Source organism: Mus caroli, unplaced genomic scaffold (genome assembly GCF_978045245.1).
Source record: "Mus caroli unplaced genomic scaffold, Mus_caroli_1 scaffold_13, whole genome shotgun sequence".
Taxonomy (NCBI): domain Eukaryota; kingdom Metazoa; phylum Chordata; class Mammalia; order Rodentia; family Muridae; genus Mus; species Mus caroli.
Window position 1 is genome coordinate 61,890,998 of NW_028227268.1, and position 70,843 is coordinate 61,961,840.

Consider the following 70,843-nt stretch of genomic DNA (forward strand, 5'->3'; position numbering starts at 1 on the left):
CTTCATAACTACAGATGATTTTGAACTTCTGATGAGATTACAGGCATGCCTCACCATGCCCAGCTTCTCCATACTATCGAATCAATAGCAGGGACCCCTTTGACTTCAGTAACTATTGGAGGATAAACACCCAAGGACAGTATGGGGTATTCTTGGATTTTAGTGAAAAGATTAGGAATGGGAGGGAAGTAAGGTGGATAAGGATAAAGAATAATTATCAGCTCAACTGTGTAAAGAAAACAACACAAATGGGCAAAGTGGTGGAGAGGGGAGTGGGATACTATTGGGATGCACAGGTTTTAGAGAATGTTCCGCCTATAGAAGGTTGTAGTTTAGAACTAAGAAGCAGCAGGCATGGTGACTCGTGGCTTTATTTTTATTATCTATTTATTTGAGGTTTTCGAGACAGGGTTTTTCTGTGTAGCCCTGGCCGTCCTGGAACTTGCGTTGTAGATCAGAACTGCTGGTGACACGGGCCTTTAATCTCAGCACTCAGTAGGCAGGGGCAGGGGCAGGGGGATCTCTGGGAAGCCAGTTTGGTCTACTCAGTGAGTTCCAGCCAGAACTATACAGTAAAGAAAAAAATTAAAAATAAAAAGGACCAGGATGAGAGAATGAAAAGGCATAGAAATGTGAGAGGGAAGGGCCTGTGAGATGGGCCTGAAGGGTAAAGAATGCCTCATGGGAAACCAGATGGAGAAACGAGTGCTGTAAGACCCACAAAGCACTATACAAGAGAAAGCAAAACCAACACAGGACTGACTTACTTATGAGTGGAACCTCCGTAATAGAAAGCAGGAAACAAAGAGAACACTTACATTGCTGGCACAGCCTTGCTGAGTTGGAAGGGAGTGTCCTCTCAGATCCCTCTGGATCTAGTAGGTTCCATGTGGTGCTATGGGAGAAGCATGCATGGGAGTCTTAGGCTCTGCAGCCTCAGTGTTCTTGGAATTCTGCAGTGTGGTATGTAAGCACTTTCCTGGTAGTTCCTTCAGCCCCCTGTGCCCCATGGTCTCTTCAGGTCCTGAGTGTCTATGTATGAGAGGGATGGTGACATATTTTTGTGCTACTTTATTGGGTTCTTATATCTACCACCATTCTCCACCCTTATTCCACCCTAATTCCTTCCAACCCCCCAACACTAGGTAGGAGAAAAAGAAGGTTAGAGGAGAAACGGGGTACAGACCTCTTTAGATGACTTCCTGCTGATTAGGGTCATCAGGTTTCTTGGGGCAAGTTCAATCTTGGTTGTCAGGATATCTAATTTCTTCTTGTTGTCTCTTTGTTCATGACCACTTGAAAAACTGCAGCAACAACAACCAGTGCAGCGCAGGGCAGCACAGCACAGCAGCTGCAGCAGCAGCAGCAACAACAATAACAGCAACAGTAGCAGCAGTCACCACTACCTTCTCAGAGTTTGCTTGGCCTGTCTCAGGGCTCTGGCATTTACACCCTCTGAAAAGTTCCCAGAATTCCAAACATAAACTATCTGAACCTGGGCAAAAATCCCACCCTTCCCAGAGCACAAAACAAATCATAGTCACCTGCTGTGAGGCAGCCTCTTACACCACACTTGGGATTAAAACAAAAACATATTCACATAACATAACTGGAACCAATTCTCACTACAGAGAGGTCTCTTGTACTTTCTCACTACAGATCCTGTTTCTTGCATTTTCTGCTCAACCCTCCTGGATAGCTGTATTTGGCAGTCAGTATTATGCCGATAACTAGATATTTCCAGTTCTTCCTTTCCCAAATACAACTCATTGTTTCCTTCTTGTGTTGTTCTAGCTAAGATTTCTGGTATTATGAGTAAGAGTGGAGAGCACAGCCACCCTTGTCTTGGTCCCAGTTGTAGTAGAAATGCTTTCAGGTTTTCCTCCACTTACTATGATGTTGGCTGTAGTATTGCCTTGTGTGGCTTTTGCTGAAATGTGTCCTTTCCACTCCCATTACTTCAGGACTTTTTTTTGGGGGGGGGGGGGGCTGGGAGGAGCAACATTGGGTTTTATCAAAGTTTTTCAATATCTTTTGAAATGATTCTGTGCTGTAGACACACATTGAGTCCATTTAAGTGATGTATTATATTTATTGATTTGTGGATGTTGAGCGATTTCTGGAATGACTCCAACTTGGTTGTAGTGAATGATTTTTTGATGAGTCCTTGAATTTGGTTTGCAAATCTTTTTGCTGATAATTTTTGTGTTTTCAGCGGGGAGATCATGATCTCTCTCTCTCTCTCTCTTTCTGTGTGCCTGTTTGTTTGTGTATGTGTGACTTAAGTGTGTGTTTACCTAGTTTTGAAATCACTATAATATTGGTTTTGTTAAAAGGATTTGGAAGTGTTCGTTTCTTTTCTACTTTATGGGATAGTTTGAGAAGCCATGGTATTAGTACTTTGAAGGTCATGTAGAATTGACCAATGATTCCATATGGGTCTGGACTGGTGTGGTACTCACAGTATGCAGCCTGGAGAAGGCAGGGTAAAGCCCCAAACCTGAGTCCTTATTAGCCCATGTTTCCCTTTGAGGTGTCAGACTCTGTCCACTACACACCAGACTGAAAGCAGGGTCTGCGATGAATGCTGTGGTCGCTGGTCTCCTTTCTGGGTTCCTGGGCTCCAGCGATGTACAACCTGGACAGGAAGTCAGGAATGGGGATCTGCAATCCATCTTTCCTCCTTGGGGTGTCTGCACCCCAGGCAGGAAGGGGAATGCAAAGCCCAAGAGGAACAGGATCCAGTCTGATTGAGAAGGGAGGAAGAAAACAGTGATCTTCTTCAGGAGTCTTAATGTCACAGCTCATCTATGTGAAGGCCTTCCAGGTGGTGGTCTTTAGTGAAACGGCTCTCTGAGACAATCTTAGCTTGTTCAGATTGCTTTATTGAGGGTAGATATAGAAACACACACTTTATTCAGGGTGAACCAGGGATTATATACTTTTCAGGGTTGGGGGGGGGTGATGAGAATATGCATGAAGGCAAGATCATTAGCTGAAGGCTAAGGCTATCTAGACACCTCATTAGCATGAAAAGGAACTCCAGGGGCTATGACTGAATGGCCATGGTCCTTTCAGTTGGTGGTCTCAGAACAGGCAAGGGGGCCTGGGCGGAGGCAGCTCCATTCCTATTGTGTCAGATCTCAGATTTCTGGCGCTTGAGCATATCCTGGTAGTGTAGTCCCATGTGCCCTACAGACTTCTTGTTTGTTTTTTAATTATTGCTTTTTTTGTTTTTGGTTCAGTCCAATTTTAATTTCAATTTTTGAATTATTTCTTTCATTTTGGCTTCATTGTGGTAGGCCATATGTATCGAGAAATTCACCGATTGATTTTAGATTTCCAAATGTAGCAGAATCTGTGTCTGAATTTATTTATTTATTGTTGTGTATGTGTGTGCATGTATATAAGCATGCTGTGGCTTGCCAGTAGAGGTCAGTGACAACTTTGTGGAGTCAGCGATCTCTCGTCACCTTTGAATGAGTTTCAGGGTCCAGCCCCAGTTGCTAGTTGGTGTGCCGGGTGACTTTTCCCACCCACGGGTAGAATAATTTTTAGTGTTTTAACGATTCTTTATACTGATTTCTAGAGTGGCTGCACCAATTGGCACTCCCACTAACAGTGAACAAGGGTTCCTCTTTCTCTGCGACCTTGACAGCATCCGTTGTCAAGTTGTTTTGTTGGTCTTAGCCATTCTGACAGAGGCGAGAGGAAATCTCAAAGGTGTTATTTAGATTTGCATTTCTCCAATGGCTAAGCATGATGACCATTTGACTTGTTTCTTGGCCATTTTTATTTTTTTTATTGAGAATGCTCTGTGTTGGTTCCTAGTCCATTTTTTTAAAAAATATGTTCTTTGCCTCTTTGACTCTTTTTTTTTTTCCCCAAGTATCAATTCTTTATTTGTCAGCTGGAAAACTAGACAATCCTCCAGTGCAGCCAAGTATTAATTAATCCTCTTCCTCATCATCACCAGCTCCAGCACCACCCTGGCCTTTCTTGGCATTCTTCCTCTTCACTCGGCCTGGACGGCCACCACCATAAGGAGAACGGAGGGAGAAGTCAATGTGCTTCTGAGAGTCCAGGCGAACAATGAAGGATGAGATGTTCACCACCTGCTTGCGGACCCTAATGTGCCGTTGGCGGATGAGCACACCGGCATGGTGAATAGATTTGGCCAGGCCCAGCTTAAAGACCTGGGTCTGCAGCCGCCTCTCCAAGAAATCCTCAATCTTCAGGCCCAGGATGTAATCCAGCTTCATCTTGCCCTCGTCCAGCACCCCAATGCGAACAAGTCGCCTCAGTAAAGCATTGCCTTCAAACAGACACCGAGGATCCTTCTCGTCCAACGTCAACAGCTCCCGGGCCGCCTTACGGATCTTGGCCAGGGTAAACTTGACCCTCCAAACCTCACGTTTGTTCCGGAGTCCATACTCTCCAATCAACTTTAGCTCCTGGTCGAGACGCGATTTCTCGAAGGGTCTCCGTGGGGTCACATAGGTTTTGCGACAAACCCGGCATGTTGACCTCCCGCTGCGCCTACGAGCTCAGGCCCGAGACAAAGAGCCTCTTTGACTCTTGTTGTTTAATTCTTGGTGTATTCTGGACACTCATCCTCTATATAGCTAGTTGTCAAAGCCTCTCTCCTGCTGTAGGTTTCTCCTTCACTTGGTGTTTCCCCAGCTGCACTGAAACTTTTTAGTTTTATGAGTTCCCACTTGCCAGTTGTTGATCTTAAACCTGGGCACATAGAATCCTAGTCAGAAAGTCCTTTCCCATACCTAACTCTTGTAGAGTTCTGCCCCTGGTTTGTTTTCCTCCCAATTTTAGCACTTCAGGTTTCAGTTTGATGTCTTTGTTCCACCTGGGGCTAAGTTTTTATCTCTGTGTAGACATGGGGGTAATTGCATTCTCCTTTTCCAGCATCATTTGTCCATTGCGGATGCTGTCATTTTTCCAGTGTGTGGTTTTCTCCTTCTGTCAGATGCCAGATGGCTGTAGTTACGAGTATTCACATTTGGGCTTTCTGTTTTGTCCCAAGGATCTATATAGTCTGGTTTTATGCCAGTGCACATTGCATTCATTACGGTAGCTCTGTAATGTGTCTTGAAGTCTGGAATGGCAATCTCTTGAGTATCATTCTTCTTGCTCAGCATTGCTTTGGCCATCTGCAGTCTTTTCTGGTTCCTACGAATTTTAGGACTCTTTTTTTTTTTGTTTGTTTCTGGTTCTGTGAAGAATGATGTGGGTGTTTTGGTTTGGATTGAATGTATAAAATGCTTTTGGTAGGATGGTCATATTCACAATATTAATTCTGCAAATGCATGAACCTGGGATGCCTTTCCATTTTTCAAGTGTCTCTCTCAGTCTTTTCCTTCAGAGATTTGAAGTTTTTCTGTAAGGCCTTTTCTCTCCTGGGTTAGGCTTTGTCAAGACATTTTATAGTCTTTGATGCCACAGTAAATGGGTCTGTGCCCATGATCGCTTTCTCAGTGTGTTTGTTGTGAGTGAATAAAAAGGCTGCTGTTCTTTGTAAGTTGATTTTGTACTCTGCCACTTTAATTGTTATTTCCCAAATTTGTCTGGTGGATGTGTTTGGAGTCTCTTATGTATAGTGTCATATTTCCTACAAATAGGAATAGTCTGGCTTCTCCCTTTCCTATTTGTATCCATTTAATTTCTCCCTCATGATGTATGGCTCTGGCTGGTGCTTCAAATACTTCAAATAGGGATAATGGGCAGCCCTGTCTCATTCCTGATTTTAGTAGAATTAATTTTTCTCCAGTAAGGAAAATGTTAAGCTGGTACATAAAGCCTTTGTTATGTCGAGGTGCGTTCCCTTCAGTCCTTGCTCTCAGACTTTTAACAGGAAAGTATGGTGGATTTTGTCAAAGGTTTTTAATGAATTGGTTGGGATGATTGTGTAATTTTTGCCTTCATATATTGAGATGAACTTTTTTTTTTTTTTGGTTTTTCGAGACAGGGTTTCTCTGTATAGCCCTGGCTGTCCTGGAACTCACTTTGTAGACCAGGCTGGCCTTGAACTCAGAAATCCACCTACCTCTGCCTCCCGAGTGCTGAGATTAAAGGCATGCGCCACCACACCCGGCGGGATGAACATTTTTTAAAGATGATCATGTGACTTTGGCTTTTTGTTTCTGTTTCACACATTTGTTATTTGTTGTTGATCTCATCTTGGTTTAACTTTGATAGTTTCTTTTAGATTTTCCAGCTTAATGGGGCATAGATTTTTAAAGAATTTGCTTCCCATGGTCTACATTTCTTTGGTGTCTGTTGTAGTGTTCATGTTGTAATGTCCCTGTTTGTTCCTGATTCTCTTAGTTTGGGTCATCTTTTAGTTGGGCAAGGGTCTGTCAATCTTGCTTGTTTATCTTCCCAAAGAGCCAGCTCTTAAATCTATTGAGTTTTTTGTTTGTTTGTTTGTTTTTGTTTTGTTTTTCGAGACAGGGTTTCTCTGTATAACCCTGGCTGTCCTGAAACTCACTCTGTAGACCAGGCTGGCCTTGAACTCAGAAATCCTCCTGCCTCTGCCTCCCAAGTGCTGGGATAAAAGGTGTGCACCACCACGCCCGGCTTAAATCTACTGAGTTTTTTGTATTATTTTCTTTGTTTCTATTTTATTAATTTCTGCTTTGATTTTTTATTATTTCTTGCTGTCTATTGGATTTGAGTTTGGTTTGTTCTCATTTTTTTCAAATTCTCGAATTGCAGTATTAAGTCATTTATTTGTGCTCTGTTTGTTTTTTTATTAGGTAGGCACTCAAGGCTGTAAACTTTCCTCTTGGGACTGCTTTTATTGTGTCTTGAAGGTCTGTTGTGGTGTGTTTTCATTTTTATTTAGTCCTAGAAGTATTTTCATTTCTTCTTTAACCCACCCATAATTCAGTAATGAGTTGTTGATGTCTGTAAGTTTATACACTTACTAGAGTTTTTTGTTTTGTTTTGTTTTGTTTTTTGCAGTCCATTTTGTTTTACTGCATAATGATAGGCTAGGTGGGGCTTATTTAAATTTTCTGTATTTGTTTTGTGTCTATTCTAGAGAGGGAGGCTTCTGTGTGGTGCTGAGGAAATGTATATTTCTTGGTGCTTGGCTAGAATATTCTGTAGATGTCTGTCAGGTCCATTTGATATAGGATATCCTTTAATTCTGAGGTTTTTGTTTATTTTTTTGTTCACTTAACCTATTAGAGAAGCTAGGGTGTTGAAATCTGCTATTACTGAGCTTGTGTTTATCTGTGACTTTAATTCCATTGGTATGCTTTTTTATAAAATGTAGTGCGCCAGATTTCATGCATATATATTTAGTAATGTAACATTTCCCGATTGATTCCTTGATTAGTATGAAATACCTTTGTCTCTTTTTCATTGTAGTTTGAGGTCTACTTCGCTGGGTGTTAGAATGAAAACACCTGCTTGCTTCCTGATCCCATTTGCTGAGAATACTTTCATCCTTTCTCTTTAAGGTGGTGCCGATCTTTAAAACTACAGGGGTCTCTGTAGACAACAGATAGATGGGTTTTGTTTCTAAGTAAATTCAACGAGGTTGTTCCTTTTGATTGGAGAGTTGGGAAGGCTCATATTTAAAGTCATTATTGAAAGGTGTGTGTCAATTATAGTTATTTCCTGGCTTGAGTTCTTGGTCATTCTTCTCATTCCATTAACTATAGCTTCATTTGTTTTCTTTCTAGAGTCTCTCAGCTCTGCTTATTCCTCTCTGTAAGTATTGCTTTAATGTTTTTTGTTCAATATGAAAATTTAAGTTGTTTATATCAAGGAAAGTTTTCCTTTCTCTTTCAGTTCTAGCAGATACTTCTCTGAAGTGTTGGGAACTAAACTAAAGGGTCAAAACATGTTAGGTAAGCCATCCTCTGAATAGAATCTAGAATTCCTGATTGACTATGATTTTACTTTTTTGTAGGCCAATATTTTTTCCTAAAATATGTCTCTCCTTAACCAGTCTTTTATTCTGTGAATGTATTACTTGTGTGGGGTTGGGTTTCTGGTTTTGTTTTTGTGATTCTCCTATAAAGACACACGGTTTTAATTACCATGTGTACTGGCTAGTTTTATGTCAACTTGAGAGATGCTAGAGTCATCAGAGAGGAGGAAACCTCAATTGAGAAAATGTCTTCATAAAATAGGGCCCTTGTAGGGCATTTTCTTAGTTAATGATTGATGGCGGGGGGGGGGGTGTCTAGCTCATTGTGTGTGTGGTCACCCTGGGCTAGAGGTTCTGGGTTTTATGAGAAAGCAGGCTGAGCAAGCCTTGGGAACAAGCCAGTAAGCAGCACCCCTCCATAGCCTCTGCATCAGCTCCTGCCGCTAGGTTCCTGCCCTGTTTCAGCTCTTGCCCTCGCTGCTTTTTATGATGGACTGTTACATGGAACTGTGAGTGAGGTAAACCCTCTCCTTCCCAGCTGCTTTTGGGCACAGTGTTTCATCGTAGCAATAGTAACCCTAACTAATCGCCAAGTTATAAATCGGCAGATGATTTTGATTTTATTCTTGTAGACATTAAAGAGTAGGAAATAAAACACACAAATTACATCCTCATCAACTTTTCATTGGGAGCAAAAAACCTAGGGGCTGGGAATGTGGCACCAGTGTTAAGGGTACTTGCCTGGCACTCATGAAACCCTGGTTTGGTCCCTAGGCCCTCACACACTGGGCATCGTTATGTGTACCTATAATCTCAGCACTCAGCAGGTGGATACACAAGTTGGGTCATCTTTAGCTACAGAGTGAGTTTGAGGTCAACCTGGGCAAGATGAGACCCTGTCTAAGCTGTACCCATCCCCAAACACACACACACACACACACACACACACACACACACACACCTAACAAACAAAAAAAGGTAAACTAAACAAGTAACTGTCCCCTGACAGATATAGTGATACATTCTTTCAAGTAAATCAGGCAGTGGGGGATGGAGTGGGAAAGTGACTGCCATTGTCAACAATGACAATGGAACACTTTCACTGTACAGGAAGTTTCTGGTGAAGTCTGGCAGGTGAGGGAGTATGAGATTTGGGGTGTGGTGGAAGGCACTTTAGGAAGGGGCTCTGGATGTCTGCTAATTTGTCCTAGACCCAGGTCCCCCTCATCCCACCAGACAGGGTTTCTCTATGTAGCTCTCACTTTCCTAGAACTTGCTCTGTAGACCAAGGCTGGCTTCAACTCAGAGATCCACCTGCCTCGGTCTCCTGAGTTCTAGGATCAAAGGCATGCACTTCTCAACACAGATTCTTTGTTCTAGTTTTCCATCCATTAAACTCCACAACTTTAAGAGCTTCCAGATCATGGAAGTCTTGGCAGCAGTTGCTGTTTTGTTTTGTCCTCCCTGTGTTGGACTGCAGTAAAATAGCCAGCAGTGGGATAAGAATACATGAACAGCATCACATGTAAGCCAAGGGCTTCCCAAGACAATGACTGTACTTGAAAGGTTGTGTGTGTGTGTGTGTGTGTGTGTGAGCGAGTATGTTTCCCCCTACAATATGCCCTGAGTGACTCATTCACATACAGAAGTCCTTTAGTAAGCCAAAACCTTCATGCTCAAGTCCTAACTATAAAATGATGTAATATTTGCCTCTAACCTATATGGCCTGTATGCATTTTACCAGCTTCCCCACCCCACCCCTTTCTCTTTTTAATATGAGTCTCACTATTTGCTCTGGCTGACCACAAACTCTGGGCTCAAATGATCCTCCTGCCTCAACCTGAGTAGCTCCCAAAAGTAGTCATATACACAGACACACCAACCCCCACCTACCCCCTTCTCTATGTTGTAACTCCTCTCTGGGTGATTCTCAAATGCCAACTAGGATAGCATGCTAAGCCATATCTAAGTCTGAATACGACCATCACTGCTCTAAGACCAAGCTGGTACTCATTGGACAAGCCACAACTGCAATTGCTCTCGGAACCATGACATCAAAATGCCTGTCGGCAATTTTTCTCCGCTGTCTTGTCTGCTAGCTGCTGTTACTGCAGTGCACTGATGAACTCTCCTCTACTTCTGCCTTTTCTGTCTTGGCGAATTATTTCACTGCTCCACATCATGGGTACCTGTCTGCCTGAGTTTGACACCTAGCTGTTATCCTGTTTAAGGTATAACAGGAGAGAGGTGTCTATTTACTCAGTAGATACAATTTGTAGGGCAGAAGATCAATATTTTCTCTTTTGAGTTGGTTTACTGCACATCTGTGTAACCCTCAGATAGGAGAGCTAAATGCATCATAGCTCTATACTGTTCCTACTTAATAATAGTGTGTAATGTGGCTAGTACAAATTGAATTGCTATACCAAACCTGTATAACACGATATTTCAAAGCCAATGCAAAAAATTGACTTGATATTCTGTCTTTATTGGACTGCTTGTTAAAATTAATTTTATCTTTCTTGATGCAAAATATTGTACAAAATGTAGCCACTAAAAAAATTCGTATACCAGTTGGCATTCTAGTTCAATAGGATAACGCTGAATAATATCCTAGGGAAGGAATTCCAGTCTGTATTCTTGCCACGCCCAATCTCCAGCTGTGGCACTGCGGTACCCAACACAGTCGCCAAGATGGCAGTCTCTGCAGAAACGCCCACACTAGGGACTCCACGGACCAACAAACAGAACCTAGAAACCCTCCTTGCAGAAAACGCGCAGACGCATGCCCTACCCTGCCCCACCCCTCCGTCGCCCCGCCTCTTTGCGGCAGAGCTCAGGCCGGTGCAAACCGGTTCAGTGGTCTGACAGACACTCAGTTTTACCCAATCCTCAGCACGCCCCGCCTTCCAAGGAGAGACTCGAAACGTCAAATCGCTGGCGTCTCCGGAGGCGGTTCGAAAGCCTATAATAGGCTCAGACCGTGTCTCAGACAGGCAAACCACCAATGGTGTGACCCGGAGGCGGGATCCTGTTGCCCCAACCCGCTTGCCTTCGGCTTTTCTCTGGAGCCAGCGGGCGAGAGGAAGGCTGATAGGCGGGGTCTAGAGTAGCGGAGCCTGCGCACTAAGGCCGCTGGCCTGGGTGACGTTATCCTTTCCCGCGGACAGCTCCGCCCCGTCCCGCCCCGCCCCGCCTCGCCCCGCCCTCCTCGAAGTCAGAGGGTGCTGCGCGTGCGGTGGGTGCTGCTGTCGCCTGCCTGAGTTCTCAACGCGGTCTTTGTCCCCCAGCTTTGTTCTCGCCGCCCTGGCGTCGTCCTCGCCCCCGTCGCCGCCTGCCCCGCGCGCCCGGGCCTTGCCCGCCATGGTGGCCAGGCCGGAGCCTGAAGTCGAGGCCATGGACGCTGAGCTGGCGGTGCCGCCGCCTGGCTGCTCGCACCTGGGCAGCTTCAAGGTGGACAACTGGAAGCAAAACCTGCGGGCCATCTACCAGTGCTTCGTGTGGAGCGGAACTGCCGAGGCTCGCAAGCGCAAGGTGAGCCCAAGGCTTGCGCCGCTCTGCGGGCTGGGAAGCGGGGAGTGTAGGTGGGAGAGGGAGAGGAGAAGCCTGGTAGTCGTGGGGAGGGAGCCTGGCCTTGCGGGGAGGGCGTGAGGGGAAGCCTTGCCGTAAGGGGGTGGGGCAGAGGAAAGGGCAAGGCGAAGCCTCGCGGTGCTGGGAAGGGGCTAGAGGAAGCATCCCGGTGCAGGAAGGGGGACTAAGGAGAACCTCGCAACGTGGGGAGGGGGCTAGAGGAAGCGTCGTGGTGCAGGGAGGGGGCTAGAGGAAGCATCACGGTGCTGGGAGGGGGCCAGGGACCACCTAGTGGACGCTGTTGGGAGTGTGGCGGTGGAAGCCTCGAAGGGAGGGGGAGGGGGAGGGAGATCTGAGTAGGAGGAGGGAGATCTGTCTGGACGTTCCATTGAGGAGTGTTTGTCTGTGAAGGTAGTGGTGGGGGCCTGGGGTCTGCTGGGTAGTTCTGTGGATAACAGCTCGTTCCCGGGGCTGAGACCCTCCGCGGACACCTGAGGCTGGCAGGACCTCCGCGCACTCGAGTTGAGAAACGAGATTTTTAGGACGTAGGAGGTGATTGAGAGAGTGGCTATTTTGTTGTTTTGGGTCCTGTAAATCTCAGCAACTATGATTATTAGTGATTTGGAGATGGGAAAACGTTATTTTGTAATCTTTAAAAAAAAAAAACTTCATGATTACAATTTGATTTTGAAGGTGAAAAGTGGAATAGAGAATTTTGATTGTTTCTATCTTGAGTAGCATTTTATAACGGGAGAACTGACAAATCCGCTGGGTGTTTCATGTTAAGCATCAAATTCTCCCTCTTTAGCTTTTCGAGGCAGGGCTTCTCTCTATAGCCCTTGGCGTTCTTAAACTCGATTTGTAGACCAGGCTGGCCTCTAACTCACAGAGATCCGCAGGCCTCTGCTTCCAGAACGATGGGATTAAAGGTGAATGCAACCCCCCACCCCACCCCGGCTTAAATTCCCCCTTTTTAAATCAATCGTGGCCACAATATAAGTCTTTTAGGGCCTTAAAGGCTTATGTTCTGTAACAGAGAGTCTGTTAGGATTGGAGCAAGAGTTTTGGTAATAGAAGCATATGATAAAAAAAAAAAAATACTAGAGTTGGCTTACTTTGTATTTTGAGACAGGAGCCTTTCTCTGTGGTCCAGACTTAACCACCCAGTCTTTCTGTCTCAGCCTTGTGAGGTCTGGGATCACAGAGGTAAACCGTCACAATCCATTCTGTTGCTTCTTGGATTGAGATGTGCTGTAAAGTCATTTTTCCATTGGGATTAAATGGAGGGATCTTCCCCTTTCTCTTTCCTTGTTTTGCTTTCTTCATCTCCCCAGACTCTTAGTTTTGTATAGCACTACACAAGGAAATGAAAAGTTTCCTTTTTAATTAGGACTGCTCAGCTCAATATTTAAATCTCCACCGTGTTACAAGAGTTGGGACACCAGGACAACACTCAGAAATTGTGTTGTTTTGCTGGACTAAAGTAGGAAATGAAGGCTATGCTCTGAAGGTGCCCAAACTTAAGGTTGTGAACAGAACTTCACTCCTGAAGTTCTCTCCGACTTAGAATGTTGTTCATTTTACAAGTCAGTGAGTCTTAAAAAATAAAAAAAAAAAAAGTTTGGCCTTGCATGGTGGTGAAAGAAGAAGGAAAAAAAATACAAATGACCAGTAAATATCTGGAAAGGTGTTCCTCTTCAACCACGAGAGCAAGGCTGGTTAAAACTGTGCTGAATTCCATCTTACCCCAGGCAAACTAGGTACCCTGAAGAGAAAGGAGAGCAAATGCACGGAGAAGCCTTATGCACAACTGCAGTGGGGATGCAGACTGCTGCAGCCTTCTGTGAACCAGTGGAGAGTTCTCAAAGACCTGGTCACTGAGCCACCACACTCTGAAGTATAGACCCAGAGGTCTCTAAACAAGCACAGCGATGCAGAAAGGGGGGCCTCTGGGGAGAGGGAGGGGAGAGGAACCTAAGAAGTTGGGGAAGGAGAGGGTAGTATTGGAGGTGAGTTGAACAAGGTACAGTGATAAATATGTAATAAAATGTCATAATGGGCCAGGCGTGGTGGCGCACGCCTTTAATCCCAGCACTTGGGAGGCAGAGGCAGGTGGATTTCTGAGTTCAAGGCCAGCCTGGTCTACAGAGTGAGTTCCAGGACAGCCAGGGGCTACACAGAGAAACCCTGTCTCAAAAAACAAACAACAACAACAACAAAAAAAAGATGTCATAATGAAACTGCTATATGACAACTTAAGAAAGTGGAGAAGCACTGTAGGTGTCTGTCAGGGTTGTTTGCAGCCTGTTGGGGTGTGACTTAGGAGAGCCAGCACCTTCATGTGGACGTGGTGGCAAAGGCTCCCTGCATGGCCTGTTCGATGTTTTAACTTCCATTTCATTCCACCAGCTCACAGAGCTAGCTCTTAGTACTGGCTGATGGCAGGCTAGTCCCAGGCAGGCTGCTGCTGGCTCAGGAGCCACATTCCTCCAGGAGCCCACAACAGTCACTATTTGTGGGTGGGAAGCAGCTTAGCTGCCTCTGGCTCTACAGGCTGGCTGTGCTGCTCCATAGGACCCCTGGTCAGGCACTCCATTGTGCCTCTCAATGGCTGCTTCATGATGACCCCTAAATGGGGTTTAAAATCTGAGCCTTGAGGATGACTGGGAATTCATATTCAAACTTAGCAGTATTGGGAAGTGGAAACAGGTTAATAGTGGCAGTGACCTCTGCTACTGTCCCCCAGCTGTTGTAAAACTCCCAGGCCCCAGGCGCTGAGCTGGAGTGAAATGTCAGGAGGGCTTCCCTGCCAGGACTCTAGAAAGAATCCATCCTGGCCTCCCTCTTCCAAGACCTTGGCCCAACCTCCAGTCATTCACATGGGTTTAGCCTCTGGTCCCATCACCATCTCTTAGGAGGGGAGGTTACCTGGGCGAGCATTTAGGGCTAACCCCAGACTGTCTGGGTTAACCATGCCTTTGCTTAAATATCATGAACATTAATTTTGAAGGTGTTTTATGAGCTACCCCAGGGCTTTGTGGGTTTTTTTGTTTTTGTTTTTGTTTTTTAACTCAGTGCTATGAAGTAAACCATTGTCTAAATTGCAACCTGCACTTGAGTGAACCCAGAATATACACTACACATAAACTCTATAGGTAGGTAGCACCCACTTCAGGATCTTGAACAGCTGTAGCATTCAGTGGCCACTGACTATGCCATTAAGTAAAGGTTAACCTTACAGTTGTGCTAGACATACTTTAGTAGCCCAGTAGCCTCAGTGTAGCTAACAAGTAGTATAAAAGATGTAAGGGGAGGGTTATTAGTAATTGAATTTTTTAAGGCAGTGTTTCCCTATGTAGTCCATGCTGGCCTCAAACTCAGCAATCCTCCTGCCTCACCTTTCAGAGTACTGAGACTACAGGTGTGTGCCACTGTGTTTTGCTAAAGTCAGAGTTTTATCTCTGTCAAAGACCACTTCTGTTCTGTATGGTCATTGCAAATTACACTGTGTTGACTAGCTGGTGATGTTGGGAAGGGAAGCTGTCCTGGCCTTTTTTTGTTTTTTAATCTATTAGCTCAGAAAGATGTGTCTTCCATACAAGTAGCAAACTTGCAGTTCTGCCTTAGTCTCTTGTGGACTGTACAGTAGAGCGTCACCAACTGGTGAGAGTCAGGCAGGTGGTCCATGAGCACTTTCTTGTTCTCAGACTAGCATAGAGACTGCTTATTGCCTGTGTTGGAGTCATGCCCCTGAGAAGGCACAGGTTATTTCACAGTTTTGAACTGTGCTCATCCATCAGATGTGGTGACCCTTTAAATGACAGCACGGTTTCACCTAGGAATTTACCTAAGTTGGCTCTTTGTCCTTGTTTTGCATTCCGCTTTTTAAGCCATATGTTAGAGGATGTGTACATCATGGTGATTTAATAGAACAGACAGAAAGGGCCAGTGTGGCTCAGTGGATAGAGGTGCTTGCCACTGAATCGGGTGGCCTGAGTTTGATCTCCGGACCCACTTGTGGTAAGAGCCAGCTTCCACGGGTGGTTCTCTGACCTGCACACCCCCTGCCACATTGAACACGTTCACATACAAATACAATACATTTAAAAACAGAGCAGCCCATCTCTTCTGCCAGTCCTTACCCATCTTCGTGGGTGTCTGCTAAGGCTTTCGTGGTGTTGGAGTGCTGTCTGCTTCTGTATTTTAATGTGATGGGAGCATGTGGTGTGTACTTTACTATGTAGTTCCTTTCTCAGTGTTGTGTCTGTCGAGATTCATTCACGAGACAGGTTATAGCCTTTTTTCTGCACAATACTCTGCGGAAGTCTAGGAGTTTTACAGCTTATAAGTTCAGTTTAATGTGTATCTTTTATTTAAAAAAAAAAGAAACCTACAATAAGTAATGTCAGAAAACAATTGTTATAATTTCCATTGGTTCATTTTTACCATTCTTTATTTTATGTGTGTATTTGCCTGATGTATGTCTGTGTACCACTGTGGGCCTCTACAGAGGCAAGAAGAGGGCGTCAGAGTCCCTGGAGCTGGAGTTACAGGAACTTGTGAGTTGCCGTGTTGTTGGGGATTGAACTCGGGTCCTCTGCAAGAGCAGACAGGACCTTTTTAACTGTTGTGCCATCTCCAGGTCCAGTTTTACATCTCCTACCCCCCCCCCCACCCTCGTTGTATAAGAATTGGTTGGTGACATCTCGGTAGTTGCCATTGATGCCATAAAAATGAGGGCATAGTCTGTGACGATAATAATGAACACTTGTCCAGGAATAATGAGGGAATGTGGCTATCTCATACGTAGTCCATACTCAAATGCAGACATGTATTGTTTCCAGATACTAAACTCCCTGAGCTAACCTATAATAATAGTTTCTTCATCATCATCATCAGAAGAAGAAGAAATAATAATATAATGATGATGATGGCTGGGACCAGATGATGATGATGATGGCGGCGGCTGGGACCAAATGTTCAGTAGGTAGGTAGGCCTACTGGGCACTCTGGATCCAAACCTAATTACAGATTTAGCAAAAAAAAAACCAAAAAACAAAACAAAACAAAACAGAAAACAACAGCAAAACAAACCAGAAACCTAGTAGTCCAGGTGCATTGACAGAGCAGGATGCTGCCCTTCATGGGTGTAGGGACAGGAGAGTATGAGCTGGAGTATTCAGTGCTATGAGGTTTTGTGCCCACCTCTACCAGATTTTGGCACACTACACCTGTTCGCTGCCATCCCCAGCCACAGTCTGCAGGGATTTGCTTGTTCTGCGTGTTCAGTAGCCTGTGGCCCATGTCCTTGCCCATATCAGCTTATCTTGGTTACAGAGTGGTGTCATTGTTTATCTGTTTGTTGATTTGGTAGGTACTTGGTGTATTTGGCAGTTTTCTAGTACCATTGTTATTTTGCCTGGTGATGTAGTATCCATGGGTGATTCTGTTTAAGTCCGTTCTTGCTGTGAATGGTTATAGAAAATGGGTTTTGTTTTGTCTCCCCCACTGTAGTTATCACATGGAATTCTATGAAGACTTTGGGAAAGCTCGTATGTGTGCTTGTATGGTAGTAATTTCAGATGGAACTTGGGTGCCTTTTGTTTTTATCAGATGTAAGCAATTATTCTTACTGCTGATATCTCTGTCACATTGTGCCCTGGTTGCCCAGTGAGCATTCCCTACCTCTTCATCTTTCTGGACCTGACCCGCCATGCTACAGATTGGCATATGTGTGGGTAGTGTGAATATTTAGACTTGCCTACCACTGTATTCATAGTTACTGTGATTGTCTTGCTGGGTTTCTGTGGCCTCTTTCTTGACAGTGGACTTTTCTCTTTTGTTCCTGTATATTGCTTTGATTCATGTCTCTCTTCTTGGGTTGTATTATTTTGTTTTTTGTTTTTTTAAGAACCTTGATTCTCAAACCTCAAACTGATACCGGGGTTAAGGACGGCTGTGGTGATGCTGGCCTGAGGTGCCAGTCAGGACTGGGCATGGGAATGTGATGACATCATCATAGCTGAGATCTTCTTGATCATGTTTTGGGGAGACTGAGGAGAATGTGACAGGGTGCTAAGACTAAAAAGACAGCCCCTGCCTTCCTCCGTCATTTGGCATGAGCTCCATGTTTCCCCTTGGGAGCCCCTGTTGTGTTGACACTGCTCATAACTCACTCTGTAAATTTCAGGCAAAGTCCTGTGTCTGCCATGTCTGCGGCATCCACCTGAACCGGCTGCACTCTTGCCTCTACTGCGTCTTCTTTGGCTGTTTCACGAAGAAGCACATCCATGACCATGCCAAGTCAAAGCGACACAACCTGGGTAAGGCGTCCTCCTGCAGGGGACAGGGACGGGCATAGGCTCTGAGTGAGCATGCTCTCTCTCCAAAAGACCCACTGTGATGGCATGGTCCTTGTGAAACTGAACTCACGGGGCTGGTACCATTTGCTTGAAGCTTTTTGCATTTCAGCTAGGGGTTTTCTTGGTTTGCAGTAAAGTGGGGTGGTGAAAGGCTGGCTGAGCATTGTCTGCTGTCTGTTATATGCGGGGGGGGGGGGGGGGGGGGCAGTTAGAGTTGTTTGTGTGGCCAAAGATAACGTTAAGCTTCTGATTCTCCTGCTTCCACACCCCAGTTCCGGCATTGTAGGTGTGTCCACTATGTCCAGCGGTTGCTTTGTCCTTTGAAACAATTTTGTCACATTACTCAGGACTGCCCCATACCTTGTGGGATCCTCCTCTGTCAGCGTTCAGTGTGCTGGGGTTCTAGGCATGTGCCATCACACTTGGCTTGCTCTTGGTTAACATAAGCATTTACAGCCACCGCAGCTTAGCACTGTGTCTACCCTCTCCCCAAGTCTAGAAGTTTTAGTGTGATAGGCTCGCTTCCTCCCTCCTTCCTTCCTTCTTCCCTTCCTTCCTTCATCTCCCCCACCCCCACCCCCCAAGAGAGGGTTTCTCTGTGTAACAGCTCTGTCCTAGAACTCTCTGTGTAGACCATATTGGCCTTGAATTCAGAGATCCCTCTGCCTCTGCCTCCCAAGTGTTGGGATTAAAGGTGTGTACTGCCACACCTGGCAGGTTTTAATTTTCATTTCTCTTGAAATATTTTCAAATTTTCCTGAGATTTCTCCTTTGACTCGATGGGGATGTCTGTTCCATCTACACCCTTTCCAGGGTTTTGGAATTTTTTTGTTTCTTTTGTTTTTCTGTTATTGTAGAGTTACTTCATTGTAATCAGAAAGCTGTTGTTTCAGTGGAATACGTGTTTCAGAGTCTAGCAGCACCTCAGAAAGTGACTCCTAGAATTGTCCCTGTGGCCCAGCAATTCCAGCGCTTGTGAATTTTAAAGTAGCAGTTGGTACTACTTCACCCGTCCCTGGAGGAGGAACAGTGTAGTCAAGATGAGAGGAAACAGCAAATAGCTGTTGCCTCTCTTAGATTGCCAGCCATTCAGGGTGTAGCAAAGCCTCGTTCTCCAGTCAGGTTGCTGGGAATGCCTGTGAACCTGAAGTAAATGCTCAATGAAGTTTAGCCCTGGTTTTGTGTTCTGAGCTTGCCCAGCTGAAGCAGAGTGTCCTGATCCATTAATTAGTATTTGCAGGGCTCAGGTGTGTGTCTCATTCTTGATCAGCCCTCAGGGAAACTTCTGGAGACAGTAGACACTTCACCCACCCTGGATGAACCCTCAAAGTTGGAGCACCTGTAACTCAAGGAGGAAAGTGCTCAGTGCCTAGAACACATGGCTCTGAGCTAGCTGTCTGAAGAACTACTGAGCCGTACAGACTGAATTATGTTCCTCTCCCTCCTCTCTCTGCAGCCATCGACCTGATGTACGGAGGTATTTACTGCTTCTTGTGTCAGGACTACATCTATGACAAAGACATAGAAATCATTGCCAAAGAGGAGCAGCGCAAGGCTTGGAAGATGCAAGGTGCGTTCACCGTGCTTAGAGAGAAGGTTGGGTGACCCAAAAGTGGTTGGGGAAACTGGTTTGGGCCAGGTAGGATAGAAAAACAAGCCTCAACTCTCCTGCGGTAGCCATCCAGCTTGTAGGAGTGATAGCTACTGCAGGAAGCATGAAGATTTAGCTACACACTGCAATCCCTTCCTTTTCTTACTCAGTTCTCAACCTTGGCAGATTGGGATACTGTATTGCCTGTTGCTGGGCTGGTGTGAAAATTCTAAAATATTGGGCCAGGTGTCTAGCTCAGTGGTGGAGCTGTTGCCTAGCATATGCAAGGCCTAGGGGCTTGAACCCTAGCGCTATTAAAAAGGAAGAAACAAAAACTGTTGAAATGTGCCCGTGCCTAAATTATTCAAGCTCTTCTTGGCAGTGGCGTTAGATACACCATGGTGACAATACCATTAGGACTTTTGTTTTCTTTATGTCTTTCATACATAGCAAAAACAGCCTGTCTCAGCATTCACAAGGTGAGTTTGTGTTCCAGGTAAAGCACAGCCCAGAAACCATGCAGAAGAACCTCCTTGCCTGGTGTCAGTCTTTGGGGCTTGTGTTCTCATGCTAATTGTGTTACCCACAAAACCTCTTAGGCTAAAGGAAGCCTGCATCCAGTTGGCTCTGATTGGGAAATAAAGTTGCCATCGGCCAATGGCTGGGCAGGGTGAAAGAGGCAGGATTTTTAGGATTCCTGGTGGGGAAAACCCGCAGGGGTGAGGAACAAGGAATTTGGCCATGAGAGGGGGCATAGGACTGATCATGCTGTAAAGGAGAGGAGGTGAGACAGCTGAAATGTGGGTACAAAAGGATAGCGACCCCATGGGAGGGCTGCCCAGAAGGAAGCAGGGCAGCAAGGATAAAATACAGACTGAGAAATACCTGAGGGGAGTGTGTACTAGAAGTGTGTGCTCAGAGGGGATTAACAGTTTCCCACTACACAGACTTACAGCTTCTGTTTCCTAAATTTACATTTTATATAGTAAAAAACCACTTAGAAACTTTGAATGCTAGATAAGAGCATATGGTAGCAATTTAATTATTCCTTAAGTACAAACTACTGTATCTCTTCTTGGTGACGTTTAGAATAGTAAAATAATCCTTCAGTTCCCTACATATGTGGAAGGCACCCAGTTCATTGAGTGTTTGTTTGCAGAGATGGCGATCTCCTGTTAATCCATCATAAAAAGAAAGCTCCCATCATAATCAATGGTACACAAAGGTCTTTAAGAAATACCTTTATGGCTTTATATGCAGTGTAGCCTTCGTTAATAAAATCTCATATTTAACAACTGTATAAGCCCATAGTGAAGGAATTATATGAACGGAGTTTTGAATTTTTCGGGGTTGTCAGTGTGCACACCCTCCCGTCAACATCTGGCGTTCTGTCACTCCTCACCATGCATAGTTTGACTGTAAAGTCAAAACCTCTTACTGAACACACCATTTCAACAAGACTGTCTTTCTTATCAGTGAGCCCTGAGGATTGGGCTGACTCTGGCCCCGTTTTGGGCTCTCCAGCACATGCTATTGTGTGTGGCTTCTACCTGGGTGCCGGGATCCTTATTTGGGTTGTCATGCTTACATAGCAGACACATTAGCCAATAAGCTGTCTTCCCAGTGGAACAACTTTTAATACATAATGAATCTCTATAATGTCCTTAACATGGACGTTATAGACATTATAGGTCTGTCTGTGTGGTAGAACTTGATGAGGTAGTGAGATACGAGGAGCGAGGGAAAGCCGCCAGTACTGCGTTTGTGCAGACAGGCATCTGATTTAATGAATGAGCCCCCTCCATCAGCTCATACCTTCATTCCCAGGGCGTCAGCCTAGCCAGGCGATGCCCCTGTGGCTGTGGGTTCTGTGGGGCTCTGCCAGGGTCAGGAAGGAAGCACAGCTCACTTCGAGTGTCTCTACCCACCTCATCCAGACTGACTGCGAGAGAATCCCTGATCGGGGGTTTACCCTCAGCTCCACAGTATTCTGGAAAACATAGTACCAGAAACAGCATATCAGTTCCTTGTAGGAGAGGCGTCGTTGTCCTGATAGTAGGTGGAGAATGGAGCAGCTAAGCTTCCCTGGTGGCTCAGACTCCTGCACTCCTGGCAGGTGCTTGGTGGTTCTGGTGGCACCGTAGGTTTGTGTTTCTGTCTCTGTCCTTGTGTGTGCTTTCTGTCACAGGTACAGAAGTGTTAGGGAGCTTTATTCTTTCTTTCTTCTGGGTTTCCCTGGGTTTTCCCCTTTCAGTTTCCAGAGAGGTTCACAGTTGTCCGCGTTAACAGTGCTGGGTCTGGTCTGTCCCCCTTGATCAGTGAGCCCGTGTCAGTGTGCAGGGAGAGCAGACCACCACCATGCTTGGCTGCTCTTTATTGGAAACTCCCTTACGTTTGCCTTCCGTTGCTGGGAATGAAAACACTGACAAACACATCTTACACTTCCAGGTCACAGTCCATCACGTAGGGAAGTCAGGGCAGGAACTGAAGCCATGGAGGAAAGCTCATGGCTCACTCCACTATCTTTCTTATACACACCAGGACCACCTTCCCAGGCCAATTTGATGGAAGCAGTTTTTCAGTTGAGGTCTCCAGATGTGTGTCAAGTCATCGAAGCTTTTATTTACAAGAGATCTTAGCTAATGATCGCTGATACTGTTCTTCATCTCCTTAGGTGTTGGAGAGAAGTTTTCAACTTGGGAACCAACTAAACGGGAGCTGGAACTGCTGAAGCACAACCCAAAGAGGCGGAAGATCACCTCCAATTGTACCATAGGTTGGTGAGGGGTGTGCAGACTCCTGCTTAGACTTCTTTCCCAGAGTGGCAGTAGGTCTTGCCTAACGGAGGCCTCCTGGATTTAAGCATCCAGCTCTTAAGCACTCGGTCTTCAGGGGCTGCTGTAGATGTGGATGCAGAGGGGTGAGTGGAGATGGCCCCTTCCAGCAAACTGGCGTCTGCCTATTGGAAGGGATTCAAGTGTATCCAGTCAAAGCTGTTCATCATGAAGAGGTGACCTGCCAGTGAGTGAGGGCGTCACCTCTCTCCTCCACCTCCGAGGTGACCTGCCAGTGAGTGAGGGCATCACCTCTCTCCCTGCCTCCGAGGTGACCTGCCAGTGAATGAGGGCGTCACCTCTCTCCCCACCTCCACGAACTCTGTAGGCCAGGATGGACTTGAACCCTGAGATCCACCTGCCTCTGCCTCCTGAGTGTTAGGATTAGGATTAAGAGTTGTGTGTGTACAACACGCGTGCTCACGCACACACACACCCTACCTAACATCCCTCATGCTGACCATGTCTTCTAAAAAGAAGGAAATATATTAGTATATTTTAGGGCTTGTTTGGAAAACACTATGCTTTGTTAGACCTGCCTATTTTCATAGCAAACGCATTTGTGAAAGCATGAGGACCAAGTGGTGGGGCAGTGGGCGAGCGTTCTGCAGTCTGTTGGAGATGAGCGAGCACGGCGCCTTCCTCCTCTTCTCAGGCTGTTTGACTGACTGGTTGTGGCGTGGTCTGAGCTCAGTGCACAGGTGACCCTGCTCTTGATGACTTTCCATCCAGGTCTTCGTGGACTGATCAACCTGGGGAACACGTGTTTCATGAACTGCATCGTGCAGGCGCTGACCCACACCCCGCTCCTGAGAGACTTCTTTCTGTCGGATAGGCACCGCTGTGAGATGCAGAGCCCCAGCTCCTGCCTGGTCTGTGAGATGTCCTCTCTCTTCCAGGAGGTGAGTGCGGCGGCTGCTGGGGTGAGATGGCTACACAGCTGCCTTTCCCGTCTTTAAAAAGAGAGGAAATGGAATTGATGAAATCCTTGCCTGATTATCTTCCACTCCGTGACTATCCTGTGGAAGACAAGCTTTTACCAAGGGATTGTTAGAGATGGGTTGTTAGCTTGGTGGTTGGAGGCACACTGTTCACCTAGGAGAGGAGCCCTCAAAGTGGCAGGTGTGCCAGAGTCAACTTGTGGATGGCGTTTGTCTCAAGAGTCCTGCTGTCTGCCATGTGCATTCAGGAAATCTGCGGATGAGTACCTTCCCAAGTGTGTTTGTCAAAGGCTTCTGCCCTGCAGACTGGAAGCACAGAGACAGTGCTGAGGCTGTGTCCTTGATCTAATCCTAGCTACACTCGTGTTGTGCCTATCGATGCCTGTCCCTTTGCTCAGGGGTGGGACCTGTTCAGGCTTGATCTCAGGACCTGCGATCTGAGTAGACTCAGGCCAGGTATTAGAACTGAAATAGTTCTTTTCCCATCCCAGAAATAGCATGGCCCCTGCCCTGCACAGAAACCAGCAGCCAGGCCTCATTTCTTTCAGTGGTCTTTTACCGACTCTGCATCCAGGCGTCACTGATCAAGTGTTGTCTGGGTTGCTTCATGCCACAGCCCAGGGTTGAGCAGTGGACAGAGTTACACAGTGGCTTTGCAACTGAGATGACTTAGCTGTAAGTTGCCCATGTTTGCCCTAGTCCAGGCTATTGCTGGTGACTGGAGCTGTGGTAGTGAGCAGAAAGGTAAAACTGTTAGAGGCTACAGGGTAAGAGAAGGTATGCTGGGAAATGAGTCCTGGGCTTCACCGGGGCAAGCAGCTAGTTACCATGTGACTAATGCATCTCTCAGATTATTTTTTTTAAACTCAGGCTTAGTGAAGTCTAATTTGCACGCAGTAAAATATCCTAGTATATAGTTCTGTGAGTTGACAAATGTGTGACACAGGTTTTTGTCCCCAGAATTCCCATTCCCATGCATGTGATATGGATGGCTGTGTAGCACATTTCCCAAGGGTTGTGTATGTGTGACATTCCACCATCCTTGCTAGCTTTGTCTGTGTCTCCTTGTTGTGGTACGTGAAGGTCCATGTGGGCTCTCGCTCTCTGCCAAAGAACCTGTGTGGTGGTCATAGTGCAGTTAGTGAGGGCCTGGGTCAGACACTGTGGGGTGAGTTCCAGTTTTTAAGTTAACTTGGTTAAGCTGCTGTCCTTGGTTTTCAATATGCAGTATTAAACAGTCTACTGCAACAAGTCTGTGCGGCTGTGATGTTTTGTGTGATGAAGACTGGCGGGTGTCCTATTGTCCCTTTCCTTCTCTCTGAACAGTTTTACTCAGGGCACCGCTCCCCACACATTCCATACAAGCTGCTGCACCTGGTGTGGACGCACGCCCGGCACCTGGCGGGTTATGAGCAGCAGGACGCACATGAGTTCCTCATTGCAGCCCTGGACGTCCTCCACCGGCACTGCAAAGGTGGGCCTGCCACCATCTCCCTGCTAGGCTGGGGCAGGCGGCAAGTTTCCTTAAAAATGGTGTAGAGCAAGGCTGGTGTGCACCCAGATTGTCTTGCATAGTCCGTATAGTCAGGTTCTGTGTCCAGGAAGGAAAACCGCATGGTTGCTTCCAAGGAGTCCTCCGTAGTTTGTTTGTTTGTTTGTATTGATTGGTTTGGGGTATTTTGGGAAGCAAGGTCTCACTGTGTGGCTCAGACTGGCCTAAAGCAGTGATCCTCCAGTCTCAGCCTCCTGAGCGCTGGGATTTCAGGTGGGAATCTCTGTACAAGAGTAGAGATCCCAGAGTCAGTGTGCTAGCATACACACCTACGATCCCAGCACCCAAGAGGCAGAGGTAGGCAGATCTTCTGCCAGTTCAAGGCCAGCCAGAAAAATACCTTACCCTGTCAGGAAAAAAAGACAAGGAAGAATGGCATTACCACCTCCTCACACCCTCACCACCGGGAGATCTCTCATGAAATGAATGCCTTCACTCTTCATAGAGTGTTAGTCCTCCTGCTGTCCTCCCGCCTCTGCTGGGTGGGTGGGGACTTGCTGGCTATTTTGTACTGTCTTAATGACATCACTAATGGTAACTACACATCTCGTTCCTCAGGTGATGACAATGGGAAGAAAGCCAACAATCCTAACCACTGCAATTGCATCATTGACCAGATCTTTACGGGTGGGCTCCAGTCTGATGTTACATGCCAAGTCTGCCAGTAAGTGCTTCCACCAGCTAGACAGTCACTGTGAGTGTCAGTTTGCCAGGGCACTTCCTGTCCCACTTCCTAGTCAGCAAGGTTGACTGTTGTGTGGGCTTCGAGCCTAAAGCTCAGCACCACCTTAGGGAAGGCTCCTGGGTTCTGTGGTGGGCATGGTGGAGCTCCTACACTAGTTTCAGGTGAGGGACAGTTTTATTTAAACAGCTGTGCTCTGGTCATTTGAGATAAAATACCTCTGGTAGAAAAGACACAAGAAATGGAGAGAGAGATTGCCTGAGTCTGACGGCTCCTCTTCCCCTTGGAGGCCTGCCGGATTTCCTGTGGCACTCAGCAGGATGTCCTTGGCAGCTTCATACACATTTCTCTGCTTTCCTTATAGTCAAGGCCAAGACCCAAGGCAGATCGCCCCTGCAGGTGGCAGGTCACTGGCCCCTGTGGTCCAAAGCTGACATACAGTGACAGTTCTCTGCAGGTGTGCCCGTTGCTTAGTGCGTTCATCTTCAGAACAGAAAGGATCCTTTGGCAGTGGCTAGAGCAGCCTCCCCACCCCACCCCATGCCTTATCCTTGCTCCTCTGGCTCACCTCTGCAGTCTAGTGTTTTTATCCACTCCTGGCTTTAAAACTGGCCACAGTCCCTCAGTACCCACCTGCTGTCTGGACAGGGTCAGGACCAGGGCACAGGAATCTCAGGGTGCCCCTGTGGCTTTCCAGGAGCAGGGCTCCTTTGAGGCTTTGTCTCTGAGTAATTCCTCAGTCTCTGGCCTTGTATGTTAGCAACAGGTAGTCTTCAATTCTGGTCCTTATTTAGTCAATTTCTTACTCTTGAGTTTCCTCTTTTAAGTATTGTAACTTATGCCTCCTGGCAGGAGTCAGCCTTGTTAAATGTAGCAGACTTTTTTGTGGGGCTGCCATGTTTAGCCTGTATGTTCTGTGCATGGAGCTCTCTCTATCCTTGCTCATTCAGGGCACCTAGTTTCTGGGCAGTGTTTCTGCAGTGCCTGTTGTGAAGTGGATCCCAGAACAGAGTTCTGATTGTAGCTCAGGACTTTATACTTTGTGTGTCTCCTCAAACAAAGTCATGACTGTGGACCTATTTTATCCTGAGGTACCTTGTGGACAGATGGGCTGCCTCAGAGATAGGCTTCGGTCCTCATATGTTCTCATGTGTTTTCCTCTCTCCTTGCAGCGGGGTCTCCACCACCATAGACCCCTTCTGGGACATCAGTTTAGACCTTCCTGGTTCTTCTACCCCATTCTGGCCCTTGAGCCCAGGGAGCGAGGGCAGTGTGGTTAATGGGGAGAGCCATGCATCCGGGACCACCACTCTCACAGACTGCCTGCGAAGGTGAGACACACCCTGCAGGGTTAGTAGAATACTATCTCTCCCTTCCATTTGCTACATGATTTGATCTTTAAAATGATCGGAAAACAAGAAGAAAAAAATTACAAAGAAAGTTAGCAGGTCATTGTAGGTTTCCTGTAGCTATAAGGTGACATGGCGATTCTGGTGCCTTCACCAGTCCTCCACCATGACACCCACAGCACAGAGAGTGGACGGGTGTATATGTCACAGCAGTTGCAGAGGCTTCGCAGTCCTTCCCAGCCATGCCTTCATCTGCATCCACAACCCCTGTCTGCTCCTCACCCAAGCAGTCCAAGTCTAGCTTCCTTTAGGTTCTCAGGGAGGTTTGTGAGTGTAACCTCACAGCGTATCACTGTGGGATAGTCTCTTTCTACCTCTTGATCTCTGGCAGCCCAGAGAATTGTGTATAGGCATAGATCATACCATTCCATTGCTAATGGGTGGCCTGTGGGTGATGAACCATTTGTTTATTGAGCCATTTGTGTGTAGCTTTGTGTGGCTATGTGCTCCGTTCTGAGTCAGGTTGTGTTGCTGGAAATTAAAGAAAATTACCATTTCCCCAGATCTTTCATTAGTACTATTACATGTGTGTATACACACAGACACACAGACACTAAGACAAGCTTAAGAGAATCACGAAAAGATGACACCTTTAACTACTGGTGAACTTTGAGTGATAAAATAATCTGTTCCCCTTTCTTCCGTGTCTTTTATTTTTTCCCTTTCCATGTTTATTTTTTTAATAAAAACACGTTTTTTAAATGCCTTGTAGATTTACCAGACCAGAGCACTTAGGAAGCAGTGCCAAGATCAAGTGTAGCGGTTGCCATAGCTATCAAGAGTCCACAAAGCAGCTCACCATGAAGAAGCTGCCCATTGTGGCCTGTTTCCATCTCAAAGTGAGTTTCCCAGAAAACCAGCCACGGGGGCAGCCTTGTATTAGCCTGCAGCACAGCCTCAAACTCACCAGTGCACCAGTCCCAGGAAGCAGGAAGGAGGGCTGCCTCCTCCACTTTCTGTCCCTGCCAGCGTAGACCAGAGGGGACATCTGATGTCCTGCACTGTGATACGACACCCTGCTGCATGGAGATGGTTTCCCACTGAACTTGGAATTGAGTTGGCAAGCCCGGTGATCCTCCTGTCTGTGCCTCCCATGGTGCAGGGTTCCAGGTCCACCTCTGGCATTTTATGTGGTTGTTAGGGAGGTGAACTAAGGTGCTCAGTCAAGCCTGCGCAGCAAGCACTCGTAACTGCTAAGCCGTCTTTCCAGCTCCTCTTAACTTTTCATTTCACTAAAAACATACCTGGGCCCAGGCTAGGAGGTGTGAGTCAGTGGTAGAGCTCTTGCCTAACATGCACAAGGCTCTGAGTTCCACCCCAGAACTGCAGGAAAAAAGATCCAGAAAACAAACTCTAGACTGAGTCTAGTCTAGAGTCAGGACTAGGTAGTAGGCAGTAGGAGTTTGGGTCTGGTAGTGTTGCATGTATGGGTGCTTTGCCTGCATGTGTGTCAGTGCACCATATGTGTGCCTGGCGCCCACAGAAGCCAAAAGAGGGTGTCAGATCCTTGAGGACTGGCATTACATGAGCCAGTATGTGTGCTGGGAATCAAAGCAAGGTCCCCTGGTAGAGTAGCCAGAGTCTTTAAACGTACATATGGTCTGTTTCCTGCTCTTTAAAACTGTGAAAGATCAGTTTGTGCTGGGTGGTATGTAGCTGTAATCACAGCACTGGGGGAGTGGAGGGAGCCCAGAGGGTCCTGCAGTGTGCGCCAGCCTGAGTAGGCTTGTGAGTCAGGAAAACCAATCAGGAAAGTAGAAGCTGTTTGCTGGGCCTCCAGGCTTGGTCGCCTGGCTATTGCTCAGTCTGCTCACTGTTCCCCGCTCCCTTATCTCTGCAGCGATTTGAACATTCAGCCAAACTTCGGCGGAAGATCACCACATATGTGTCTTTTCCCCTGGAACTGGACATGACGCCCTTCATGGCCTCCAGGTAGAAAGGGTTGGTGCTCCTGTGTCTGAGTGGGGAGGCAAGTTGTCTATGGGTGCTTACCCAGTGCCAGCCTTTAGACGTGGGAATGACAGCTATCCAGGCCTCACCGTCACCCCAGGACTTACTAATCTTACTGTGGGCTGCTGTTGCCCCAGGACTTACCTGAGCTACCCATTTGTACTCTTACATCCCTCATCATTTATCAACTTTCAGACTTGGCCACTCAAGGCATACCACATGTGACATTTTTGGTTGGTGGAGACCGATTTTGAAATACAGATAAACAGGGTTGATTGTCTTCCTTGAGATCAAATCCTGTACCTCATAGACTACATCAAATTTAACCCTCAAAAAACTACAGTGCTTGCTAATGTCTTTGGTTTGCTGTCTGTGGCTGGCAGCTATAAGTGTGGCGGCTTAAAACAATAGAAATTTATTTTCTCAGAAGCCAGAAATAAGGAACTTGGTGAGAAGGATCCTGACAGGGTTCCCTCCTAGTCTCATCTAGCTCCTGGAGGCTCTGGGCCAAGACCCTTCCTGAATCTGTGTCTCAGTCATTGATCTGTTTCCTAGGTATTAGTGGTTAAGGATAGGGCCATCTAGACGGCCTCATGTCAGCCAACACCCTCTATCCTGTCTGCACAGATTTTCTAAATGGGTCACGTTTGCTGTTTTTGGCGTCAAGATGCAGGCAGTCCACTTCAGAAGCCACACCTCAGCCCACTATACTGTCCTGAGCAGGCTTCCTATTATTAGCCATTGATGCCCTTCCTTGTAGCTGTGGTACTGGGTTCATAGGTCACTGGCTGAAATGGTATATAGATCATCAGAGTTATCTCTTTGGAAGATGGGGCAGTCACATATCTAGGGATGGGGTGACATTGTTGCTGATAGCAAAGTCTCATGGGACTTGTCTTCTGCTTATTTTGACTGTAGGTAAACACACCAAACTAGTTTAAAACTTGGTATTTCCTGTTCAGTCCCTCCTCCCATTTACCCAACCTACTGCTAGTAAGTACTGCTAGTAAGTTACTTCATGATGTCCCTTATGCTCTTTTAAGGGTATAGTGTGGGGCTAACCTACACTGCCTTTCATTTGGTGTGTTACAAGCAAAACTCTTCACAAGCCAGTGACTTCAGGGTCCATGGGAATGGGGGTGTGTGTGTGGGGGGGGGCGTGTACCAGCACCAACACTAGAGGGCCAGGGAGCTCCAGCCCAAGCTAGAATCTCACCACCACATGGGGGCAGTCTGCCAAAGGAAACTGGTTCATATTAGTTAATGCTGTCATCAGAGCCTGTGTCTGTGGGGAGGTGGTAATTACAGTTTATTTCTGTTCTTGCAGCAAAGAGAGCAGGATGAATGGGCAATACCAGCAGCCCCTGGACAGTCTCAACAATGACAACAAGTACGTGGGGTTGCAGGGCCTGGGGCAGGGTGAGCTGGCATTGTGGTCATGCAGGTCTCTGCCCATGGCATGTAGGGAAGGGCACACACTCAGTCTTTCCCCGCTGAACAGTCTCCCTCCTGGTGGCAACCCCACTGTAGAGACCTGATGAGGGTCTGCGTAGGAGCTTAGCCTAACAAACCTGCTCCTTCTGGCCACGTTCCTCTTACTGTTGGTAGAACAGGCAGATGGCACCGACTAAAGTAGTTACCTCCACGGTAACTGCCACTGCCACCACCACTTGCTCTCGGTGTGGTTCTAGGAGATGTGGTTGCTGGCCCAGAGCTGAATGGTGCAGACTTGGCTCTCCCAGCTCTGCAGCCCACATATTCTGCTTTAGTTTGGAGGTGTTCTGCCAGTTCAACAGACCATAATTCAGCTGTCCTCTCCTTGCATACCAGATACTCCCTGTTTGCTGTCGTTAACCATCAAGGGACCTTGGAGAGTGGCCACTACACCAGCTTCATCCGGCAGCACAAAGACCAGTGGTTCAAGTGTGATGACGCCATTATCACCAAGGCCAGCATCAAAGATGTACTGGACAGTGAAGGGTACGTCTTGGGGAGCCCCATGCTGGTGCTTGTCTGTCCCTCCTGTCTGACCAAAGCCAGTGGCTTGGCTGCATCTGCCACAGTGTGCATATTCACCTTTGTTTAGTTTGATTTGTTGCTGAAGGGATGGTGGTTCTTTGGGTCAGAAGTTGCCTGTAGGCCATGATTGCAGGGTGGGAGTGTTGCTGAACAGAGTTACGCCTCTAAACCAGAGACTGCCGTGGTCGGCATTCGTCCTGAGCGTGCTGTGCAGTGGTTCGGGATCAGCTCCTCTGCTGCTTTTGTTACTTGTGCTCCATTTTTTGCCCGGAGCTTCCTTAGGATTCCCAGCCCCAGGGACCATGTAGACCACCTGCCGCAGATGTGGACGGTGCACGCGAGGCTCTGGGGTACCCAGGAGAGGAGTCAGAGAGAAGAGTACACTACTGTGCAGGGGTTGGGGTTGAGAAGACGTGGACCCTACATGAGGGTAGTGCCACTGTGAACAGTAGCGATAATGACTACAGGAAGTCACCAGGGCCACAGTCAGTCACTCCCTAGTAAGCATGGTGGTCAGGTTGGGTGATGGGAGTCACGTAGCATCTTTCTTGAGGGACTACAGTAGCCATTTGAAATTTCAGGCATGTGAGCCATTCTTAACTGGCATAGAAGTCTTAGAAGTTAGTACGAAACCCACTTTCCCTTTGCCTCCACAGGTACCTACTCTTCTATCACAAACAGTTCCTGGAGTACGAGTAGCCTCCTGCCTTGCTGGCCAGAGAAAGAGAGAGAGAAAGAGAGAGAGCAAGTTGGCAAACTTCCCGACATGATCCCTGCTCCCCCCAAATCAGAACACCATGGCATTCCTCCTGTGCAGGCGAGCCTCCCTCATGGCCTGCACTAGATGTGTCAGGTGGGATGAGCAGAGTGGAGTGCGCCCTTGACGGAAAGGAGCTGCCTCCCCAGCACCTGTCCTTTGAGCCTTGTAGGCAGGGGATGGATGTCTTCAGAGCAGACCAACCACTCTGCCTGCTGCTTCACCCTGCCATCCCACCTGCCTCCTTGAAAATGAGCCCGTCAAAGCTGTAGAGTGGGCAGAGATGGTGCCAGAGGGCAGAGTGCTTGCAGCCGCAGCCCTCTGGCATGAAGGGCAGAGGGTGTGTCTCTTCTTTCTAAAATTGTAAGATAGCCCCCAGGCCCAGGTTGAGGCCACCCGCAGGCTACAAATACATCTGTCCTACAGATAACTTAGCATCAACTGCATGTGGAAACATCGGCTCAGAGGTTCCCTTTGTTTTCTAGAAGTAGGTGTCTTCTTACCTCTACCCCATTGCTCTTTTTCCACGGTGGTGAGTTTCCTAAACGTGATAGTAGTGAAGTGAATGATCATTGAGTTATACGGAATTCTAGATGATCCTCTCCCCTCTGAGAGCATGTCTTGCTCTTTTGATCAGTGTTGTTTCCTTGCCCTTTGCCCTGCCTTCCTTCTCATACAGCTGGTGGCCAGGCAGATATCAGAGTCCCTGGTATCTTGATCTTTGCAGTGGATTCCTTGGTGGCTCCATTGACCCAATCCTCCCATGTTTCTTCTTGGTCTCTGGTCTTTTTGCCTGCCCAGGGAGGTTTAGTGGCTGTGTGAGATTTGAAGCTGAGTGGTCCAGGTGGAGACTGCATTGCATAGTGTCACCTGCTTGCCTCCATTCTGTGTTCACTATAGTTTCAGTTACAGCCAGAATAGGAAGACTCCATTACCAGTTCTGCTGGCAGGGTCATTCATGAAGTTTATTGTAAGATATTTTGCATGTATCTCTGGACAAGCCTAGGTTGTCCACTTCTGAGCAACTGGAATCTAGGGTCTTGGTGTCTCTCCTCATACCACTGCCTTACCAGTGGTGCTTACCCAGGAGCCTGTTGGCACCCACCAAGGAGTTGCCCATCAGAATAGGCAAGTATTTCCTCAGAGCCAGGCTCTGAGCCGTAGACCCATAGCAGGTAACACGTGCATCGTGTTTGCATAACAAGTACGGCTGTGATTTAAATGACATATAATTATGTGTACAGATTTTTTTTTTTTTTTTTTTTTTTTACTATTTGAAAATAAGATTTTGTTTTTTCACTTACGGGCTATAAAAGAGCAGTACAGGGCCCAGCCCAGCTCCTTAGCTAGCGAATTGCGATGGAATGACATAGCTGTGGCAAAACTAAGTGGCCACTGCTCAATCGGTGTGAAAAATCACTCGAAGTCAGGGGCAGCAGAAACTTTGTCATGTAACAGTTGCCCTGTTCTCTAGTGTGTTTCTGTTTCTGCATTTAAAGTAAAGAACAGACTTGAAGCATGTTTTAGAAAAATCCTCTTTTGAGTACAGCTGAGCCTAGATTCTCAGACATGGACCATGTTTGTGGGACTCTACTGTGGAGATGCCCCAGGGGCAGCACATTGTATTTGTGAACAAGTCCACATGAAAAACTTCACTGCAGTTGCCACGGGAACCAGAGCTCCAAGCTTCCTGAAGGTCTGCCTCCTTGACACTCCAGTGAATGGGGCATCCAGAGCAGGGGAGATGAGCAGGTGTGCTGGCCAGGCCTGCCTCCTCTGACCCCACAGCACACGACCCATTTCTTCCTGTATTTGGGGCACTAAAGAGGACAGCAGCTGTTTTCTGTCAATGTGACTTTAACCTTTTATATCCGAAAGCATTCTCCTTCACCATGGTTTTAACATTCTAAACACTTCACTCTGTACCTGTAGCAAGGTCGGCCATCTCTATGGCTGGCGCACATGCATCTGGCCCTCCCTCTCTGTCCTGGGGTCCTCAGCATGCTGTCTCCACTGGACAGGCATGTGTGGATGGCTAAGGAACAGTTTATTTGAGCAATGGGCTTGGTTCTTTCAGTTGCCCCTCTGGATAGCAAGGCAGGAAAAGGGCTCCCCATCCTAGAACCACCTAGCAGATGTGCTCAGATGGTCACAGAAGTGCATCTCACCACGGGGCTGCATTGCCTACCCCTAGTCTAGAGTCGAGAGCAGACCTCTTCCATACACTGCTGGCGCCAGCTTCACAGGAGACTAAAGTCCTCTTCAAATGGCCTCAATGAGAGAGTAGGGCGTTGGGATGGATTCTGCAGTTCCTCTCTTTACCCCAGAAGTCCCCTCAAGCTGGGCACTACCCGAGTGTCCTACACCATGTGAACCTGAGTGCTGTATTCGGCTCAGTGTGTATGCTTTTCCTTGTGTAAAATCATTGTTCTTTTTGACAAGTGGCTTGTTTCATTTATTATAGCTTTGAAATAAAAAATCGTGAGGAAAAAAAAAATCCAATGATTATACTGTGGTTAGGAGTTTTATTACCAAGACATTTATGTCACTTTTCTTTCCCTTGTCATTTTGAGGGGCTATTTGACTCCTCCCTAATGGCTTTTAGTCTTTCCTATATCATAATAAAGCTGCATTTTATTCTGAAACCTGACTCTTTGCCTCATTACTAACACAGACAGCCACAATGTGGGGAGCGGCAGGCAAGGTGGTAGGGTGGGCTAGCTATGGGTTCCCTGTGGGTAGAGATGCACTCCACCTGTTCTGCAGTATATCAACTTTGCCTCCTTCCTGTGGGTGGGTATGGAGGCCACACATTAATCCCTGCTCTGCAGAGGCAGGTAGATATCTCTGGTCTGCATAGCAAGTTCCAGTCAGCCAGGGTTACACAGCAAGACCTTGGCTCAAAAGACAAAAGTAAAAAAAAAAAAAAAATCCTCTTCTGTGGGCAGGAGCATAAGCGAGGTAGCAACACTAAGTAGCCAGGTCCTCTGGGGAAGCACATGGCTGCACACCCAAGCAGAGGTGTGTGGCAGATGCCAGCATGCCTCTGCCCCAACTCCACCGAAATCTGAAACTCTGGTCCTCCTGTTTTGGATACTTTTGTATGGAAATAGTCCAGAGAACTATGCCCGCATGGAACCCATCGCTTGCCCACTGTGGCACTCATCAGATTAGAACTCATTACACCCTTTAAATCTAAGACCTTCAGAGTAAGAACCACTCAGTGTTGTGGGTGTAGCTCAGAGGGACAGCAAGTGCATTAACATAAGCCTTGTCCCCCAACCCCCCAAAGGAGGTGTGGCTGGAGAAATGGCTCCGTGGTTAAAAAGCACTGGCTACTCAGAGGACCGGGATTTCCGTTCCCAGCACCCACGTAACAGCTCACAACAGCTCCAGTTGCAGCGTACCTTGACACCCTCATACTGACATACATGCAGGCAAAACCAATAAACATAAAAATATATAATTTTACAGCCCACTAAATTTGCTAGGATGGGAAATAACAAGCCTGTGACTTAGTTTGTAAGCCCAATACTGAGCAGGTTTCATAATCACCTCAGACCCATGCTCTACTGGTTTGTGAGGTGCCAGCATTATGTAATGGCTTCTGGCTAACAGTATAAAGCCTGCCATAGACATCCCCACCCCTTCCCTTTAGCAGTTCTGTGTAAGTCTGACTGCCATCCTCTGCCAGGCAGGTGCAGAGCTGACAGAATGGTATGCATAGCTGTGACCTCTAAGCTTGCTACATAATGCTGCTTGCTTTGATTATCTTTGGATTCTCAATATACCCAATCTTGAGAACTCCAGTCACAGATTCCACCAGCAGCACAGTGGGAGAGGTGGGTCTGCAGCCAGTCATTCCCAGCAGCATCCCCAGTCATGGAGACCCATCTGGAAACAGACAGCTTTTCCCTCTGTGGGCATCTGGTCACTTCAGGAGAGCAGTGTTAATATGGAAAGGACACCACCTGCTTGGGCAGCCTCTTCTGTCTTCTGGATGAACTGGAGCTCATGTGGTAGGCCTGGGTCTGAGATGAAGGGCAGCTGCTTTAGGTGGCACCTTAGAGCTCAGTGCTCAGAATACTTGTTTGACTGTGGGATGATCGGCTTGTCTCAGCTGGCATCTGGCATGCCTCTAGTCCCACTGAGTCCCAGGTAGTAAGAAGCTGTTTCTGATAAGGGAGTGTCTGCTTGCTTTGTGATGTCTGTTTGCTTTGCTTGGGAATCTTGAGTTCTGTGCTGTGATTCTCCCTGCTCAGGAGGTTTTAAAGTGTCTTTAAAACTTGCTATTTCCTTTAAAACAAACAAAAAGCCAACAAAAACACGTATGGATGTTTGCCCATGTTGTGTGCTTGATGTTCTCAGGAATGAAAGAGCCCTTGGGATTGGTGCTATGGTTGACTGTGAGCCCCCATGTAGGTGCTGGGAACCAAACCCTAGGTCTTCTGAAAGAGTGACAAATGCTCTTAACCACTGAGCCATCTCTCCAGCTCCAAGGCTTGTTCATAAGGTCTGGAGTGATGTTACATGATTCAGTGTGGTTATTGTGTCTGAAGACTCATATTTCAGTAGAAAGGCAGAGGGATCCTACAAGCCCTGCTGGGAAGGGCCACTTGTTCTGGTGTCAAGGGAAGGCATTAGCTGGGCAGCATATGCTTGGTGGCAGGTATGATCCAGGTTACGCATTATAGAGGAGAAGTTTCTGAGCAGCCGTAGGAATATCACAAGGTGCACACACCACACCGGCTTCCCCTGGTCCTTTACAGGAACATTGATGTGTGGTGAGGAGAAAGGAATCATCAAAGAGACTGAGGGAGGCTAGGGCCCAGAAATAGAAGTGAGAAGTTCAGGAAACAGACAGTAGTGCATGAATAGAACTTTATCGTTGGGTAAATTAGTTGCAATACGTAAGAGCGTTTAGGAAAATAAAATTAAGAAAGACGAATACCAGGTTTTCTCACATTTACAAAATCTAGATTTTGTTTTTTAAAAGACATGAACTTACAAGGGTAAGGAATTGTGTAGGGGAGACCAGTGGAAGAATATGGAAGAGAGTTATGGAGTCAGGGAGGAAGGACCACCAAAGCATACTGTATACAATTTGTAAAAGCTGCAGCAAAACAGTTTTATTCAACTAATATATACTAATAAAAACAATTTAAGGGAACACTGCAAATGGAGCCAGGCTATATTCTACAGGCTGACCCAACACAACAGATGAAATTGGCAAAAGAGCTCATTCTTTACAAACAGAAAGTAAAAGACAAAATTTACACAAATGACCTGCTGAAAAGCTGACCAAAAATTCTCATGATTCTTTGAAGCCGAGGCTGGTCTCTGCACCCTATGTTCTTGATGCCTCTGTTCTCCCCTACCCTGGTTCCAGAATCGTCTTGCATTTTCAGCTCCTTGAGTTCTAGTGAGCAGACTTTTAGGTTCATCTCCCAGACAGGCTGAGCACAGGAGCCTGTCTGCACATGCACTGGTGACATTCCTCAGCCCACAACCAGCACACGTCTGTAGCCGGAGCTAGGGCCTTTCTATCAGTCCTGTTGTAGGAAGTGGATCGTGGGAACACACGTAGACTGGCTCAACACATCTTGGACAAGAACTTGTTAGGTGGCAACTTTTCAACAAGGATAAAAACAGTGATGGTCTCACAAGGCCTCCGTTGTGGGTTGAACTTGTCCTCCAAAACTTATGGTGAAATCCCTAACCCTTACTGCTTCAAATGTGGCCTTCTTCGGAGATGGACTTTTTACAGGGAAATCAAATTGAAGCTATTAGGCAGATCATAACATGAAATATAAGAGGAAGAATGATCCCCGAGACAGAAAAGTGGAGAGGGACTACCAGTGGGTTAAGGAGAAGCCAAGGACAGATCTTGCATGTGTGGCCTCAGGAAGAGCCAATTCTGCAGACACCTTGACTGCAGACTCCCAAACTCTGTGGACAGCCACTTTGTGTTATTAGATCTGTTATCAGAGTTATTCTGTGCAGACAATCTTCTCCCTATGCAGCCTGAGAGCGATGAATGGTGAGAACAGGGGCACCTGTTGTGTGGCCTTTGGGGTTCGGAAGCCTGCCTGGGTAACAAGGATGAAGTGTACCGTCTCACCCTTCAGCTTGCTGGGAAATGCTTCTGAGGGCATTTTCATGCACCTGGAGGTTTAAATGTGACTAAAGAGATCACATTTTATGAGATGTGCCCATAAATAGTGGATGCAATTGAACAGACTCGTGCTGAGGTCAAGGTAACACCCATCACCTAGATGGTTTTTAGATGTTTGGCCTTCACCTAGAAGGACCCTCATCTTCCTGGCTATACCACATCAGCCAGACACATATGTACACACACATCTGCATGCACAGAATTCACACACATATTTATAGGTGCACATATACACACAACTCATACAGACACACAACTCACGTATACATGCTCACATGATACAACCCCGAATCTGCACATACACATACAAATTACTTAAATCACAAATACATCCACACTGCACTCAGCTATCTGCCTAAGGCCATAGGAAAGACCACTGGTTTGTAAGAATTGTTGTAAGGGTGCCGGTCATTCTCCATCTTTCTTGACTAAAGAAAAAAGGCACAGGTTGACTGCTCTGGAAAGTATAGGACACAGCGGCAGGCACAGGCGGTGCTGGGGACGTGGACGCTGCAGGTGGTTGCTTTATTGCTCTGCGTGGGCGCAGCCGGGCTTCCTTTATCGTGTCTTCGTCTGTCTCTTCTCCATCCCTCTCCCCCTCTGTCACTCCATCCTCTAAATTGTCTTTTTTATTTTTCGGGCTGTCAAGTTGCCGGATGAGCGTCCCCGGTGGGTGCGCGCAGGACACCCAGGCCGCCTACTGATGCACGCATACAGGGCTGCGGGGCGGCAGTGCCTGCGAAGCCGTGTATCCCGAGCGAGCGCGGCGCGCTCTCCTGAGTGGGAGAACTGCGCTCCGGGAAGCAGAAGCTACACGTTTCCACAGGCTGGGGTGATGCCGTCACCTCGTCGCGAGCCTCTGTCACGGGGCCTGCAGTGACAAAGGAGGGCTCTGTGGACACCGAGGACTGCCTGGTCCAGGAGCCCAGTGCTTCTACAGCCACCCCCAGGACTTGCCCTTCTGAGCGCCCCTGAATAGGTTTTCACGACCGGGCTCACTTCTCCCCGCACCCCGACACCATCCAGCCCTCGCCCCGGGGTAACCCGCTTCCTGATCTCCTCTCAAAGCTGAAGCAAGAACCTGACACCCACCCTTTCTTCTGGTCCCACTGTTTGAATCTGATTTCACTAAGATGCTTCGGGATGTGCCGGTGGGCACAGTGTGTCCACCTGGATGCAGGGGTAGTGGTCGATAGCGGAGGGGAGAGGACTGCTGGTGATTGTTAGGGAAGGAAGCCTGGCTTTCCATACTTACGGTGGGCGTGGGGAGAGTTTGCTTGTGACCCACGCGGCCCGGCAGGCTGGCTGGGAAGTGGCTCTCCTCTACGCCTGAGGAAGGAGGCCAAGGCCACCAAGAAACAGCAGAAGATGGCGCAGAGGCAGACCCCAAGTGTGCAGTAGAGAGTCAGCTGGTCGCTACTTAGCCTCAATCCTGTGGGTGTTTCAGGATAGACAAGTTCAAGGCACCCACTCCCCAGCTCCCCCTTCTGGAACGGTGCCTTATTTAGGCCTGTAGCTACGTGTACCCTCCTCCATTCCAGGACTAAGTGTCCTCCCTACCATAGGCTTTCTTTACACCTCATTAGGCCCAAGTAATCCACACAGCCATCCCCAGGTCGGCCTCACTGATGACGTGGGATTCCTTTTCTAGCCCCAAGACACTGCTATGCTTTCTGAGTTATTGGCCTCTTTAACCCCAAACTGATGACACCTTTCCCCAAGACCTTAAAGCTGGACACCTCTGGCGCTGGCCCATTCTGTTTCTCCACATGCTTTGGAGGCAGACAATCCCAGGGGTGGATGCATGCATGCATGCATGCATGCATGCATGCTTGTGTCCCGGGAGGGTGACTCCACCAAGCATCAGGTCTCCTGGGTGAGCTTAGACTTTGAAATCGGGACCAGGGAGATGACTGAGAGAAGTCTGGACCCAGGCATGATGTGGAATGGTCCTGGGAAGTGGGGCCATAGTTCACTTTACAGCTTGCGACTTGAACCTCGGGCTTTGATTAAGGACTAAGACCTTGTCTCTCAGTTCAAAGTTCTCTGCTCCTGACATTTCTCCTCCCAGACTTATCTTGTGGGTCTTGCAATGCTAAGGCATACTTTGTGCTAGTGAAGTGAGGGACCACTCCCTTGAAGGAGAAAGATGGAAGTAACAAAGTTTTAAAGGATTTATCAATAAAAGTTCTCGAAAACACTGTTACACAAAAGTAAAGCAGCTAGCTAGAGAGGCCAACCCTGGCTGGCAGCGTTAACTCATTCCTCTTCTCAGGAAGAGCAGAAATCTGCCAGCAGGGTGACCCCAGTTACAGCTGCCTGGGAAAAGCAGCCCTGCTCTTTCTCTGGAAAATGATGGCAGGGTTTTACCCCGTAAACCTCCCCATTTGTCCAAACAACCAAGCCTTGGAACTTCTGTCTCTGCAGAACAGGGTACACTTGTTCAAAGTTCAACTTAGGGCCTGAGCCTGTATAAACTGAGGGGAATTTCTGGCCAGGGTCAGGTCCCTTGTGCGCATGTGCCAGAAGTCGTCACAGGCTATTATTCGGGAGCTTTTCCTTAATCACGTGTGATTTCCTCACTGGAAAAGCTCAACAATCCTACAAAAGCTCAGCCTGTTCTGGGTGCCAGGTGCCTTTTGTACAAGACGTTCCATAATTCCCCTGTTTGCTGATGGGATGGAGGATGGTAGGGGCGGGGAGGGCTGTCAATATCTTTGTTTTAAAAACTGGGATATAACCTGCAAACCACCACGTTCACCACTTTAGTGAATTTTGAGTGTTTTTTTTTTTAAAGCATACTCATGAAGTTACATAAGTATTTGCGCTCCCCAATTTGAGGCTATTTTTTATCTCCAGAGAAAAACTTCCCGTCCCATTAATGGGCCCTCCCCATCTTCTCTCACCTGGCCCCCAATTACATTCATCTGTCCTATGTCTCTATGGACTGACTGGCCTGTTCTGGACACTTTGTATCTCACACTGATAGGTTTGGGGAAACTATTCAGGACAGTGTCCATGAGATATTGCTGGACAATTGTATTTAAAAAAAGAAAGAAATGAAGAGAAAGACCTGATGGGATTCTGTTTCTCTTGTAAGTTGTCAGTTAGATGCTGACTTTAACAGACTTCCTGACATTCACCCTTTACACAAACTGGAGTCTGATGTAACAAACAGCTCACTGCACAGATTCCTCATCCTTCTGCAGGGCTCAGGAACATGGTCCAGCTAGCTGCATGATTGCTAAGCAAAACTTACGTTAATCATGATGCTGAGACATTCTCCTCATTAACTTTGCCTCCTAACGTTCCTCGAGGAGGTTGTAACAGAGAAGACCCAATGGCCAACCTCTGAGCTTGAACATGGTCTCCTGCCTGTGTGTACGTCACACAGTGGGCAATGGTAATAAGGAGGACCAGGAGTCTCGCTGATGCTAACGGCAGAACCCGCCACGTGCGTGTTCTTTCACCTGTGCACGTCCTCTAATAAGGTCAAAACTATCCAACTATTTTAACTACACCCTCGATAAGAAGTATACTACACCACAGTCTCCCTTGCTGTGTGTCACAGCAGCTCCATCACAAACGTGTTCTAAGAATACACACTGCTATCACTCAGCTGCCTAATGTTCTGGACCTTTGCCATGTGTCATCATGGTGCCTTAGACCCTCCTCTGGAGGGGCTGTAAATGCTGCCTGCTCTACATCATCTCTTTTGCCAGCTCATAAACAGCCTGTGTCTCCAAGCCCCTAAGCAAGTAGGGTGACCTCTGAGAAAGGGGAACGAGAGACTAGGAGTTAGACAGATTTCCCAGTAGGGAGACAGGGAGAGGGACCGTGACTAGGTAATAAAGATGGTGAACTTCCAAGATGGCCAGCTTCTTCCTCTGAGACAAAAGTCTGGCAGTTTAAAACAAAGGTCTAGTGGGGTTTTCTCAGTGAAGCCCCCTGCTGATGGACTATGCTATGAGTTCAAGGCCAGATCAGAATCCCACAGTTGTGAGCCAAGGCTATCCTGGCCTTGTTCAAATTTGTTTTAACCAACCCTTGCTGGTCAGGCTGACACACACCTTCAATCCCTGTACTTGAAAAACAGAAGCAGGTGATTCTATTCAAATTTGAGGTGTTCCTGTCTATGTAACAAGTTCTAGGACAACCAGATCTACACACAAGTACCCTGTCTCAAAACAAAACCAACCAACCCACCCGAAATTTGGAGGGAAAGACCCTTCAAAGACTTTAAAAAATCAAAATCCAAGCCTTGAAGAGAGACAGAGTTTTCCAAGGCTCCCAAAACCCCTCTCTACTTGGTAGAAGGTTTTTCTCTCCGTCCCTCTTCTGGGTGTGTCTCCACCAGTCTACTAACCAGTCAAGCATTCCCCACCCCACTCCTGGTCTGACTTGCCTCACCCTTTCACTTACACCTACTGGATTCTGAACCATTTCCTTACAGACGACTCTCCTGATACTACCCACCTCACTGGCCTCTCCGCTTTCAAGCCATCTGAATCCTCTTCTGGTTCTCAGTATTGCTGGGGACAAGGAGAAGGAACTGCCTTCCCTAGTCTAGGGAAATTCTTTCAAATCCTCATCACCCCTCCTCATTCAAACCTAACCGTGCCTGTGGGCTCCTAGAACCAACCTTTCCCCACCCCCCGCCCCACCACAGCTTACCAGTGTTCCCTTAACACTAATACCTTTTGAATAGCTCAAAATGAACTAGTTAAAATAAGCCTATGTCTCCCAGTCAGCCTGCAGCCTTTCATTGTCATGTGTCCCTCTGCCTGGTACACTCCTCCTTGTGGCAATGTCTGCTAAAGCTCAAAGTGCCCTTCAAAGGGGAAACCACACCAGATAACCGTTTTAACCATCATTGCCTGTCGTCAGACAGGACCCTTTGGGTGTTGCAGGATAATCATCTCCATATGCTTGCCCAGTAGCTGCACTGGACCCATGCTCTTATGTTTTTTGTCTCCACCATTCTCCTTACCCCCCACAAAGCTCCAAGCCCTATCTCTACACCCACATCAACAAGAGCAAAACAGAGCTATGGACCTATCCCCCTTCCTGCCCGCTCAGGGCGTTCTTCCAGGACTACAAAGGAGAATAACAGGAATGGGCTTATTTATATCAGTCGATCTCTCCATCTAAGCAGAGAGCCTCAGTTCCAGAACAGCTGCACACCTTTCAGGCCCACCTCCCAAGAACACTAACAGATCAAAACTGGCTCAAGACCAGACACAGAGAATCCAGCAACAAGCCTCTTCTGGATGGGCTCCCAGTTGCTGCCCCTCCTGGCTCCCTACCCCTTTCCTCCTTATCATCCTCATACGGACAGTTTACCCTGTCTTTTAAACTCTTTACAGAGATTCCTCCTGGACTGTCTTACCCTGGTCAGCCACACCAAGATGAAGTAAAGACAGCCCTTCTTCTAGAGTCACTCCAGACTTGAGAACCCACAAAACAATGTCTCCCTCGCTCCCAGCAGAAAGTCGCCAGATAGGAAATGGCAACCCCAGACCTTATATGTAAAGGGTCTTGAATTAAATGAAATCCATCCCAACACAAGACCAATGCCCTAAAACAAGCCCAAGGTCCCAGGAAATCTGCCACCCATGGACTTCCCAGAAAGCAGCTTCCCCTGGAAGGTCAGAGTAAATCAACTGACCTATCTTCCATCTTGCCGTTCCAAGAATTGGATCACAGAGAAAGGCAGCTCACTTCCTCATTCTGCCTCTGACAAGACCCTCCTCTCTTCCTCTCTATTCTTAGCTAGACCAGCCCCCAAAACATGTAATTTGCATTGCTCTGCAAGTTCAAATGCTGTGCCTCTGGGTCTTGGGGCCCTGTCTCTCAGACTGACAGATGTCACCTTTTACCATGTAGGTTGATCTGAATTTCTTCTCTCTCTCTCTCTCTCTCTCCTTTCGTTCTTTCTTTCTTTCTTTTTCTCTCTCTCTTTCTTTCTTCCTTTCTTTCTATGTATCTTTCTTTTTTTTTTTTTCATTTTTCTCTGATTGTTTGATTCTCACCTGTACCACAAAGTTTGCCACCCACATCAAGCCCTGTAGAGTCATTCTCTTCAACTCTGTTCTGGGCTGGGCCCTGTTTTATCCCAGAGACTAAGAAGCTCAGAGAGGCTGTGTAGAAAGGGACTGGCTAGGTCATGACCATGTATTGCATATCTCAAAATCTAAGGGAGTGTGTGCATGGCTCATCAGCTGACCTCTTGACTAACACCAGGGGGATCTGGGTCCAGTCCCAGCACTGCAGAATATCAAGGGGAAATTTTAAACAGATTTGAATATTTTCACTACAAAGAAATGATTAATGTTTGAGGTAACAGACTTGAGCAGTGTATACCATATGGATGCGACAAAATTTCCCACAGGCTTCTGAAAATTTCCTCTAAACAATTTTTTTTTCCCCTGGCGTGACCTCCCTGGCTTCTGGATATTTGCCTAGAGTCTGAGCCTCTTGAACTAAACACACTTGTTATTCCAGCACGCTGCCCCGGCTCCTACCCATCCTCATTTTCAGATGCCTTAGGCTCTGGACTGGGGTCACTCACCTGGACCAGGCTCAGATCCCTGGTGCCTTCCTGAGCTGTCTGGCCTGACTTCCACCTCCCCGGCCTGTGGTCTCCCAAGCTCGGGCTGGAGGTTCACCTGGCTTCTGGGCCTTTTCTCACAGAAGTGTGCACACTGCTGAGGGTGCTGTGTGCAGGTGGAGTCACAGCTGACACAGGCCCCCAGGAGATGGTCGTAGTACCTGCCTTGCTCTTTTCGGCAACTGATGAATTCTGTGGGCAGAAAAATTAAATGCTGCCAGGTGTTCTGGGCTCACAGGAGTTTGGGCATCTGACCCTAGACTACGTCAGATCGAAGAAACAAAAACAAACCGACGCTATAGTTCAGTGCGAAGACAGCAATTCCAGAATGGTTGGGCCTTCTGGCATATCACATTCTGTTATCTATATCATTATCTATATATCTGTATATCCATATATCTATATATTCAGAAAGGCCAGGGGGCTCTGGGTGTGTGTGTGTGTGTGTGTGAATCACTCAGCCATCCCATGGCCCCAGACTCCAGAACTTACTACAGAAGTCTGTACAGGTGCGCTGGCTCCTCTGGCTGCAGGTCAATGCACAGGAGACACAGGATTTCCTTGAGGAGTCCCAGTACTGATCTTTGGGGCAGAATGCCATCGCCATGCCTGGTCACCAATCCTGTGGAAGGAGAGATGGAGAATTAGGACGGCAGGTGGGCAAATGTTCTCCTGACCCATTCTGAGATGTTCTCTGTTTCAGCAGGCAGAGCCGGCGTCCAGCCGCAGCTGAGGTCAGGGGTGACTTCTTCACTCTTTAAGGCTCTGTTTCTCATTGTAAAATGGTTTGTCTATGGTTTCTCCCTTATACTGTTGTACCCTGACTGTCCCCACATTGTCCTCCATGTGTACCAGGTCTCCTCCCCAGGGTCCCCGCTTACTTCTCCCTCATCTTTGACATCTGCCTAAACCTCATTACCCCAGAGGACTGTGGGAACCAGAGGGCTGTGAAGAACGATTTGGGTTTAGACAAGCTGGCACTGATATAGATACCCAGCACCGACTGAGGTGCTGATGTTGGACAGCAGAGGGTTATGAGCCAGCACAAAATGGCCAACACTAGATGTTTGGGGAACCCAAAAGCAAACAGTGATGTCATCTCTTCTCTAGCTGTCCCCGACAGAATGACATTTTTGTGTGACTCTGTATAAATATGGCCTTGAGGTCTGAGGCAAGGGCTTTAGCCTTCACCTTTGACAGCTAGTCTGGGTATGTCTGCCTGTAGACCTAGATGCCTATGAGGCCTGTGTGCCCATCTGCATGTGTGTAGGCTTATGCCTAGGCACCTACCATTGTCTACCTAACAGTCTGTGTGGAAGCCTTCAACCAGAGTGAACAAAGTATCTTTAAAAAGATTTATTTGTTTTAATTTTATGTGTATGTGTGTATATGTATTTATATATACCACATATATGCCTGGTATCTGTGGAGGCCAGGAGAGGGTATCAGGTCCACTAGAACTGGAGTTATAGGTAATCATACGCTGCTTTATGCTTGAAACTCGAGTCCTGTGCAAAAGCAGCAAGTGCTCTAACCACTGAGACACTCCTCCAGCCCCAGTCCAGTATCATCCTCATCTGTCCAAGGCTCCTTCATCTCTTCAATCCCCTTGCCCCATGTGACCCTCCTCTTTTCATGGCATCAGAACAGGGGCCTGAAAGAGACCCTACTGTCCCCCATGCCCAGGCGCCCCTTCTGTACACAGAATCATTGCTCCTCACTGTGGCCTTGGCATTCATGAGGGAAACTGCTTCCTGTCATTGTTTAAATTCACTATGGGATGGTTTGTATATGCTTGGCCCAGGGAGTGGCACTAGTAGGAGGTATGACCCTGTTGGAGTAGGTGTGTCACTGTGGGTGTGGGCTTTAAGGCCCTCAACCTAGCTGCCTGGAAGCTAGTCTTCCTCTAGCAGCCTTCAGATGAAGATGTAGAGCTCTTAGCTCCTCCTGTGCCATGCCTGCCAGGATACTGCCATGTTCCCACATTGATGATGATGGACTGAACCTCTGAACCTCTGAACCTATAAGCCAGCCCCAATTAAATGTTGTCCTTTGTAAGACTTGCCTTGGTCATGGTGTCTGTTCACAGCAGTAAAACCCTAACTAAGACACAGCACAAGCATCATTTGGCAAGGTCTGGTCATAACTTTCTGTCCAGCGCTGGGTCCTCAGAACTTAGCAGGTGCCCACTAAAAAACCAATATTTTCAAAACAGCCCTGGCCAGTGCCAAGCCTACAGCAGGCACTCAGTGGTTTTCCCCTTTCTTGTTCACTGATACAAGAAACATTACAGCAATGCTTTGTATAAAACCCATGTCTTTTGCCAGTGTTAAAGACACCATTACAGCCCATACCAAGACTGAGCTCACTTCCTGTACCTAGTGACTCCCTGTGGCTAGCTCCCATCAGGAGAGTGAATATTCTGACTTGTCACTATGGGTTGACAGACCCTGTCTGGCATGTTACAGGCATGATCCGCATCTCCTCAGAGCTACGTGGCAGCAGTCCACTTCGATGCTAGAATGCCTTCACTCTGACTCTCGTCTGTTGTGGCCACAGCTTCTCCTGAAGCACTTTTCAAGGTGTTTGTTTACTCTTCAATGCAAGCAAGCTGAGTTGAGCCAAGCCTCGTTCTCTCTCTCTCTCTCTCTCTCTCTCTCTCTCTCTCTCTCTCTCTCTCTCTCTGTATCGTAGCACACAGCCCACCCCCTGGAAGGTGGGTCCTGGAAGTCCTGGAAGCAGAAGGTAGTGACAGCAGGGGCAGCACTCTGGAAGCTGGCAGGCCCAGGAGCGGCACTAGGGTCCTTCCTGGCATTAGGAGTGAGGAGAATCTGTCTGCCCTGACGCCTGCCCTGACGCCCTTCCTCCAGCCTGCACCTAAGCAGAACACGTCAGGTCTGTAAAATTCATTCCCTCCACGGTGTGTCTGGCTAAAAGTTACAAACACAGTGTGGGGAAATGGACTTTGGGGAGGGAGATACTGAAAGGCACCCTCTGTGGGAAATTCTCTCCAACAGGGGCCAGGATCGTGATCAATCACTCAGGAACAAAGCAACCCTGGGGTCACAGTGAGGCAGAGGGATGCCCAGCCAGAGTGGAGCTTAGCCATGCCAGCTCACACTGTCTCACTGGAGCAGGATGACCCAAGTCACAGGGCTGGTGTCACTGAGGCAGGCAAACAGGGATAGTTTAGAAACATAGACTATACCTTGTTTTAGTTCTGCAAGCCCGGCTCCTGGCTACCAGCTCCTTCCCCTGCACATACCATACCTTCATCTCTCTTCAAACAATGCACCTACCGACCTCAGATCCCCATCTTTGTGGAGCTACACTTCTCTCTGAACAAGGTAAGTTGTTCTGCCCCTAACAGCCAGCAACTTTGTTTTTATTCAGACATATTTCTAATGCACCAATAGGAAGAATAGAGAGGCCAGTCCAACTGGAACTGGTTTGTGGTGCCTATAGGGTAAGATAAAGCTGTGTCCTCAGGCCAGGAGCTTTTAGGGAGAATCCACTATTATCCAGCGTATGCGTGTGCATGATCAGGCATGCATAGGACTAAAATCAGATGCATTATGGGAAAAGACATGAGCAATAGAAAAAAATGGCTGTATGACTTAGCCTATCAATCCAAACAGGGACCTACACCCTAAGCTCCTAAATTCTCCTTCTCTTCGACCCCATAAAGAAAAGACCCAAGTCATAACAGGGCTCGAGTGCCTTCTTCACTCTGGTGGCCCCGGGGCTCCTTTGCAGTGTCCCCTGATCATTTCTATTGCATTTGGTAACATTTTCTTGCTATTTTGTAGTCGATATGAGCTTTTGTTTCACTGTTGAATGAAATACCAAGAATCTGCACACAATCAGCCAGGCAGTCACCCCAACCTCTGGTTATAAAACCAGAGCAGAGGGGATGCCTGCTCACCTAGAGCCCAGTGAGGGCCAACGAGAGTTAATATCCAGACTGCTCTGAACTACAGTGTCTCACCATTAAAACAAAACAAGATAAACAAAAAGCAAAAGAGCACAACAACAAAACCCCCCAGTCTTACTAAAAGTATACAAAAGATTCTAGCAGACAATTCTCAAAAGAAGACACAGAGATTGCTCACAGGAATTGGAGAAGATGCTCGACATCATGGCTCATCAGGAAAGTCACAACTGGCTCCCCAACCCTGGTTAGAATGGCTGTCATTAATAGCTGGGCTGTAGAGAAAAGGAATGTTTGTATAATGCTGGTGCAACAATTATGAAAATGTCTTTAAAAAGTAAAAGTAGAACTAGTGCATGGCCCAGCAGCTCCATCAGTGGGTGCTGTGGTGGTTTGGATGAGAACGGCCCCAGAGGCTCATGTGTGTGAAAACTTGGTCCCCAGTTGGTGGAGCTGTTTGGGAAGGATTAAGAGGTTTGACCTTGTTGGAGGAGGTGTGGTCTTGTTGGAGTAGGTGTTGGAGGAGATTACACACTTTTATAATCTGTCTTGGTCAGGTGTAACTAGGACAGGTATTTGTCCAAAAGTAATGAAATTAGAAGATTAAGACATAACTTTGCTGCCATGATTATTATAGCTTATCATCACCAAGATTTGGAATTAACTTAATTGGCCAACAATGAATGAACATATAAGGAGAATGTGATATCTATGTGGTGGAATATTACTCAGCCATATAAAGGGCGAAGTTCTGTTTTGTTTGAACACCATAAATAGACTCAGAGGACATTATTTTAATCAAAATAAGCCAAACACAGAAAAGCAAGAGTTATGTGATCTCATTCTATGCCATCAGTAATAGCAACTTACAACGGCAGAGAGAGCAGTGGCTGCCACAGCTGGGAGAGAACAGGTGGACAGAGCGATGTTGTAAGAGGATGGGAGAATGTGCTTATGCTCTGCTGCTCATCAAGGAAACTACAGTGAACGATAATGTCTATCGTAAAATCTCTGGAAGAGAACTTCCTAGCTCTCATCACACACACAACAAACATCAGGTGGTGGTTAGGCTGACCACCCTGGTTTCATCATTACAGGATGTAGACACATATTGAAAAGTCACTGCACCCATAAATATGTGCAGCTGCTAGGCACTGACCTACATTTTTAAAAAGAAACAAAGACCCGAAGCTTCCTAAATCTGAAGAAAGACAGGGATACACACATGAGAAGCTCAACAAGGTCCAAGGAAAACGCCAATACACCAGGCCTGGCGCCGCAGGCCTGTGACTCCAGCCACCGGGAGGGCTGGGGCAGGCCACCCAACTTAGCAAGACTATATCAAAATTGAAAGTAGTAAATAAAATAAATAAACATTTAAAAAGGCAGGAATAGCTAGTTCTCAGTGCTAGAGCGTTTGCTTAATATCTCTGAGATCCCAGGATCAATCTTTAGTGTAAAGAGAGAGAAAGCAAGCATGGAGAGGCAGGAAGAGGAGGGGGAGCGAAAGGAGAGAGACAGAGTGAAAGAGGGAGAGAGGAAGAAAGGGATTAAAAAAAGAAAAAAAAAAAACCGAGCCGGGGCGTGGTGGTGCACACCTTTAATCCCAGCACTTGGGAGGCAGAGGCAGGTGGATTTCTGAGTTTGAGGCCAGCCTAGTCTACAAAGTGAGTTCCAGGACAGCCAGGGCTATACAGAGAAACCCTGTCTCGAAAACCAAAAAAAAAGAAAAAAAAAAAAGAAAAAAAACCCTCAAACGTATGCAATGATACATTACAGTAAAATTATAGAACCCAAGAGTAGGGGCTGGAGAGATGGCTCAGAGGTTAAGAGTACTGACTGCTCTTCCAAAGGTCCTGAGTTCAATTCCCAGCACCCACATGGTGGCTCACAACCATCTGTAATGGGATCCAATATACCCTTCTGGTGTGTCTGAAGACAGCTACAGTGTACTCATATACATAAAATAAATAAATCTTAAAAAAAAAAAGGACCCCAAGGGTAAAGAAAATTGTTAAAGTAGCAAGACAAAAGCAGCCTGTGGGCTGGGGAGGTGGGCCAGCAGGTAAGGCCCTGCCGGTCTCAGTTTGACTCCTGGGATCCCCATAGAGGTTAAAGAAGAGAACTGAATCTGCCAAATTGTTTTCTGAACTTCACTTACCTGCTATGGCACATGGTTCCCCCCTCCCCAACACACACCCCTGCCTCTCTTTTATACACACACACACACACACACACACACACACACACACACACACACTGTCATTATAAAGAGAAGGAGGAGGAAGAGGAAGAGAAGGAGGAAGAGGAAGAGAAGGAGGAAGAGGAAGAGACGACAACTTGCTTTGTACCAAGGATCTTCTGGAAAGTTAATGGAGAGAGAAAGATGGGTCTAAAGGCCTGGAAGAAAGCGGTCAGCCACAAGTTATGTCCTGGGAAAAACTGCCTGTCAGTAATGAAGGAGAAATTAAGACATTTCCAAAAAGAAAAAAGTAAGGGAGCAGATTGCTGGTATCAAAGGCCGCCAAGAGTCCTTTGTGTGGAAATGGACGTCACTAGACTGAGCCTAGAAAGGAGAAGAAACACTAATAAAGGGTCCTGCTTGGGAAAACATTATTTTTGACTTTGTTTTCCTTTTATGTATATGGCATTTTGCCTGCATGTATGTCTATATGCCATGACACTCTCGGTGTCTGCAGAGCCCCTGGGGCTGTAGTTACCAAAAGCTCTGAGCCGTCATGTGAGTTCTGGGAACCAAACCCAGGTCTTCTGGAAGAGCAGCTAGTGTTCCTAACTGCTGAGCCATCTCTCCAGCCTCTGTTTTATTTTACTTTTTGAGGCAAGGTCTCTTTAGGTAGATCTAGCTGGCCTGGAACTCTCTCTGTAGGCCAGATTAAACTCAAACTTAAGGTCTCTACCTCCTGAGTGATGGGATTAAAGGCATGCACCAGCCACCATGTCTGGGTATTTAATTAATCAGTCAGTCAATCAATCAATCAATCAATCAATCAATCAATCAATGTGTGTATGTATATGTATGTATATATAGTGTGTATGTGTGTGTGTATAAGTGTTGTGTATATGTGTGTACATGTGTGCATGTCTGTGTGTATGTATATATGTGTGTGTGTGCATGTGCATGTGTGTGTATACGCCCTGTGCGTGCACTAGAGTGCATGTGGTACTGGGTACTGAACCTAGAGCTTTGAAGACGTCAGACAAACACTCTTCCAGCGAGTGCTATCCCCAGCTCTTTTCTTTATTGTATTTTGAGACAAGGCCTTGTTAAATTGGCCAAGGTTGACCTTGAACCCCTTCTCTAGCCAAGGTAGGGCCTTGAACTTGTGATCTTCCTGCCCCAGCTTCTCAAGTTCCTGGGTTCATGAGCCTCCACCACCAGGTTAGCCAAAATAAACTTCAATTATTGTATACTTGTTATGAGTTGAAGCTCCTATTTCACTACCTAATTTAATAAACACTACATAAAACAATCACTAAAAAAAAAAACCTGTGTCAATCATCATTCATGTTCAAAGAGGAAACATGCAGCAATGCCTTCATAAACAACATAAAAGCAAAAGAGCAGAGATTTTTAGGAACTGTGTTTTGCAAATTAACGAAACTAAGTAGATATTCAAATTAAAATGTTACAAGATCAAGTTGCTACTTGTAAATTTTAAGATAATCACTAAGACAATAAATTAAAAACCTGCAGAAAAGAGGAGAGGCAGTGGTCCGGCTCGGTGGGTCCAGGAGCTGACTAGCCACCCTGATGACCTGAGTTCAATCACCTGAACCCACACAGTAAAAAGAGAAAATCGAATTGTCCTCCGACCTCCACTCACCATGGCACCCAAGCCCAACATACACACACGCATTCATGCAGAAAATAAATAAAATAGAAGCAATATATAAACAGCAGAAACAAATCTTTATCAGAAAAAAATATTAAACATAAATGATCTGCACTCTCTGTTTAAAGGAAGAAATGGGCAGAGAGATATGCAAACACCACAAGATTAATCTCTGTGCTATTTATAGAAGATTTGTTTTTGTTTGTGGTGTTACAGGTGGAGCCCAGGGACTACAGACTGCTAGACAGTTTCCACCTCTTAGCCACGCCCCAACCCCAACACAGATCAAAGGACACAGAAGATTTAAAAATAAAATTATGGAGCAAGATATTTCCTGCATTGCCAGGCTGTGGTGGCTCACGCCTTTAATCCCAGTATTTGGGAGGAAGAGACTGCAAATCTTTGTGCGTTCAAGGACAGCCTGGGCTACAGAGCAAGCCCCAGGACATCCAGGGCTACACAGAGAAACCCTGTCTTGAAAAGCAAAAACAAAGGGAAAAAATGCAAATCATGCCCAAAGAACAGATGCAAATTTACAACTATTGTCAGACAAAATACATCGTATGTCAAAGCCCCAAAGAGACATTAAAAGAAATAAAACCACAGACCAATATGCCTTATGAATACTGGGACAAGCGCCTCAAAAAAATGTCAGCACATGCACCTCGTAGCATGTTATTCGCTGTGATCAAAAGGGGGTTGTGCTTAGGCTGCTCCAAGGATTCGGCTTTGCAAAGAGCCATTGCTTCCGTGTACAACAATGAAAGAATTAAGAGGGAAGGATACAGTTGGCCAAATGGATACAGAAAAGCCTTTGAGAAAATCCAACACCTTTTCATGGTAAAACAAACCAACACAGAACTTCTGGCTGATGACTCCAAGTCCCAGATCCTGTGGCATTTACTTCTGGGTCAAGTATGCCTCATCCAATTCTCTAAAAACTATGTATCAGCACCCTGTGAACATGAACCTGTGAACACGGTTGCTGCATACACATGCAATTAAAGTAAAGGCCTGGCCCAAACCTGGCACTTAGGCAAAATGATAACAGTAGTTATCATGGTGATAGACACATAGATACACAGGTAGATGATAGATACATACATACATACATACATACATACATACATACATACATAGATACATACATGCGTGCATACTGGAATGAAGAATGTTAAGTCCAACTCTATCCACAGGTGACATGATCTTATACTAAAAAGAACCACAAAACTATTAGAGCTCATAAAACATAGTTACAGGGTAAAAATATTAGCAACCAAAAGCCATTGAATTCTCATAAGCTTACAAAGAGCAGTCCTTAAGAAAATTAAGGAACAATTTAACTTATGGTGGCATAAAATAAAGAAATAAAATACTTAGTAAAGTTAGCCAATGAGGTGAAAGAAGTGTATGCCAAAAATTATAGAATATTGTGGAAAGAAATTACCTGAAAAAAGTCAAAAGATACCCTGTGTTCATAGACTTGAAGACTTAAGAAGTCAGTTTGCCCCAAAGCAACCTACCAATCATAGAATTTAGAACAGAATCCTAATGACTTGTTAAAAAACATAAATAGGAAACCCTATCCTAAAAATTCAAATGGAATTACTAGGACCCAAGAATAATCTTTAAAAGAAGGGCGAGCTGGGGTCACTCTTCCTGGCTCTGAAAGAGGCAGAGCTGCTGCAGTCCACAGCGTGGTGACAGCACAGACAGGGGTCCGACCAGAGCAGCTGGATAGGGAAGGCAAACCAGCCTTCACCTGTATGAGCAGATGGCTTCCTTGCAGGCATACCGTGAGCATTCAATGGGGCAAAACCCAGTCTTCTCAATGAATAGTTGATATCATTTAAATTAGGGTGTCATACATTTAAGACGTTATACCAGCGTTGAAGGGAAAGCTGGATGGACACATGCAAATGGAGTTAAGTCCTTACCTGATATCATTAAAAAATAATAATAACTCAACGAGCTGGGTGTGGTAACCCATCCCTTTAATCCCAGCACTCAGATGCAGAGGTAGGCAGAACTCTGTGAGTTTGAGGTCAGCCTGGTCTACAAAGGGATGGCCAGAACTGTTACACAGAAAAACCCTGTCTCAAAAAAAAAAAAGTAAACAAACAAATAAAATCAATTGATCAAGGAAGGACAAGGGGAAGAAGGTGTCCCTGGCCCTCAAAGTCATCAAGAAACAGGAGGCTAAAAAGGTGGTCAACCCTTTGTTTGAGAAAAGGACCAAGAAGTTTGGCATTGGTCAGGAACATCCAGCCCAAAAGAGATCTAACATGCTTCATCAAATGGCCCCACTACATCAGGCTGCAGCGGCCAAGAGCCATCTTCAATAAGTGGCTCAAAGTCCCTCCTGCCATTAACCAGTTCACCCAGGCCTTGAACAGGCAAACAGTTACTCAGCTGCTTAAGCTTGCCCACAAGTATAGGTCAGAGGCAAAGCAAGAGAAGAAGCAAAGGCTACTGGCCTGTGCTGAGAAGAAAGCTACAGACAAAGGGGACGTCCTAACTAAGAGACCACCTGTCCTCTGAGCAGGAGTCAATACAGTCACCACCTTGGTGGAGAACAAGAAGGCTCAGCTGGTGGTGATTGCCCATGATGTAGACCTCATTGAGCCGGTAGTTTTCCTGCCTGCCCTGTGTCGAAAGATGGGGGTGCCCTGCTGCATCATCAAGGGAAAGGCCAGGCTGGGGTACCTGGTCCACAGGAAGACGTGCACCACTGTTGCCTTCACACAGGTTAACTCAGAAGACCAGGGTGCTCTGGCTAAGCTGGTCAAAGCTACTAGGACCAATTACAATGACAGATATGACGAGATTCGCTGCCACTGGGAGGCAACGTCCTGGGTCCTAAGTCTGTGGCTCACACTGCCAAGCTGGAAAAGGCAAAGGCTAAAGAACTCGCCACTAAACTTGGTTAAATGTACACTAAGTTCTCTGTACGTAAATGTTAATTACAAAATTACCTTCCCGGAAAAAAAAAAAAAAACTAACTAAAAATTGGGCTAAAGAGTTGAATAGACATTTTCCCAAAAATATGCATGAATGAACAACAAGCACAGGGAAAGGCTGGACCTAGCTCAGCACTGGGCAAAGGCAAACTCAAACCAGCAAGAGGCCACATCCCCTGCTAGGACTGCTGCTACAGTGCTTAGATAGGGGACAGGGACAGAAAGTGAGGACTGCATGTGTCAAATGGGACTAGGCAGTGTTGTAACCACTTTGTCAAGTGGCTTGGCAACTATTTAAAAATTCAACCAAGTCACCACGGGAGCCAGCAATTCCACACCTGGGTAGCTGTATAGCCAAAAGGATGAAAACACACTGCCCAAAATATAATCACTCTCACAAAAGCATTGTTCTCTGTCCCCAGTGAGTGGCAACCACTCGAATGCTGGCCATCTGATGAATGAATAAAAAATAGTTTATCCCTAAAATGTGATATTATTTTAGCTATGAACATGTAGCTATGGTCATGCTACAAAATGGGTGACCTGTGAAAACATGTGAATCACTAGGGAACACAGAATCACAGCCCACACCGAGCACAACGCTGCTGATACAAAATATCCAAAAAAAGAAAAAGCAAACCTCTAGACATGGGAGATCCATTAGCTGTGGTGAGGCTGGAGGTGGGAGAAAGTAAGATTAATAAGGATTCTTTTGGGATATTGGAAACATCCTAAAATTAAGTTGTGGTGATAGCTACACAATTGTGATTCTACTAAAAACGGAAATTCTTTTAAGTGGAGCTACTGCCATCCCTGTGGAGTGAGTGAGATGAACAGGTCAGCTTGAGAGAGACTCCAGGACCCACCACAGCCACGGCCTCAGGCCGCAAGACTGACCAGAAGAAGCTATGCCCACCCTTCATGCTAGATGGCAGGCGCTGCTCCACGGAAAACTGATGAGGCAGATTAATCTGAAACCTTCTTTTAAAAAGTCAAGGCAGCAGCTTGCACCACACAGAAAGACCCGGCATATCTGCACCGTGGTGCTGCTGGCTCCTGAACAGGAGGACTGCAAGGTTATACTCCGTACCACATGCAAGGCAGGGGCGCATCATGCCGCTCCTCTTCCAAGCCCCAAACTGATGGGTCTTCTCACCCCTTAGTCCAGGCGTCGAGGAAGGCAACGTGGAATTCTTGTGCCTTTTAAAAACTGGATGCAGTTTGGGATAGGGGGTGGCACACACCTTTCATCCCAGCCCTTGGGAGGCAGAGGCAGGAGGAATTCTGAGTTCAAGGCCAGTCTCGTCTACAGAGAGTTCCAGAACAGCCAGGGCTATACAGAGAAACCCTATCTTCTTGAAAAACCAAAACAAACAAAAAACAAAACCAAAAACTTGGACACAGGACATGTTTGACTATTACTGTGAATACCGTTAAAGAGGAAGGGAAGACTCGGCTTTCAATACCAGTCAGGTGCCTGTTGTGAACGAGCAGTCCTACGCGGCGATAGAACAAAACACTCAAGACAGTTTTAAGAACACAAGGCCCAGCCGGGCTGGTGGTGCATGCCTTTAATCCCAGCACTCGGGAGGCAGAGGCAGGCGGATTTCTGAGTTCAAGGCCAGCCTGGTCTACAAAGTGAGTTCCAGGACAGCCAGGGTTATACAGAGAAACCCTGTCTCAAAAAACAAAAACAAAAAAACAAAACAAAACAAAAAAAAATAAATAAAAAAAGAACACAAGGCCCAAATTACAGCGTTTTGCTATTAATCCAATATTAATCCGAATACTTTACTTGTGCATATATATGTGTGTGTGTATATATATATATATACACCAGTTTTCTATTTGAGTAAAACAAAATTGTTATGTGAAATATATTAAAGTGGTTACTTTCATTTTAATGGCGTTCTACTACTACTACCATGTTTTTTGAGGCAGGATCTCATTATGTAGCCCTGGCTATTCTGAAACTCTCTGTAGACCAGGCTGGCCTCAAACTCACAGAGATCTGCTTGCTTCTGCCTCCCAAGTGCTAGGATTAAAGGTGTGTGCCGCTACCCCTAGCCAGTGGTTTTCTATTTTTAATTTCAAGTGTAACTGTTTTAGTTTTTATTATTATAGAGAAACTATGAATGGAAAGAATATATACCTATTTCATGATAATACAAATGTAATAAATATTGAAATAATTATTTTAAATGTTAAATTATTTAAAATACTAAAATAAGGTAGAGGATTTTTTTTTTAACTTCCCAGAACCTTTGAGTGTCACTCTTCAAGAGGGTCTGAAGGGCTGACTGCAGATTTGTGGTTTGAGGTCCATTTTGTAGATGAAGAGAAGAAACTTATCCGAGGCCAAGGGCCAGTGTACAAACTAAGAAGAGCAGTGACTTGAACTCTCCACCTGCCTGGGCTCTCACTGAAGCACTGGGAAGCTGATGTGGGTTCCAGAACATTCTTCCTGATTCCTAACTGCTGGTCCCAGGTCCTCTTACATTTCCTTTTGGGTCAAGATGGCTCCTGACCATCACCTCTTGTGATTCTCTGTGAAACTCATTCGCATCCTTGGTGGACATGGCTGCTGGACAGAGATGGAAATCCTAGCAAAGGCCTGCCTGAGTCTAGCTTGGGTGGGGGGATGGGTGGAGCTGCTGTGAGTGGTGGGTCCTGATGACTTTGCCTTGGAGGAAATTCTTTTTTTTGGGGGGGGGGGTTAGAGACGAGACAGGGTTTCTCTGTGTAGCCCTGGCTGTCCTGGAACTTACTTTGTGGACCAGGCTGGCCTCGAACTCAGAAATACAGAAATCCATCTGTCTCTGCCTCCCAAATGCTGGGATTAAAGGCTTGCGCCACCACCGCCCAGCTTGGAGGAAACTCTTTAACGCTATAGGATAAATGGCTCTGATTCCTCAGCAAAAATCAGCAAGAAAAATAAGAAGGCAGATGGGGACAGGTAGAGACTGAGCTACAGAACCCACTTTTCTCCTGAGGGCCATGAAGAAAGATCTGATTTGAATCTGTCCACCGAGGACACACATCATCAGCACTTCTTGCTCAACACCTGTGCTCGTAGGCGCTTCACGATATTAAGAGTTCTTAGAAATTCACAGCAGTTAAGTGCGGGCAGAGATCTAAATACTGCATCTCGAGGCATCTAAAACCTACCAGACTCACTTCAAACTAATCCAGGGGCACAAGGGAACAAATCTGGAGCACGTGGATAGAAAAAGAAGGTTCCTGCCTGTTTGGCTGACCCCACTCCCCCTGGCAGGCAAGACCCGACCCCCGGAGGCCTCTTCCATGTGCAGGACTGAAGCTGTCCCAAAGCTGAGTAGCCTTAGCTTGTGCCATGGTGGCACCGCTAGATCTCCAACCCCCGGAGCACCCTCTTGGCCCTCACCCACCACGGCTGGCTACTCACCACGCTCCTGCGCCAACGGCTCCAGCCTCCTGCCTGCCCTGGCCTACACCACTCATTACTCAGGGCGTTTATTATTAGCCTGAGATTTTGTTAGGCCTAGGCCACACTTCCTGGGTTTTCCCCTTCGACCTGGGGATGTAAATAAGCCACCCTGCTGACCTGCGCCTGCGCCTTAGTCCAGGGAGGACAGGTAAGCGACCTGTCGCTGTTGGCTTAACAGTGAGGGCTTAGCCTGGTTGTGTTAATGACAGGGCTTTGACACTTCTAGATCTTCTCTGGCCTGGCTCCTTCACCTGGTTCCTGTCCACTGCCCACTCTCCAGGCTAGGATGTCCAAACAGCTCTTGTCCTCCCCACATAGTCTTCCCTCCTCTTGGACCATCATATCCTGTGCTGTTGCCTGGTCAGTTCTTGCTGTCTCTTTTTCAATGATCAGTTGAGATGTCACCTCTCCCACGAAGCCATCTGTGATTGCTCCCAGGGCATTAGGTGTTCTGTGCAGTCCCTGTAGATCTGGGTTTTGCTTCGGGGTCTGATGCCTTGGTAAGGACCTGTATATAAATTGTCTCGTACCTCCATGCCCTCATTTGAAAAGTGGGCCCTTGAGTCATTGTGAGAATGACATGAGTTCACACAGTCACTTGTTCTTTGTCTGGTTTTTAGTTCCTTTGACACAGGTGTCACTATGTTGTCTCAAGAGCCTCCTGTCTCAGACTCCAGAGGGCTGGGATTTCAGGTGTGCTCCTCAACGCCTGGCCACCACAGGCCCCTCCTTATAGCAAGTTCTCAGCACACAGTGACTGAGAACTCCATGTCCAATACATGACATGAAGAATCAGTGCTACCCTGTGCATCAACTTCATTGCTATTAGACTCCGTGGTCTTCAGAATCCTGCAGGGATAAGAAAGTCTAACAACTGCACTCCCAAGTTCACTGTAGTACTGTTCACAGTAGCCCAGATATGGAGGCAATCTGCACGTCTTCAGTGGATGTGTGTGGACAATGGGATTCTCTTCATTCTCAAAAGAGAAGGAAATCCTGCCATTTGAATGAACACAGATGGAACTGGAGAACTTTATGTATAAAAATGGAAGTCTGGCTGGATGTGGTGGCACACGCCGTTAATCCCAGCATTTGAGAGACAGAGGCCGGCAGCCTCCTGAGTTTTCTGCTAGCCTGGTCTACAGAGCTAGTTCCAGGACAGCCTGGGCTACAGAAAAAAACATTGCCTCAAACAAACAAACAAACAAAAGAAAGAAAGAAAGAAAAAGAAGTCATGGCCTAGAGCGAAGGCCCAGCAAGTATGTGCACTGACGCTGCCCTTCAGAGAGCCTGGGTACAGCTCCCAGCACCCACAGGATAGCTCACAAACATCTGTAACTTGGGGTCCAGGGGATCCAATACCCTCTTCCAGTCTCCAGGGACCCCCAGACATAAGTGTGATGCACAGACACATATTCAGGCAAGACACCATACACATAAAATTTTAAAAATTGGGGCTGGAGAGATGACTCAGCGGTTAAGAGCATTGATTGCTCTTCCAGAGGTTCTGAGTTCAATTCCCAGCAACCACACGGTGGCTCACAACCATCTGCAATAGTATCCGATGCCCTCTTTTGGTGTGTCTGAAGACAGCAACAGTGTACTCATATAAATAAAACAAATAAATCTTTTTTTAAAAATTAAAAAAAATGAAATCAATTGTTTAAATTGGAAAAGGAGCCAGTCATAGAAAGACAAAAGCCACGTGTCTCTGTGGGACAGAGATCTTACAGCTGGGAAGAAAATCAGTCATTGGAGGCTGTGGAGGGTCGAGGACAAGTTCGTCAGAAGGTCCCAGCTTCAGCCAGGTAGTTCTATGTTTCTGTTGTGTGGCAGAGTGTCTATGATTCATAGTACTATGCCATGTAGCTCAGAACCCCTCCATAACCGCAGTGCAGCTCAGTGGTCAAGCATGGACGAGGCCCTGGTTTCATCCTTGGCACTGGAAAACAAACGGCATACACCCTTAATTCCAGTGCTCAAGAGGCTAACGTAAAGGAACCAGGTCCTATGTAGCTCTGGGCCAGCATGGACTACATAGGAACCAACCTGGGCTACATAGGAGCTGAGGATAAGGGACGCCCTGGGTTCAATATCCAGCAGAGAAGGGAGGAGGAAGAGAGGAAAAGAGGGAGACAGTGAAGAAGGGAGAAAGGGGAGGGAGGAAGGAAGGGAGAGTGGGAGAAAGGAAGGGAGGGAGGGAAGAAAGAAGGAAAGAAGGAAGGAAGGAAAGAAGGAAGGAAGGAAGGAAGGAAGGAAGGAAGGAAGGAAGGAAGAAAGAAAGAAAGAAAGAAAGAAAGAAAGAAAGAAAGAAAGAAAGAAAGAAAGAAAGAAAGAAAGAAAGAAAGGAAGGAAGGAAGGGAGAGTGGGAGGAAGAATGAAGAAAGGAAGGGTGGTAGGGAGGAAGGGACAGAGGGAGGGAGGGAGAGAAGGAGGAAGGAAGGAAGGAAGGAAGGAAGGAAGGAAGGAAGGAAGGAAGGAAGGAAGGAAAGAAGGAAGGAAACAAAACTGTGACAACCCAATGTCATCCATCAGGTTCTAATTCTCTGAAGGATGGTCCTGAGACAGGCTGCAGGCGAGCTAGGAAATGTGAGCATCCCTCTGACGGAGCTTCTGGCTGTACGGAACTATTTTAGGGGACTATCTACCCAATACTGACCCTGAAAGCCCATCACTGGAAGCTTGTTAGTGGTAGCAGGAGACTGACAGCAATGTGGCTGCCATCCACTGGATGGTGGCTGCATAGCCAGGGTGCAGAGGTCAAAGGCAGCACAGCACTGTTAAGGTGTGCAAAAGACTGGGCTCAGTGGGACAGGCCACTGAAAGAAGTGTTACAGCAGGATGCTAACAGTAGGATGCACACATGCATACATGCACATACATACATACATACATAGATACATACAGAAACACACATGTACAATACATCCACACATATATACATACATGCACACATACAAACACATGCACAAGTGTATATATATATATACACACACACATATATACACACATGTATACATACATGCACATGCACACATACAGACACATTTGCACATATATACACACATACATATGTATACATGTATATTCACATACATACACACATGTACACAAGCACACATACACATGTACATATGTACATATACATATGCACACATACAAGCATATACACATGAACACATGTGCATGAACACAAACACACACACACACACACACTGGTGCTATTTTTCCCAGAACTGTGTGCCTGGGAATGTGTCATATGACAAGGTGGGACAAAAGGGTGATGTTTGAGGGAACCCCAATCCTACATGGGAGGTTTTCATAGCTAGTGTTAATTAACTACAACCAGCAAAACCACTGCTGGGCCAGGGGAGTGACAGGTAAAGACCATTGCTAGGAAGGAACATTCTGCCTCTGGGTAGAGGGCAAGCTCAGGGCCAGAGGGATGCCTGGGTTGTGTCCCCTCCTTACCTCTCTGGACTTGTTGGTCTCTGCTGGCTCACTGAGGGCTGCATGGGCCTCTCTGGGGCTGCTAAGCACCCTATACCTTCCACAACTGGAGCTGTGATGTGTTAGACTAGAGAAGCCGTCCTGAGCCTCACACACTATCTTGGTCAATACTTACAATGTCCTGTGCATGAATGAGAAGCAAACAACACCCTGCCTGCTCTGGGGAGGCAGCAGGGAGTAAAAGGGGAGGGTCCCTTTAGTCACATCCAGTCACCACAGGCTGATGCTCCAGTGCACATGTGCTCTCTCAGAATAGTGCTGGCAGTTTCCAAACCTCATTCTGAAACCAGACCTTTCTGTGCTGTCTCCAGGGGCACCACCGGCTTCCATGTGAGTCACATGGCCAAAGTTTTAGAACCCGGAATAAAGACACTTTGCACCCTCCCTGGCTTGAGAGCTGGCTCGTTTACACCAGTGGGGTCCAACAACTAGAACGCACAGGCATTGGGACAGCTCCAGAGAGCAAACCCCAGGCCCCTCTAGACACCTGCAGTGTCTCTGGGAATGTGACCACTTTTGTGGCCCCCTTCGCTTATATCATGCTTGCATACATTGGGACAGCTCAGACTTGGTGTTTCCCACGTGACTCAGTCTCTGAGTACCAACCTCCAGCAGTTCTCATGGGGACCATGAGGCTTGCTGCGGCCCCAGCTCTGCTTCAGTGCTTCAGTCTGTTGTGTAGTACTTTCTCACTGAAGGCCTTGAGTTGCCTCGGTGGAATTACCTCATGGAGGGAATGTCGCCCCATTACTGTCCAACACTGTGCACATGGTGGGGTTTCCAAACACAAACCTTGGCAGCAGCTGGCTCCCTCTAGTACTGAGTCATACTACCTGGTAATATCCTGAGTAGGTTCTGGGATAAAGAAATATTCAGAAAGGGACATTTTTAGAATTGTAGCTGAAGCCCTTGTCATGACAGCAATTTATACACGAGACACCGATAACCATTTTTTTCCTTTTTTTCTATTTTTGGTTTTTTGAGACAGGGTTTCTCTGTATAGCCCTGGATGTCCTGGAACTCACTCTGTAGACCAGACTGGCCTTGAACTCAGAAATCTGCCTGCCTCTTCCTCCCTAGTGCTGGAATTAAAGGCATGCGCCACCACTGCCCAGCTCGGATAGCCATTTCTTAGAGGCGTTAGACACCGCAAAACTCAGTTTGAAGAAGCAGGCAGCATCTTGGTTATAGGAGTCCCCGGCTTCTTATGGGAGGAGCTGGGTATTTTTTTTTAACTTTTAAAATAAAGAGCAAGCTGGAGAGGAGAGTACAATCAATTATAATTTATCTCCACCCTCTCAGAATCTCCTCAGCTATGCCCATCTCTGCCTTCCTGCTGAGCACCACTGCTGTCTCCCAAGCCTGCTGTTTCCCCATTCTTGTTTGACTAGAGCAGTGGTTCTTAACCTGTGGGTTGCAACTGTCCCCTTTTCCAGTGGGGACGGGGTGGGGGGACAAATGACCCTTTCATGGGGGTCACATAATCAGATACCCTGCATATCAGATATTTACATTATGATTCATAACAGTAGCAAAATTACAATTATGAAATAGCAATGAAAATAATGTTATGGTTGGGGGGTCACCACAACATGAGGAACTGTATCAAAGAGTCGCTGCATTAGGAAGGTCGAGAGACAGTGGTTAGGCTGTTCTTTATTATTTTTAATCTTCCATTTCCTCTTTGATCTATACAGGCTTGGTCTGGGGCCTGAGGAGCCACTGGCAGATCGTGGACCTTGTAGGAGAGGGCCTGTGGAAGGATGTTGGGGCCTGTGGAAGGATGCTGGGCCTATGGAAGGATGCTGGGCCAGTGGGAGCCTGGCCTTCCCTGTCTCTCTTTGGTGCCCGCTCTGGCCACCCCACCACAGGCTTCGAAGCAGCAGAGCCGGCACCAGGAGCTAAACTCTGAGAAACCACCAGTTAAATAAACCCCACCTCCTACAAGTTGCTTCTGTTTGGTACTTTACAATGATAGAGAAGAGAAACTAACCAACCAGGTGTCTTCCTGGGTAATGGCCCCCTTTGTAAGCACTGACACCCATGGGCTGTGCTTTGGACATTCCTCCCATCCCCACCCTTGTTTGCACAACACTGGCTGGTAAAGCTCAGACCCAGCACAACAAGGATGGCCTTTCTGTTGACAACTAAGTTGGAGATCCTTGGCCAAAGAAAATGTCACCCTTGTAGGCCGGTGGCTTTCTAAACCTGCCACCATTTCTATATCTGTAGTGTGTGTCTTCAAGGAAGGACTCTCATCTTCGCTGTCATGTAGATTAGTGTCCTGCAAAGTGTCACATGTTAAAGGCTTGTGCTCGACCTGTGATGTTAAAGGAAGCTGGTGGTACGTGTAAGGCTTAGCGTGTGCATGGGGGGAATCAGTTCTCCCCCTCCACCACGTGAGTTCTGGGGATCAGATTGAAGTTTAAGTCAGACTCCTCATTGGGACTCTAGAAACTTTGAGATCTGAAGTTGGGAGAAAATCCATTTCTCTGCCCATTGGTCTTTCCGGTTGAAGTCCTCTATTGTACATACGAGCTTGAGAAAGCCACCTCCTCCACTATCATCAGGGCTCTAGAAGAGAAGTGACTTACAGGTGATGGTCTTTAGGGAACCACCTATTTTACAGTCAGGAAAGTTGAGGCATGAAATGTCTATCCTCTGGGCTACTTGACTATACCAAAACATCTGACTTGACCTCAGACTCCAGTAGAAGACCCAGCACGCCCCAGACACCCATCCAGTAGTTTTTGAATGAGTAAGTAAATGGAAATTAAAAGCAAGTGAACAAAACCCCGTGTTCTGGTTCCTAGTAGAGGTGACCAATTCATGGAAGGAAAACCGATGAACCAGATCCTTTGTGAAGAGAAAGGACCAGGTCCTAAGGGAAGATGGGGGAGGGGTTGGGGGCAGTGACTCACAGAGCCCTCTGCATAGCCTGTGACTCACAGATGAGCTAGACAGAAACACACAAACAAAGAGTACCCTGGATCCATAACCAGCCCTCCTCCCACCTTCCCAGGTCTGCTCCACCACAGACATCCCTGGGATGGGCTGGGGACATCCCTGGGAACACTCAGAGCCTTTACCTCACTTCCTTGCCCTAGCAACACTGGCTTCCTGTGCTCTGCACCACAAAGCCTTGACTCCAGCATCTCCCTCTTCCATAGACAGATCAACTACTAGCCAGAGCCCCCATCTGTTGTTGCTAGGGTTACTATTGCTGTGATGAAATACCACGACCAAAAACAAGTTGGGGAGAAAGGGTTTATTTCTCTCACAATTCTGTATAACAGTTCATCATCAAAGGCACTGAGGGCAGGAGCTCAAGCAGGGCAGGGACCTGTGAGGTAGGAGCTGCTGCAGAGACCATGGAGGGGTGTTGCTTACTGGCTTGCTCCTCGTGGCTTGCTCAACTTGCTTTCTTATAGAACCCAGGATCATGAGGCCAGGAGTGGCCCCATCCACAATGGGCTGAGTGCACTGTCCCTGACATCAGTCACTAATGAAGAAAATGCCTTACAGACCTGCCGATAGCCAGATCTTATGGAGGCATTTTCTCAATCGAGGCTCCTTCCTTTCCAGTGACTCTAGCTTATGTCAAGCTGTTGTAAAAATAGCCAGCACAACTGACCCCTGTCAACCTGACATGCAAACACATCACCATAAGCCACAGATTTTTCCTTTCTTATTCATCTCCAAAATCTCATGAAATATTCCAAAGTTTCAACTTCCCACAGTCTTTAAATATTCAAATACTTAAAAGTTCAAAGTCTCTTTTAAAAATATCCAAACTTTCTTTTATAATCTAAAGTCTTTGTAAAAGTCCAAAATATCTTTAAAAGTTTAAAGCCTTTCAACTGTAGGTTCCTATAAAACAAAAAACAAATTAAATACTTTCTTACTTCAAGAAGAAAGAATCAGGGCACCGACAACATGAACAAAGCAAACCCAAGCTCTAACTCAGTGTCCAGTGTCTGGGATTCACTCATGATCTCCTGGGCTCCTCCAAAGGGTTTGGGTCATCTCCAGCTCTGCCCTCGGCAACTCACACAGCTTGTCTTCCAGGCTTTCCACTCCACTGCTTCTGCTGTTCGTGGTGGTCATCTCACGGTACTGGCATCTCCAAAATGCTGGGCTCCCTTGCTGTAACCGGGCTGTGTTTTCACCAACAGCTTCCTCTGGGCTCTCTTCAGGGACTCCAGCCCTGCCATACAGTGACAAGCTTCAGTGTTCTCTGTGACCCTTCTTGCCTCCAAAACCAGCACCATCCTGGTGACTCTTAAACGAGTCCAACTACCAGCATGAGGTCCAACCTTGACCACGTCTGGAACACACCTTCTGTGTTCTGACCCAGAGGAAAGACTTCCCAGAAGATTTCATCTCAATGATGTTAGTCTCTTAATCACCACCAATTTCTCAGCTCCTGCTGAGCAGCATCCCTTGTCCCTGCAAAGCAAAGGTTTCACTTTAGTGTGTCTGGTCCCTTATCAATCACAGCTGATTCCTCAGCCCCAGCTGACCAGACATGACAGATTCTTCACACAGATGGCTCAGTGGAGTCTTTGCTTCCCTCTGAAACTTCCCAAGCCAAGCCTCCATTGGCCTGCATTTCTCTCAACATTCTAATTTTCCAAACTCACATAGAACAGCTCACCAAGCTTTGAAGAATCAATGGCTTTTCTAGCCTGAAGTTCTAATGTCCTTCCACAATCTTCCCCAGAATAACATGGCTAGGTCAGTGACAGCAATACCCCACTCCTGGTACCAACTTGTCTCAGTCAGGGTAACTATTGCTGTGATTAAATACCATGAGCAAAAGCAAGTTGAGGAGGAAAGGGTTTATGCCACTCACAGTTCCATACAACAGTTCATCATCAAAAGCAGTGAGGGCAGGAGCTCAAGCAGGGAGGAAACCTGGAGGCAGGAGCTGATGCAGGGACCATGGATGGGTGCTGCTCACTTGTTTGCTTCCCATGGCTTGCTCAGCCTGCTTTCTTATAGAAACCAGGACCACCAGCAGGGATGATCCCATCCACAATGGACTGATTTCCCCCAACCCCATCAATCTTTAATTAAGAAAATACCCTATAGGCTTGCCTATAGCCAGAGCTTATGGAGGCAATTTGTCAATTGAGTCTCCCTCCCCTCTCCTTCAGTGACTCTAGCTTGTATCAATGTGACATATATCTAGCCGGCACAGCATCTAAGACATCCTTGTACCATGAGCTTATGTTTTTCTCTGTATGCATTTCTGTGAACCAGGGGTCACCTGCTTTCTCAGCTAGAATGTGAACTCTGGCTGGGCTGGTGGCACATTCCTCTAACCCTAGTTCTCATAAGACTGAAGAAGGAAAACCACAGTTTGAGGCCAGCCATGGTGGGTCATATAGTGAGCTCCAGCCCAGCTCGGGCTGCACAGTGAGACTACGTCTCAGCAAAACAAAATAAAGCAGGAAGAATGTGAACCCGAGGACCCTGGGGCCTTTCTCTTCACCTTGCAGAGCCTTTGGCATCCAGAGCTGCACCTGGCATGTGGATGGCATCCAACAGATGACAGATGGTTCACTGGCTTGTTTTGTGTGTCAACCTGAAACAAGCTGGAGTTATCACAGAGAAAGGAGCCTCCCTTGAGGAAATGCCTCCATGAGATCCAGCTGTAAGGCATTTCCTAGTGATGGGGTGGGGGGAGGGCTCAGCCCATTGTGGGTGGTGCCATCCCTGGACTGGTAGTCCTGGGTTCTATAAGAAAGAAAGCTGAGCAAGCCAGGGGAAGTAATACAGTAAGTACCCTTCCATGGCCTCTACATCAGCTCCTGTCTCCAGGTTCCTTCCCTGTGTGAGAGTTCCTGTCCTGACTTCCTTTGGTAATAAACAGAAATGTGGAAGTGTACGCTGAATAAACCCTTTCCTCCCCAACTTGCTTCTTGGTCATGATGTTTTGTATAGGAATACAAATCCTGACTAAGACAGGTAGCTAAAGGGCTGGAGAGAGATGGCTCAGCGGTTAAGAGCACTGACTGTTCTTCTGGAGGTCCTGAGTTCAAATCTCAGCAACCACATAGTGGCTCACAACCATCTGTAATGAGATCAGATGCCCTTTTCTGGTGTGTCTGAAGACAGCTACAGGCTACAGTGTACGTACGTATAATAAATAAATAAATCTTAAAAAAAAAAAAAAAGACAGGTGGCTAAAAAGAGAAAGGTGGTCAGGCTGATTGCTATGCCAGGGCCTCTAGTGTCCCTGCAAAGGGGATGGGGGGGGGTGGCTGAAGCTCATGGTTCAGGTAAACTTACCCTTAGTGAGCTGGGATGGGCAGGGCATATAGGAAGTGACCATAGTCGTTAATGTGCCAGACACACCTGCCATGTGCCAGACACAAACATATTTTCATCTTAGGAATGAAGGCAAGGCGGCTGTGTCCCTCCCTATTCACACATAAGAAAGCGGTTAGAGAGACTGCGCATTTTGAGCACAGCCCATGGTGTGGTAGAGTGGGGATTTGCTTCCACAAGTCTCACACCTTAGATCATGCACTCTTCCTTCTAAGTGCTCCAGTCCCTGGCCTGTGAGAGCCACATTCCTGCAGACCCCATGCCTTTGCAGCCAGTGGCTCCAGCCCTGAGAGGACAGGCAGGTGAGAGGCAGGGAGGTCACCTACATGGTCCACAAACAGCCAAGTGTCTGGTGTGGAGCAGCTGGCAACAGCAAGATTCTATGCTGACGGAGCCCATGGTCAGCAGGAGGTGGGGTGGGGCAGGGCAATGGCCTGTTCCTCATTTTGGTTCTTTTTCTTTAGTTTCTAGTAACATCATCGTGCAAGTCTGTCGCAGTTTGGCTAAGAAGGTGTGTCCCCAAAAGGTCTAAGCATTAAAGACTTGGTCCCCAGTGCTGCCTCCTGTTGAGAGGAGGAGCCTGGGGAAGCAGCCCTTAAGAGGAACTGTGGAAGGTGGGGCTTGGCTGGAAGCAAGCCTTTAGAGGACTTCTTGTTTTCTCTCCCTTCTTCCTGCACTCCTTTCTGCTTCCTGTACCCTGCCCCACCACACACTCACCTTAGAAATCTGTACCTCCTCTTAGATCCACACTAGGAATGCAACCACCTACCACAGACAGAGCCTCAGAAGCCCTGAGCCGAAATAAGTCCTTCCTCCTTAAGCTGCTTTGTCAGGCATTTCCCTAGAGCCACAAGAACTACCTCTTCCATGTGTGGCTTTATCTTTATCCTGCAAGAGGCTCATGGCTTATCTCAAATCCATGGCTACCTAAAAGACTCTCTTAGGAGTGGAAATGTAGCTCCCTAATGGATTGCTTGCTTAGCATGTGCAAAGCCCTAGGCTCAATCTCCCCTCCCTGCACCCCGCCCCCCACACTTATAAGTTTTCTTCAGTTGCTGTCTCCTGTACTATTGCCACTGCTCAATGCCCTTTCTTCCTTTGGGACTCTAGTTATATATATATCTTAAATTTTTTAAAATATTGGATTTTAAATGTTATTTATATATTTTTAATTATTATTGTTGTTGTTGTTTTGGTTTTATGAGAAAGGGTGTTTCTATATAGCCCTGGCTATCCAGGAACTCACTATATAGACGAGGCTGACCTAGAACTCACAGAGACCCACTAGTCTCTGCCTCCTGAGTATTGGGGTTAAAGGTGTATACCACCATGCCTAGCTTATTTATGCTTTATTTAATTTCATTCTTCCTTCTGGATATTTCCTTCTGACATATCTTCCAATTCTTTGTAACCCTCTCCAGCTATATCTAATCAGTCATCAAACAAGATTTTTTCTTTTTTTCCTTCTTTTTTTTTAAAGATTTATTTATTATTATACATAAGTTCACTGTAACTGACTTCAGACACACCAGAAGAGGGTGTCAGATCTCATTATGGGTGGTTGTGAGCCACCATGTGGTTGCTGGGATTTGAACTCAGGACCTTTGGAAGAGCAGTCAGTGCTCTTAACCGCTGAGCCATCTCTCCAGCCCCTACTGTCTTTATTCTTAAATAGATAGTTTTAGAGAAGACTTAGCTTCACATGCAAACACACACACACACAGACACACACGTGCGCGCATGTATGCATACACACAATGTGGAAGATGCAGAGCGTTTGTACGTCCTCAGCCAACCCAGCCACAGTCCCCCACCATCAGTGTCCTGTGCCGAGGGTACTGTGCTTTTCTCGTAGCTGTAATAAAATAGTGACAAGGACCAACTTCAGGAAGAGTTTGTCTTGGCTTCTAGCTCAGGAAGATACAGTACATTATTGTGTGAAAGGCACAGAGGCAGGGTCAGGAGGCAGCTGGTCACATTCACACTGTGTCTATGGTCAGGAAGCAAAGAGTGAGAGACAATGTGCCTGGCTCCTTTTTCCTTCAGTCCAGGGCCCCAGCCTGTGGAATGTTACTGCCCACCCTTGGGGTAGGTCTTCCAACACCAATTAACCTCATTCTGTAATCCTTCAAAATCACTCCCAGAGACTTGTCTCTTAAGTGATTCTCAGGCCAACCAAACTGTCCATCAAGATTAAGCATCTCATAGGGGTGCATTTGTCCCAGGCAATGGATCCATACCACCAAGTCATTACACTTGGTCTGTGCCCTTCATTGTGCCCCTGGTGTGTTCTCAGGCAAGCCCCGACCAGTAGGCTCAGGGCTCTCTGGCACTAAGGGGCAGCCTCCCCTTGCCTGGCAGGAGGCTCTCAGGGGATGAGAATCTGGACTTAGGTCCCAGTCCCAGGCAGGATAGAAGTAGCAAGACATCTGTG

At 46.8% G+C, this 70,843-nt stretch overlaps 2 protein-coding genes and 1 pseudogene across 2 annotated transcripts; 1 reads left to right on the forward strand and 2 right to left on the reverse strand.

Moving 5' to 3' along the window:
• Nucleotides 1-3,914: 3,914 nt before the first annotated feature.
• Nucleotides 3,915-11,265, reverse strand: LOC110304503 (small ribosomal subunit protein uS4 pseudogene; annotated as a pseudogene).
• Nucleotides 11,093-34,206, forward strand: Usp22 (ubiquitin specific peptidase 22). Its single transcript, XM_021176592.3, has 13 exons — nucleotides 11,093-11,434; nucleotides 17,661-17,793; nucleotides 19,289-19,402; nucleotides 22,098-22,199; nucleotides 22,990-23,159; nucleotides 24,525-24,672; nucleotides 25,309-25,414; nucleotides 26,605-26,763; nucleotides 27,554-27,680; nucleotides 28,682-28,773; nucleotides 30,119-30,181; nucleotides 30,622-30,771; nucleotides 31,467-34,206. Exons 1-13 carry the CDS (start codon nucleotides 11,264-11,266, stop codon nucleotides 31,507-31,509), a joined length of 1,578 nt encoding a protein of 525 aa, XP_021032251.1. The 5' UTR covers nucleotides 11,093-11,263; the 3' UTR covers nucleotides 31,510-34,206.
• Nucleotides 34,207-36,863: 2,657 nt separating this feature from the next.
• On the reverse strand, nucleotides 36,864-44,959 carry Tnfrsf13b (TNF receptor superfamily member 13B). The gene is made up of 4 exons (XM_021178330.3): nucleotides 44,845-44,959; nucleotides 44,314-44,544; nucleotides 38,998-39,174; nucleotides 36,864-38,613 (listed from the first exon to the last, which is right to left on the reverse strand). The coding sequence occupies exons 1-4, from the start codon at nucleotides 44,957-44,959 to the stop codon at nucleotides 38,387-38,389; spliced, it is 750 nt and encodes a 249-aa protein (XP_021033989.1). The 3' UTR covers nucleotides 36,864-38,386.
• Between the last annotated feature and the right edge of the window lie 25,884 nt (nucleotides 44,960-70,843).

Bases quoted from the DNA above. Each gene is read 5' to 3' on its own strand.
- Usp22 (XM_021176592.3), top strand. From the start codon at position 11,264: ATGGTGGCCAGGCCGGAGCCTGAAGTCGAGGCCATGGACGCTGAGCTG. The intron at 25,415-26,604 runs GTAAGTGCTTCC...CTCTCCTTGCAG, and splicing joins GTTACATGCCAAGTCTGCCA to CGGGGTCTCCACCACCATAG. The intron at 28,774-30,118 runs GTAGAAAGGGTT...CTGTTCTTGCAG, and splicing joins ACGCCCTTCATGGCCTCCAG to CAAAGAGAGCAGGATGAATG.
- Tnfrsf13b (XM_021178330.3), bottom strand. From the start codon at position 44,959: ATGGCGATGGCATTCTGCCCCAAAGATCAGTACTGGGACTCCTCAAGG. The intron at 39,175-44,313 runs GTGAGTGACCCC...AAACACCCACAG, and splicing joins GGGATCTGAGCCTGGTCCAG to GATTGAGGCTAAGTAGCGAC. The intron at 38,614-38,997 runs GTAAGTATGGAA...TTGTCACTGCAG, and splicing joins AAACTCTCCCCACGCCCACC to GCCCCGTGACAGAGGCTCGC.